This window comes from Miniopterus schreibersii (assembly GCF_964146895.1).
Source record: "Miniopterus schreibersii genome assembly, chromosome: 1".
Classification (NCBI taxonomy): Eukaryota; Metazoa; Chordata; class Mammalia; order Chiroptera; family Miniopteridae; genus Miniopterus; species Miniopterus schreibersii.
Genome location: NC_138101.1, coordinates 133,229,787 through 133,295,764, shown reverse-complemented (window position 1 = coordinate 133,295,764; position 65,978 = coordinate 133,229,787). Strand labels below are relative to the sequence as shown.

At 50.6% G+C, this 65,978-nt stretch overlaps 7 protein-coding genes and 1 pseudogene across 11 annotated transcripts; 4 read left to right on the top strand and 4 right to left on the bottom strand.

The window, feature by feature from the left end:
• Positions 1-10,448: 10,448 nt before the first annotated feature.
• On the bottom strand, positions 10,449-20,405 carry DHRS1 (dehydrogenase/reductase 1). 4 transcript variants are annotated; one of them, XR_013998449.1, is made up of 10 exons: positions 20,315-20,405; positions 19,705-19,882; positions 18,201-18,344; positions 17,967-18,046; positions 12,720-12,852; positions 12,251-12,397; positions 11,951-12,151; positions 11,431-11,491; positions 11,006-11,086; positions 10,449-10,825 (listed from the first exon to the last, which is right to left on the bottom strand). XR_013998449.1 is itself a non-coding variant. In XM_081132410.1 (9 exons), the coding sequence occupies exons 2-9, from the start codon at positions 19,852-19,854 to the stop codon at positions 10,719-10,721; spliced, it is 903 nt and encodes a 300-aa protein (XP_080988536.1). In that variant the 5' UTR covers positions 19,855-19,882; positions 20,315-20,405; the 3' UTR covers positions 10,449-10,718. The 4 variants fall into 4 exon arrangements, 3 of the variants coding, with proteins under 3 accessions (XP_080988536.1, XP_080988538.1, XP_080988537.1); XM_081132410.1 differs by lacking the exon at positions 11,951-12,151; XM_081132412.1 differs by lacking the exon at positions 11,951-12,151 and having other exon boundaries at positions 20,351-20,403.
• LOC308564388 (DNA damage-regulated autophagy modulator protein 2 pseudogene) lies at positions 13,709-15,883 on the top strand (annotated as a pseudogene). Its single transcript has 3 exons — positions 13,709-13,719; positions 14,765-15,261; positions 15,504-15,883. The product of its transcript is annotated as a DNA damage-regulated autophagy modulator protein 2 pseudogene (transcript).
• A 44-nt stretch (positions 20,406-20,449) lies between the features above and the next one.
• Positions 20,450-26,090, top strand: NOP9 (NOP9 nucleolar protein). The gene is made up of 10 exons (XM_081132380.1): positions 20,450-20,889; positions 21,103-21,549; positions 22,510-22,620; positions 22,817-22,958; positions 23,071-23,263; positions 23,892-24,032; positions 24,424-24,549; positions 24,713-24,949; positions 25,133-25,238; positions 25,806-26,090. Exons 1-10 carry the CDS (start codon positions 20,643-20,645, stop codon positions 25,961-25,963), a joined length of 1,908 nt encoding a protein of 635 aa, XP_080988506.1. The 5' UTR covers positions 20,450-20,642; the 3' UTR covers positions 25,964-26,090.
• On the bottom strand, positions 26,070-34,228 carry CIDEB (cell death inducing DFFA like effector b). Its single transcript, XM_081132453.1, has 6 exons — positions 33,873-34,228; positions 31,350-31,534; positions 30,886-31,030; positions 27,200-27,349; positions 26,774-26,964; positions 26,070-26,605 (listed from the first exon to the last, which is right to left on the bottom strand). Exons 2-6 carry the CDS (start codon positions 31,388-31,390, stop codon positions 26,473-26,475), a joined length of 660 nt encoding a protein of 219 aa, XP_080988579.1. The 5' UTR covers positions 31,391-31,534; positions 33,873-34,228; the 3' UTR covers positions 26,070-26,472.
• On the top strand, positions 33,368-34,992 carry LTB4R2 (leukotriene B4 receptor 2). The gene is made up of 2 exons (XM_081132387.1): positions 33,368-33,453; positions 33,814-34,992. Exon 2 carries the CDS (start codon positions 33,824-33,826, stop codon positions 34,895-34,897), a length of 1,074 nt encoding a protein of 357 aa, XP_080988513.1. The 5' UTR covers positions 33,368-33,453; positions 33,814-33,823; the 3' UTR covers positions 34,898-34,992.
• Positions 34,993-37,521: 2,529 nt separating this feature from the next.
• On the top strand, positions 37,522-39,542 carry LTB4R (leukotriene B4 receptor). The gene is made up of 2 exons (XM_081132403.1): positions 37,522-37,664; positions 38,282-39,542. Exon 2 carries the CDS (start codon positions 38,291-38,293, stop codon positions 39,323-39,325), a length of 1,035 nt encoding a protein of 344 aa, XP_080988529.1. The 5' UTR covers positions 37,522-37,664; positions 38,282-38,290; the 3' UTR covers positions 39,326-39,542.
• Positions 39,543-40,560: 1,018 nt separating this feature from the next.
• ADCY4 (adenylate cyclase 4) lies at positions 40,561-57,090 on the bottom strand. Its single transcript, XM_081156262.1, has 26 exons — positions 57,006-57,090; positions 56,499-56,703; positions 55,098-55,295; positions 54,812-54,973; positions 54,029-54,178; positions 53,462-53,610; positions 53,274-53,385; positions 52,444-52,571; positions 52,136-52,294; positions 51,747-51,879; positions 51,381-51,554; positions 48,607-48,650; positions 48,379-48,465; positions 48,113-48,182; positions 47,682-47,779; positions 46,632-46,716; positions 46,401-46,538; positions 45,669-45,776; positions 45,230-45,414; positions 44,940-45,024; positions 44,310-44,468; positions 42,291-42,437; positions 41,883-41,990; positions 41,664-41,778; positions 41,230-41,354; positions 40,561-41,146 (listed from the first exon to the last, which is right to left on the bottom strand). Exons 2-26 carry the CDS (start codon positions 56,655-56,657, stop codon positions 40,994-40,996), a joined length of 3,231 nt encoding a protein of 1,076 aa, XP_081012388.1. The 5' UTR covers positions 56,658-56,703; positions 57,006-57,090; the 3' UTR covers positions 40,561-40,993.
• Positions 57,091-58,356: 1,266 nt separating this feature from the next.
• Positions 58,357-62,342, bottom strand: RIPK3 (receptor interacting serine/threonine kinase 3). The gene is made up of 10 exons (XM_081136856.1): positions 62,162-62,342; positions 61,815-61,955; positions 61,377-61,686; positions 60,765-60,910; positions 60,592-60,638; positions 60,214-60,381; positions 60,018-60,103; positions 59,430-59,780; positions 59,242-59,302; positions 58,357-58,661 (listed from the first exon to the last, which is right to left on the bottom strand). Exons 1-10 carry the CDS (start codon positions 62,179-62,181, stop codon positions 58,516-58,518), a joined length of 1,476 nt encoding a protein of 491 aa, XP_080992982.1. The 5' UTR covers positions 62,182-62,342; the 3' UTR covers positions 58,357-58,515.
• Between the last annotated feature and the right edge of the window lie 3,636 nt (positions 62,343-65,978).

The following is a 65,978-nucleotide window of genomic DNA, read 5'->3' as shown; positions in this document are numbered from 1 at the left end:
CATTGATGTTTCTATCTCTCTCTCTCCCTCTCCTTTCCTCTCTCTGAAATCAATAAAGATATATTTAAAAAACAAACAAACGAGGAGCTTGTTCTAGATCTGGTGATATGTAATGGTTTACAGTTTTTCCCTTAAACTCCTGATGCTCTTTTTCTTCCTGTGAATCTTGTCAATGATACACACATAGATACTAAAAGTGCACAAATCCTGAGCGTACAGCTTTGATCTTCCTATTTTAAACTCTCCAGCCATAGGTCCCAGAATACAAGGAGTAAAGGTGAGTGTCAGAAGGGAGTCAAAAAACCCCCTCCTCGGGGATATTTAGGCAGAACCTGAAATCTAGATCCGAGTCCCCACAGCCTTGCTAGGAAGGGGGGTGGAGCTGAGGAGGGGGCTAGTGAGAGAAGGGCTATTTTTGAGGAACAAAGGCAGGACTTGGTAGCAGTTGGGACTGAGATGCAGGGACAAAGGTGACTTTGGGGAGACCTGCAGGTGGTAAAGCTGAAGGACTTGAGAATTTGTAGTGTCCACAGAGGTCTTGGAACATGGGCATGGGCAGGGAGTATTACGTGAGAAGAGAAAGGCTGCTTCTAACACGTTTGGTTTGCTGTGGAGATGTCCTGAGGCAGCAAGAAATACTTGCCTGCAGAGAGGTTGAGGGGTCAAGGCAGAAGGTATCAGGGTGGGTGCAGGTAGTAATTATACCCAGCAGCAAATGGGCACTCCAGGAGGGGGAGATGAAGGAACCCACACAAGCCGTGGTAGAGTCATGGTGAGAGCTGGACTAGGGATGTAGGGCAGAAAAGCCTCAATGGGAGACCAAAGGAAGAAATGGACCGTGAAGAGAGGTTCTGTGACTTTTAAGCCAATATCAATGAGAAACAATAGTGACTAACTGCTTTATAGCCCTGATGAGAAGAAACTGAGGCTCTTAACCAAGATTACGCAACTCAGCAAATAGAGCCTGGTCTCATGTCCTGGCTGTCCCCTTCCAGAAGACACACTCTTATTCACTTTCCCTCCAGCCTAGCCTTGCCCACTGGTGTCTGTTGTACCTGGCAAAGACCTAGAGTGTGGAGGAGGCTCAGAACAGTGTGGGAATTCCTCAGAACTCTGGGAAGCTGGGGTGGGTATGCCGGAGGGTCTGGTGGGGAGGGAGCCAGCAAGGGGAACTTGGGCCTGATGGTCCAGGTCTTCTTGGAGCCCTAGACCAGCAGGTTATCATGTGATCAGTGTTTAGACACCTGGATCTGGGCAGCCAGGCACTTGAGAGGAAATCAAATGTTGGGCAAGCCTGAGGGTCAGCTTAAGTTGTGGTAAAGTAATTTCAAGTTCAAGAGCTGCGCAGGGTGTCTGCTGCACAGCAGGAAAGGCGGAGCTGAAGCTTCCCCAAGGCCTGGGTGTAAGTGCGCACTTCTTATCTCATGTAACGTGGGTCTGCCTCTGCCCCAGCTTCCTGACTCTCTAACCCTGACCTCCAAAAACAGACATCAGAGCTGGCAAGGGTTTGGCAGATCATCTGGTCTCCTGCTCATTTCCAGGGGCCCTGTAATGGAAAACTGTTTCCCACCTTCCTTGTAGGGAAAACCCAGTTCTTCCCTGCTATGAGACTTTCACCTGTGAGTCTCCTTTACTACACACACAGAACACTTCACTTCTGACACTTCTGGTCACCAAATGTGTGGAGATTTTTTCCCCCACAACAAGCAGTTCTCTGTGACACCAGCTGGATGTCTTATAATTTAACTCAATTCTAACACTATCTACCTGGAGATCCTGCCAGATTCCACAGATTAAAGGCTCAATACCACAAGAATACTCACCCCTCACCCCCCATACATACACTTCAGATGCCAGTTAAAAGCTCAGGTTATCACCTGTGCTTCTGATCAACTGGCTACAGATTGGAGGTTCCAGGGACTCCTTGGGTTTGATTAATTTGCTAGAGTGGCTTATGGAACTTAGGGAAACACATTTCCCGGTTTATTATAAAAGGATATGATAGCCCTGGTTGTGTTGAACTTGGGGAGGACGTCGTTCCATGCACTGAAAGGTTGCGGGTTCGATTCCCGTCAGGGCCCATGCCCAGGATGCAGGCTCAGTCCCCGGTAAGGGGCCCTCAGGAGGCAGATGACCGATATTGCACCCTCACATGGATGTTTCTCCTTCTTCTCCCTTGCTCTCTAAAAAATCAATGAATATATATATATATATATATATATATATATATATTTTAAAAGGATAGGATAAAGGATACAGATGAACAGCCAGATGAAGAGCTACATAAGGTGATGTCTGGGAGGGTCCTGAGAACAGGAGCTTCTGTTCCCATAAAGTTGAGGTGTGTCACATTCCCGATGTGGTGGTGTTTGCCAACCTGGAAGCTCTCCGAACCCCAGACTATTGGGATTTTCATGGAGACTTCATGAGTAGGCATGATCAATTATAACTGTATTTCCAGCTCCTATCCCCTCTCTGGAAGGTGGAAGGTGGACCTAAAAATTCCAAGCTTCTAATAATGGTTTGGTGTTATTGGCAACCAGTCCCCATCCCAAAGCCATCCAGGAGCCCACCCAGAGTCACCTCATTAGAACAAAAGATGCTCCTAGTGTTTTTATCACTTAGTAATTGACAAGCGTTTTAGGGGCTCTGTTCCAGAAGCTGGGGATGAAGGCCAAATGTGTATTTCTTATTATAAATCACAATATCACAAGCCCAGAGATACTCAGTGACATGAAATTGATATACATGGTGGCAGAGTCAGGGCTAGAAACCAGGTTCCCCAGTGATTATTGCAGTACTTTTGCACCCATCAGTTCCATCTCAGGATATGTTTAGGAACAAAATGTTGGACTGTGGGTGGGATGATAACACCATAGATATAAGTGATGGGATGTTCATCTCCAAATTAAGTTGATAAATATGTCTTTGTCAATCTGCAGGGAAGTCCCTAGTGGTGGCAGTTTTTCAGTGGCATGTTGGATGAGCACATAAGTGCTATTCTCATATTTGAAAATAACTAATATGTAGTTGGGAGAAATGCTGGGTGATGGAGCCTGATCTAAACATAATTTGAGGGACCAGATTTGACCAGATGGTATTGAATAGGGATAGAGGAAGAGTCTGGGTCTTTGGACCCCAAATAATCATTGGCATAAGAGCAAGATTTGTGGGAGGTGGGATAATACTAGTATGTGTAGACAGGGAGATTCTGGTTGGTACAGGGCTGATCAAACTTGATCCTGAGATTTGCTTACCAAAAGCACTGACATGACTTGGAGCTGCATGAAGAGAGCTTTAGGATCCAGAACGATGGGGCCTATAGGCCCCAGATTTGTGATAGGCAGACCCTGTTGGGAGGGTAAGGTCTATTTTAAGAGGGACAGGGACAGACTGCAGGGTCCAGAGGGATAAACCAGGCTGGTGAGGAGAGCCCATAACCAGAGGGAGGACATGAAGATATTGAACTGGGGGAGAGAACTCAAGGGGCAGATGATAGTGGTCTTCAAATGCCTGAAGGACTGCTAGTTGGAGTAGAAACTACATTGATTATGTGTATCTGAGCGCAAAGAACGAAGACCAGTGGGTGGATATAGACTCATGAGGAAAGACTTTCTAATAATCAAAGCTGTCCAAAGTGAAATGGGCCTCAATGAGTGGTAGTGAGCTCACCATCATGGGAGGTAATCAAGCATGTGTCGGTCAACTGATTTGTAATAATGTGGTAGAGGGCATCCAAGGATCAGAGTCTCTCTACCCCAAAGTTCTGCAAGGTTTAGATTTCTGGGATGGCCCAGGGGACCAGAATAATGCAAAGTGAGAGAAGATTCTTTACACTGCCTGTCCCCCAGGGTCTTGGGGTTCCTTGGACACTTGGTATGAGTGCTCAGATTTTTCTCTCTCTTCCCTGCTCCCCAGTTTCTTCTGCCAAGCTGGGGAAATTCTTCAATGGCCAGTGGTGCCACCATGTGCTCATAGCAGCACACTTCTTGGCTGGGGAAGAGGAAAGAGTAGGCTGGCCAGTGAGAGGGGAGGGCAAGGCCCTCAAATCAGAAAGGCCCCAGAGGGAAAGTCCCCACAAAAGAGCACCCAGGGCACGGTGGGTGCTGACTCAGGTTGGCATCTCTTGGGAAAGAGATGACGGAAAAGCAACCAGGCAGTGGAGCAGAAAATCTGATAAAAGGTCTTGAGCCAGAACTGGAGTTTCTGTTATAGGAATCAGGCATGGCATTGTGGTTTTGGAAGATGACTGTGTTGCCTTAAAATTGCTGAGAGCACTGGTAGGCTGGGAACATGGCCAAAAAGCTTGGTGCCTGGCAGGGCTGGACTGGCAACCACTGCTACACAACTCCAGGGGGTGCCTTGAGTTTAGGGAATGTACAACGTGAGTGGTGCCAGGAAGCAGTAGCCTTGAGGTTCTATGCCCATGTGAGAAACAAAAGCCTTAGAACAAAGTGAGCTTGTGGGAGCCTGGGGGAGGCAGGGATGCTCTGGCTGATAGTTGAGCACAGGGGACAAAGGACCAGTCCCAGAAAGGAAAAGCTGCTCTCTTGGGGGAGAACCCAGCCTCTACTCCTTCTCTGTTCCATTCATTCATTCATTCATTCATTCATTCATTCATTCATTCATTCATTCATTCACAGCTAGGCACTGAATGCCCTCTGTATTGAACACCATGCTAGGCATGGGAGCCATGGCAGTGAGCCAAATGCGGACACAGGCCTTGCCCTCATGGACCTTATGATTCAGAGCAGGGCTGCCCAATAGAACTTTCTGGATGATGGAAATAGTGCCAACGAGAGGTAGTCAAGCCTGTATCTGGAGTGGGGGAGGTTTCCCAGGGAAGTGAGCTTAGAGCTGGGGCCTAAATGGAGGGGAGGAGCCCTGGCTTGTCCTCTGTGCTTCTCCAGCATTGGAGCCTGCGGTGCCTGCGTGCTAGCTCATCCCCATGGTGTGCAGCATCCCTGCTGCCACTCCAGCCAGCTGTGAACTACCCGAGGAGGCTTGTTTGATTGCAGCTCCCCTCCCCTGGCTTGGTGTCTGCACCAGGGTGGTTGCTCAACAAACATTTACATAATTCAGACAACTACCAGGCAATAATCACTGAGCACCAGTACAGCTCACTCCATAGCAATGACTCAGGCTGCCAAGGCCCCTGCTCTCATAGTGCTTCCATACCTGAGTCAGGGATACTGACACTGTAGAAGCAAGTGTACACAAAAAATGATTTCAGAGAGGCATAAGGACCCTGAGGAAATGAAACAGGGCCTTGAGATAGTGTCATTGGTGGTGGTGGTGGTGTTGGGGTGTCCTGGGAAAGAATGAATGAGTAAATGAATGAATGGTGAGCCATGGAGGCCAAAGAAAGGTCCACTGCACCCCTAGGCTGAGTGGGGATTAGGAGAGAAAGCTGGGGACTCTTAGATCCCAGGGTGGGGAGTTTGGGGTGGGGTGGAGAGGGAGCGGTCAGAGGTGGCTGCACTCCAGGCCTCAGGGACAGGGTGAGGCAGAGAGGGAGTAGACAGGGAATGGGGTGGAACTTCAAAATTCAGTAAAGAAGAACACCTGGAATTGCTGACAGGAGCAACACTATGTCCACATGTCCCCTTGGCACCCAATCATGACTCAGGCTTGAGTTCTGAGGGGAGGGGGGGGACAGGGAGGATCTGGAGTTAAGGTTCAAGGAGCTTGCCTCAGTTTCCTCAGCTGTAAGAGAGTACTTACATTATATGGCAGATGAAGAAAGATTAAGTAAGACCTAGACAGTGTTTAGGTCATTGCTGGCACTCAGGAAACACTAATTCTCTCAGCCCTGCAACCCTGAGTCCTGGCTGGCTCAGCTGTGTTACAGTGAAGTAGTAGCCCGCAGCCCAGTCACCCGCGCTTCCTCTTGCACAAGCCCCTCTGCGGATGCTGCGGCATTGTCTGCTTGTGGAGTTTCAGCTTGTTTTTTCTGGAACCACCTCTTCCAGGAAGGAGGAGCAATGATAGGGGCATATGTGTTTGTACTCGCTAACAGAAATTGCACAATGCTGACCCCACTTCCTCCCTCGGACCTCCTTTCCAGCATTCTGCGGTCTCCTCCATTTCCAAGGGTTTAAGGAAGAGTCCTTTTCTCTCCCAGATTCCCCATATCAAGTTAAGCACAAGTGGTTTTCAATTCCACTCCTCTTCTGACACACAAGTCCAGGCAGTTTCTGTGGCTTGTTTCTCTTGCTGTGAGCGAGCCTGCTCGGGCCCTGGCTAGAGACAGGACAAACAGAGATGGGCAAGGATGCTCTTAGTTGCCTGGTGGCAGGAGCTGAGACAGAGGTGAGGTTTTGCAGAGAAAGGCAGGGATTAGAATGTTGTAACACTCCCAGGAAGGTGCAACCTGAAAAGAACAAGAGTTGTGCATGACCTGATGAGCAGCCTGGCTGCACTGACGCCTCCTGCTCCTTTGAGTCCCCACCCAGTGTGTCAATGTGGTTGTCCAATGTTTCATGATGATGACTGAATGACTGAAAGCACTCCGAGAGCTGGACCCTTGTCTTATAGGGCTGGCCTGTGCCTGTCCGCCCTACCCTGCCCTGCCCAGGGCACAACTGGTGGCTGCAACAAAGGCCAGCTGATTAGGAGATGGAGGGGTGGGGGAAGATCCTGTGGAGAGGTAAGGTTGGAGGGCAGGCGGGTGGGCCAAGGGGCCAGGAGGAACAGTGGCAGGATGGGAGGCTGGAGAGGGCACAGGCAGAAGGGTCCAGGGAGGAGGGGCTCTGTGGAGGAGTGGACCAACCTGAGGGTAAGGACCAGGGACAAGATCGGATGGGGGCAGGCTGTGGCAAAGTGACTTCTGAGATACGGTGGGGGCCCTCCCCAGAGATGGAGAGGCCAAGGAGCTGAAAGGACCTCACTCAACACGTCAGACACTGTGTTAAGGCCTTCGGGGGCCATGGCGAGTAGCAGCCAGAATGAGGAAGGAAACAGGACAGGCGTGGGCCCAACCACCTCACCTTGATTTGTCTGTGGGGCTGGGGCTCCTCATTCCCTGTGCCTGAGTCCCCACCCCACTGTCACTCACATCACCCAAAGGGGCCTTCAGAGCCAATGGGTGTTCCTCCTCAGTGACTTGTCCCAAAAGCTGAAATCTGAGATCCCTCGATCCAGCCCAGCTTCCATCACCTTCCTGTTTTTGTGTTGGCCAGTTGGTCAGAGCTCACATCCATGGAGATACCCTGGGGACAAAGGCTCCATAGTCTGCCTCATTTTGGCAACCTGAACTGTTGGGCAGTTGCTCTAGAAGGAGAAATCCCACTTCAGGTGTGACATGCATCTCACAGTTGGGCCCTCTGCTGTGAGGAGGCCAGGGCGAGGCTGGGCTCCTCAGCGTTCACACCCCTTCTCTGTGGCCATTCTCCAATCCTTAAGCCACTCTCTTACCTGTCTGCTGATAGCGTAGGGAGTTTCTGGTGACAGGAGCGGCTGCGTGAGGATCTGGGAAGGGGAGGGGCCTCTGGGCCCAGGGCTGTTCCTAGCTTAGAAGTGTAGGACACAAGGGCCAGAGCAGGCCTGAGACTGGAAGATACAACCCCCCTTAGCTGGAGAAAGAGAGGTCCCCATTTGCACGCAGTCAAATCTCTTCTCTGAATATCCTTAGCTATTTGCTTAGAGCTATTTGTCTGGGCTCTTTCTGGAACTACCGAAGAATTTGGTAGCAGTGGTTGTCTTGCCTCTGGGTTGGAGACTGGGCACTCAAGGGCAGGGATGGGAGGGGACTTTCCACTACTTTTCACTCTATACCCTTCTATACCTTTTGGATTTTGAGCCACTTGAATATGTGACCTTTTAAAATTTAAATTAAAAATGCAAATAAAAAATATCTTTTCCATCCCTCCCTGGGATCCTTTGTGGGATTAATCATCTTCTGGGGACTGGCCAAGCTGGTGAGGGTAGAGGCTGCATGTATCTCGGCCAGCCCCTCAGTGTCCCACCATAGCTAACCTCAGGCAAGCTGGCAACTCCTTCACAGCTCCGGTACATTCTTTCTTTCTCTCTGCCTGCTGCTGGTTTCATGGTCTCCCATGCCAGTGGTAACACCACAGTAGTACTTTTGTAGCCCCACCTCCCTTCCCACAGGTCTCTAGTCTGTTGACTCTGCCTCCTGCCATCTCTCCTTAGCCCACACCTCCACTCCCAACACATCCTGAATGTGGTATGTTGGCTCTTCTGATGCCTACCTCTCCGGGTTTACCCTCCCCATACCTCAGTCCCAGTGAGCTTCCTAAAATACAAATCTTATCACACTACCCTCCTGCTTAAATCCTCCTGGAGCTGACCATGTTAGTGCTCTGCCTACATTCCCCTGGATGCCCTTCTCCATTTTTGTGCATGATGCCCCCTTCAGTGTGCTTTCGATGTTGACACCTTTGGCTCTTGGAGGGCTGCCCTTAGCTTCATGGAGCTGCTTTACCCCTGAGCCACAGCATAATCGGTGACTGCCCTGGATTGGGGCTGTCCTGAAGCCTTACACTCCAGAGCTGTCTGGGTGGCTGGCTTGCTTGTCTGCCCCCACCCTCCACCCACCCACTGGCCTCCTCTGGGACTACTTCCTTAATAGTATGTCACTCAGCAACTAAAATGAATCCCTCAGTGGACACCTTCTGCCCACAACCTAAATTTCAATCACCTGCCTTTATTCATCTTTCTGGAAATCTATTCCATATCACATCTAAATTTTACCCACACCAAAGTGCTAGCTGTTCTGATCTGACACATTTTTAGATCTTAGTATCTGCCTTTTGTTTTAATTTTAAAAAATTAAACCTCTTCTCTATCCCTCTCCCCTTATTCTTTGCATCTCTGGTCGGTATAATTTCCTTTAATTCTCTAAGGAGCAAGTTGCTTCCTCCTGCATTCTCAGGGTACTCTGTGTAAATGTATAGGATCCATCTTGCCAAATTTACCTAGTCTTCCCTGGGGCCTCACATGGTGCTGGAAGAGAGTAGGGATTAAATAAATATTTTTTGAATGAATTTCGATCTCCCAAATGTCCTAAGACTCTCCATTATTGGGCTCTCAGTCTTTTTTTTTTTTTTTAAATATATCTTAACTGACTTCAGAGAGAGGAAAGGAGAGGGAGAGAGAGAGAGAAACATCAATGAAAGTCATCATTGATCGGCTGCCTCCTGCATGCCCCCCACTGGGGATGGAGCCTGCAACCTGAGCATGTGCCCTGACCAGGAATTGAACCGGGATCTCCTGGATCCTAGGCTGATGCTCAACTACTGAGCCACGGCCGGCTGGGCCATTGATGGCTTTTAATGGTGGCTGTGGAAGGCTGGAGGAGATCCTGAGGCCCTTATTCTTCTTATTATAGCATATTATAGCATATAGCAATTGCCCCTGCCCTCAGCAACCTCAGGGGATAACAGGAACTTAGGGTGGTCAGTGGAAGGGGGTGAGAGTGTAGTGAGGAAATCTGATCACTGTGATCTAAATGGGGTGCCTGGGCAAATGGTGGGGTTTAGGTACACAGTTCCAGTCATGTGCAGATAAGCCAGCTCTCTCTCCCTTTAAAAAAAAGCCCTGATTGGTAGCTTTTGTTGATTTCTCTGGTATATATACATATATCCCACTAAGGCTGACTTCAAGCAACCACCATGCAGTCACTGACTGCAGACTTGGCAGAACTGTGCATAGTCAGCTCTCACAAGGCAGTGAGCTGCCCCAGCACACCAAAGGAACAGTAACCAGGGCTGTCCCCAGAAAGCCACAGGAAGATTGCAGCTGCTGCAGATACTACAGGCAGCCTCTGACTTTTTTGAAGATTAGCAATGGTCTCTGCCCCTCTGATTTACATCAGCTATCCTGTTACCTCAGTGGCTATCTAGGCTGCTGGCTGGAAGGCTCCCCAGTGGCCCTCGGCTCCTCTTTGGAACACACCCTCTGTTGCCTTGCCCCTAGAGCAGGCAAGGCAGCCTTAAAGGGCTCTTATAATTAGTTCTTCAGAAAGTAATTCAGATGGTATCATCCTGAGAGGAAGGATGAGTGTGTGTTAGTCCCATCAGTTATTCCTGTGCCCCTCACTTGAATTTGGGCAGTACTTTCCTCCCAAATTCCAGACACTGAGGAAAGTGTCCTCACGGGATCAGGCCCAGCTAGAAGGCAGCAGGCATCTCTGAAGAGAGGGTGGAATGAAGGGATGGGGAAGCAGTGTGAGGTGAGGGGTGCCTGCTTTTGGTTGTGAAGGGGCCCTGCTCCTCAGCTGGGACGTGAGCAACAGGCCTTCTGGCCCATGAGCAGGTGCTCCTGAGACAGACAGTTCTCCAGGGAAGATCAGGAACAGCTGAGGACAAAACGGGCCTTGTCTCAGGGATGGAGCTCCTTGAGAACCCAAACATTTTGCGTGTCTTTGAGTCTTTTTCTCAAGTACTTAGCACTTGGCCCAGTTCAGAATCAGCACTCAAAAAATGTGAAGGAGAAATGAGACCTTTATTATTACAGAACACTTTTCAATATGAAAAAAGTAACATGTAGGAGCAAGGAAAACCAAGACACAAAGAAGGACCTATAGGGCCCCAGGGTTTACCAAGGACAGACAGCAGAGGCCTTCTCTTTGTATCAGGGGCAAGTGGTAGGTGGGAAAGGCTGCCTTGTTCCGCTGAAATGGGCGCAGCCACCCAGTCCAAGCAGAGCGGTGCATCAGGCCAGGAGGGTTATAACGAACTTGCTAATGTAGAGAGTCATAATCCACTTGGGCATACGGAGGAAGCCAGGCACATAGGAGGCCAGTCAGCCAGGCTAGAGGCATGGGAGACAACCGAACTCAAACAGTCCTGGACGGGGCGGCCTGAGGACGACAGGAAGAGGAGGAGGGTTAGACCCTCATTTCCCACCGCTTGGACACCTCCAACTAGGCTGGGACTGAGTGGAATGTGAGAGAGAAAGGAACAGGGAGAAAGTGAGGGCAGAGTGAGCAGGAAACAGAAGGAAGAGAGGTCCAGGCTGGCTGCTGGCCTAGAGCTCTTACCATCAACATCCCAAAGGCCATAGCGTTGAGCAAGGTCACAAGACAGCAGCACCTTCCCACTCAGGCTGAGGATATTGGGGTCTGTGGGCACACACACAGCTGATATGGCATGGGAGTGGTGAAGGGCGACAAAGTTTGGGCCCAATGGGACAAGGCACCACTGAGACAGGTTTAGGAGCCAGAATTGTTTCTCTCTGTTCCTAACAAGGTTCCTGAGCCTCTGGCTTCTGGCCATATCTCCTAGGAGCTAGTCTTTGAAGCTCCCAATCCTCAAAAAGGGAATTATTGACCCTTTGGGTCTCCAGAAGTCACAGAAAAGGGTTTATTCCTCAACTACCTTCTGAGCCAGGACCCAGAACTGGCTGCCACCACCCCGCAGATCCTCTAGGTCCTTTCTTGTTATCAGTTGCCCCCAATTTCTTCACCTGTTACCACACATCTGCCACTCATTTCAGTGGTCTCCCCAGATGAGAAATGAATTTTGAGCTGAAACATAGGAGCAGAGAAGGTTTGGGTTAATTTCACAGAGCACTGGCCAACTCTATTCCCTGCTTATAGCTTCTGTTCCAGAACAGAGGCCCTTATCACAGCACCTGTAGGATAAGCATCTTGAAAGGTGCTGGAGCCACTCCTCCGCACATCCTGGTGAGTCTCGTACCCCAGCACCAGGACCCACTCAGATCCTAAGTGGAAGGATCTGAGGAAGCCAACTATGTTGACCTTCTAGGTTAGTGCCATGTGGTGGTCAAGACCATGGGCTGTGGAGCTGGACAGTCTTTCCACTTAAGGCATCGGTGATCTTAAGCAAGTTTCTTGCTTCTCTGGGTTTCAGTTTCACTATCTATAAAAAGGAGATACTATCTCCCTTATAGGATTAAAGGACATAACATGTGTACAGTGCTCAGCCCTATAATTTACCACCATGGTAAATACCCGGGTATTTACTTCTTGCTGTTGTTACTGTCTTGACATTAAGAATGGAGAAGCTGCCCAGCCGGGTGTGGCTCGGCGGTTGAGCGTTGACCTAGGATCCAGGCGATCGGGGTTCGATTCCCGGTCAGGGCACATACCCGGGCTTCGGGCTCGATCAATGACTCTCTCATCATTGATGTTTCTATCTCGCTCTCTCCCTCTCCTTTCCTCTCTCTGAAATCAATAAAGATATATTAAAAAAAAAAAAGAAAAAAAAAAGAATGGAGCTGATTCCCCTGCATTCTCTGCCACCCTTGGCCTCCCCTTGCCAACCTGCTTCAACAGGGGACTCTCAGTGTTGTCATTCTTCTCCAAATGATCCTTCAGCAGTTCTGTCTGCACCAGCCCTGGCCACAGAGACACATAGCTAACCCCGCGGGGCTGCAGCTCCTGGACACAGTCAGCAGCCATCCTGTCACACTGTAGAGAGACAGAAGGCAGGGTGAGAGCCAGGATATCTGGCCATGTCCCCTCCCGCCCCTGCCCTCCATGCTTTGGCTGAGGATGTCCCAGTCCCATGCCCTTCTCAGGTGCTCTGTCTCAGCTGTCCACCTCTCCCAGTGCACTACTTACTCTGCCCAGCAGAGAGGAGCCCAGGTGAAGGAACTGTCCATCGAGGGGCAGAAGGAGAGGTGATGGCCAGTTGGCCTGCCACTTTGACCACTGGGGATTTACCTCCCAAGCTAAATGGGTACCGTCACTGTCCTATACCTCCCCAACTCCTATGCCACTAGGTTCTTACCTCAGCTTTGCCCACGCCATAGGGGACATTGACGATATACTGCATTCCCCCAGGGGAGGAGATGACCACGATGAGCCCCTGACCAGCTGGTACCATCAGCTGTGCCCCATACACTGAGCACAGGTAGTGGTCTCTAGAAGGTGGGGCAAGGAAGGAACAGACTGTGTTCAGTGCTGGCCACGGTGCTGTAGCCTTGGCAGCTCCCTCTGCCCTCTAGTGGCTATAGTCAGCCAGGAGAAGGCAGCAAAGGGGTGGCCGCAGACCTGGAGAACTGAGGGCTTAAGGCCACCTTCTGGGAGGAATACTGGAAAAATTAACCACTGAAGGATGAGAAATGGCACTCTCTAGAAGATGTAATGGAAGAAAAGAGCTCTGTCATAACAGCAATAACAAACCTAAAGTAACTTGGGGAGAAAACATAAAAAATATATATGATCTACATGAAAAAAACTATAAAGTCCTTCCTAATATAAAACAACAAGTACAGGCATAATTTATTCAGAGGAATCAACATGTAAAACATCAGTGCTACTTCAACTAGTCGATTCAGTCAATTTAAGTTAGATATCAATAAGACTTTTGGAGGAACTGACAAAATAATCTAAAGCCCAATGAGAATAAACATGGGATAGCTAGGAAAATTCTGAAAAAGGAAGCGTAGTATCTGTGGGTGGGGTGGTATGCTCCCCCATCTCGCCACCCCATGTTAAAATGTATAACAGTTGCCCAGCCGGGCGTGTCTCAGCGGTTGAGCGACGACCTGGGATCCAGGAGATCGGGGTTCGATTCTCGGTCAGGGCACATGAGCGGGTTGCGGGCTGCAGCCATCAATGACTCTCTCATCATTGATGTTTCTATCTCCCTTCCTCTCTCTGAAATCAATAAGGATATTTTTAAAAATGTATAATAGTTAAAAGAATGGAGTACTAGTATAACAATACACAGACAGTCAACGAAACAAAGTAGTCAATAATTAGGCCCAACCGTAAATGAGAATTCAGTAAATTATAAAGGGAACATTTCAAATCAACAGGGAAAGGGGGATCATTCAGTAAATGAATTTGGGACAACTGGTCACTTATTTGGTAGGTGGGATTTGCTGTCTAACTCACTTATAATTTCAAAATGCATTCCAAAAGGATAAAGTATTTGAACATAAAAAAATAAATGCACAAAAGCACTAAAAGCAAGCGTGACAATGTGTTCATAAACTTGAGGTGGGGAAACTTGTCTTAGCATCACACCAAGATAGATACTATAAAAGACTTGACTTTATATATATATATATTTTTTTTTTTAATTTATTTTTTTTTAATTTATCTTTATTGTTGAGAGTATTACAGGTATCCCATTTTTCCCAATTGATCCCCTCTACTTTGCTCCCACCCCCTTCCCAGGCCTTCACCCCGTTATTAACTGTGTCCATGGGTTATGCATATAACTTCTTTGGTTAATCTCTTCCCAACCTCCACCCTTATTTGACTTGCTAAAAATTAAGACATATATTTAAACGTACAAATACATACACCTATATGTGTGTATGTATATAGAGAAAGCTGGGGAGAGCATGTATGCAAAAAGTAGTAATAAATTGAGAAAAATTATTTGTAAAACATATATCAAAAGAACCTATTACATGAGGATCTCTTATAAATTGATGTAAAAAGACTATATTAATAACACAACTCACAAAAAAATAAAGAGCCATCCAGAACAAGTGGCAGCACAGGCATACTCTTTTGGGCAGTGAGAGTGCCCAGGGCCTGGCCTGGCTGCTTTGGCGCTCGGTGAGAGGCCGCCCCATTTCTGTCCAGCCCGCAGGCTCCAGACCCAACAGTCAGCCCTGGTGGCTCATCCTCGCAAGCAGTCGCCACTTAGAGGAGACAGCATCTTATTACCAGTGGCATTTAAATATTTATAAAATTTAAAAATTGTAACTTTAACTTCAGTTCTCTGATTCATGAATCGTCAAAGAAAGCAGAGAGCATAGGATCTACAAAAGGAGCAGGTTTGGGTAGATTTGAAGACTGATACTAAAACAACAGCTGGTTCCTGTTCACACAGAACTTAAAGTTTAGTGAGGAAGATAAAAGCAAACAAGCAAGCAACAAAGATCTGTTTGAGATATGGTTTCAGCAAGGCCTCGGTTTCCTTCCTTCAGCCCTTGTAATTTGGACGACTGCTGCTTTCACATTTTCATGCATACTGCCATGACTCTCCATCGTGTTGACCCTGCTTTGCCGTGTATCAGTGACACTGGCACAGTAGCCCCAGAAAAGTGCCTGTTTGGGGCAATGTTATATTTCACCGCAGTTTTATGTGTTGCTACCATTTATGTTCATTGTAAGTAAGTTCATGCTCTGAATCCTGAAGGGAAATGTAGCACCAGATCAAACCAGGCTTGCCCTGTACTTGGACTGCTGAGTTGTTTGGGGCTTTTTGTTGTGGCAAACTTCTAGAAAACAACCTTTTTTACTGTATACGTATGTGAAGCTGTGCTCACCTTTGATATGGGCTTAATGTGTATGTTTGTTCAGACCATCCTTTCTTTTTTCTTTAAAAAAATATATATTTTTATTGATTTCAGAGAGGAAAGGAGAGGGAGAGAGAGAGATAGAACCATCAACGATGAGAGAGTCATTGATCAGCTGCCTCCTGCACGCCCTCGACTGGAGATCGAGCCCACAAACCCAGGCATGTGCCCTGACCAGGAATCGAACCCCAATCGCCTGGATCCTAGGTCGATGCTCAACCGCTGAGCCATGCCCGGCCAGGTGGGACCAGCCTTTCTTACCAAATGCAGTTCAAAATTCATGGCAAACAAATCTTCTGGATCAGACTATTGTTGGTTTTCTGGTGGGGCGTAGGTGCATTTAGCATGCTGGCTTGCTCATCAATATTGTACAGCGGCAGTTTTGGCACAGATATAGTACGGAAACTGCACTGGAACCCTGAGGACAAAGGTTATGTGCTTCATGTGATCATTACTGCAGCAGAATGGTCTATGTCATTTTCCTTCTTCCATTTTTTCCCTGATTTATATCTGGGATTTTCAGAAAATTTTTTTACCAGTATAAGCCAGTTTACATGGATTAACCCTCTAGGACATTGCTCCTTGTCCTACTAACAATGAACGAACACATCTACTTTCCAGAGATTTATGATGAAAGGATAAAATTTTCTGTGATGATTATGATTCTTGGGGCTTGAGAAAATACTCATAAATTACTTCTCCTGCTCTGAAATTTTCCACCAATTAATCAAGGCTGACAGTGACACTGATGGGTCCTGATAACCAAGACACGAATTAAGCCATTTTATAAATTATTTTAAAGGATATCTTCAAGAGGATTGTGTAGAAACACTTATGGCTAGAAAATAAAACCAAAGGACTATTTAAAAAAATAAAAATAAAGTGCCAATAAATAAATGAATAAAAAGCTCAACTTCACACACACACACACACACACACACACACACACACGAATGAAAACCACCTTTAGATGTCTTTGGCCTATCAGAGTGGCAAAGCTTGCCTGAGTCGCCTGGTTGTTTTGCACAGTTGAGGACATAGAAAAGATATTCTCCTTCATTGTAATGAGTTTATAAATTGGTGGGGTCTTTTTGGAGGACAGCTTGATAATGTTTATTAAATCTTTAAGAAGTATATATTTTTTCCAAGAATTCCACTACTGCAATAGATAAAGGATTAGATAAATAAATTATGGTACCTACTCTGAGTCAAATATTTAAAAGAAAGGTACAATACTAGACTATCAACAGTAGCTTAATCTCAGTCAAGGGAGGAAGGGGTGGTGATGAGAGAGTAAGATCATACTGACTTTCACATTTTTCCATAATTTTAAAAAATTATACAAACTTGGTAACCAAAAAAAATTTCTTTTGCATGGGAAACTGGAACTTTCAAATGAAAACAAGTAGAGCTATGGTTTTGAAAGGAAGCCCAGCCTAAGGTAATATAGAGGAAAGGCACAGCAAATGTGTATGTGAATGTATGTGGGAGAGGTAAGAGGAGATGGTGGTGGGCTTCCAAGAGGCTCACAAAGTGACCTTTACACCTTGGAGAACTCATCATGCCTGGGCATTTGCCTTGTAGGCTGAAACCCTGACCAGCAAGAGATGAGTGTGAAAGGCCCCTCTATCTGGAGAGCTAAGGATGTGGGTGTTGCCTATTTCCAGCTGTTTGCATTTTCTTTTCTTGCCACTTGGCTAACCATCTCTCTGTCCTCATAATCTTCCTTCTACTTTAGAAATCACAACTGGATTCTCATTCTTTTCTTTCTTTTTAAAAATTTTTTTTTATTGATTTCAGAGAGAGGAAGGGAGAGGGAGAGAGACAGAAGCATCAACGATGAGAGTCACGAATCAGCTGCCTCCCGCAAGCCCCCGCTACTGGGGATCAAGCCTGCAACCCGGCCATGTGCCCTGACTGGGAATCGAACCTCAACCTCCTGGTTCATGGGGTGACGCTCAACCACTGAGCCATGCCGGCCGGGCTGGATTGTCATTCTGCTTCCTTGAGACTGCCACTAGAAGCCATGGGTGTTCTTAAACACTTTAGTCTCAGATTTGCATATAATATCTTAGTTACTCCCCCAGGTCATATTCAGGGAGTGTAGCTTATGAGAGTACCATAGTTCCAAAAATAATAAACACAGACATTACCGGTGTACATCATGCTGAGCAAACTAAATGCTGTGTTTTACCTCACCCCTGTACCACATGTACATGTAACCCTGTGACACCCCTGCACTCCCAACTCTGACCTGGAAGTGCCCTTGCCCATGGCTCTGGATTGAGGATCTGGAGGCTAGGATGGATGGCACTCACTTTTTTTTATTGACCTTCTCTTGATCTAAAAGCAAAACAATTTCTTCCTCTATCCATTTTTGGAAATATTGGCTATGGATGGTGTGCATTACTGAGGGAAAGAGCTCCCTTCTGGGTCATACACTTGGATGGGCAGAAAGTGAGGCAGGAGAGAGGCAAAGGGCAAGGTCAGATGAAAATTACTGACAGAAACAAGATAAAAGTTGACATTCCCAGGTACAGATTCACTTGGATGGAACTTCTCGAGGTGAATGGGACAAATGGGACAAAAAGGAGAAGAAAGAGATGGGAGGTCAGAGGGAAAAAGGCAAGGGGATATGGGGAAAGATCTGGGCCCTCAGCCTGGTGAAATGAATGAGAGGAGCCAGGCCCTTACAGTGGGGCAAGGACACCTACCTGAGTCCAACATTGTTGATATCATCCCAAATGGAGGCAGGGCTTTCCCAGAATGCCTTCTTATCACTGTCCAGGATTGTCTGGAAAGCACAGGGGGAGTGATGGATTGGATGGTCTGAAGGCAGGAAGGTATGAGGGGCAGGATCATGGAAGGGACAATGAGTGGGGATAAAGACTCAGGGGTCACAGCTGGAAGTCAGGACTGTGGAACTGATATCAAAGTTCAAAGAGTACCTGGACCCCAGCATAGGCGTTGTTGACCAGGACATCCAATCGCCCGTGCTGTTCTCTATCTACTTGCTCAAACAGTTTTCGCACTTCACTCTCCTGGCTTGAATCACACACCACAGGCACGCACTTGCCCCCTCGGGATTGCGCCTGGAGAGAGACAGGATATGAGCTCACAGTTGCACAGAAGTGTACACATAACGCAGCTTCCCTCAGCTCCCAGCTTGGGAGCTGAGAAGGCCAACATGGGAATCAGTCAGCAGCTGAGGGAACATGGTTGGTAATATCGCCCTCTGATGTCTGTGTGAGGAATTTCAGGCCACTTCCATCTCACATGCCCTTTGCTCCCACAGTTTATCATTCATGCAGAACTCTTACTCAATTCCCAGCCCTCTTACCCTCACTCCACCTGTGCTCCTACCTGGTAACAAGGAAATCAAAGCTCTCAGGCATGAGCTATTTCTACTTCCTATTTAGTATCAGCTTCTACAAATGTGTCCCATCCTCTAACTTCAGAGGAAGAAGCGTACCTTATTCAGGAACAGGCCTATTCTCCAAATTCATACTCTGGGTGCAACCCTCTTACCTCCTTACCTCCTAAGTGCTCACATGACCGCTAGTCTTTCTGCCTTATATTAACTCTTCATATCCCAGCCAGATAGTATAAACTATCTGAAACACAAATCTGTTTTAAATCCTCCAACCAGATCACCATCTCTTCGAGAATAAAGCCAAAATTCCATACCGGGGTCTTCCAAGACCTGTTCTGTTTCCTCTCCAGCCTCTCACCTACCACTCCTGCTTTGTACCTATATGCTTTGGAATTCTTTCTCACAATATCCATACTCTTTCACCATTGTCCCTCTGCTTATGAAGTTCCCTTTGCTAGTATGGTTGTCTTAGCTTTTTTGACTTAACCCTTACCTTTCAAGACTCAGTTCAAGAACTACTTCCTCCAGAATGCTTTCCCTATTCTCCCATGTCATTTCAAAACCCACCCCACCATGCCAAGGCATTCTGCGCACATTTGCCTCTTATCACTTACCACGTTCACATTACACTGAAATGAACCGTTTCTGCCTCTGGCTAGACTCTAGCTTTTAAGAGCAGAAGTTATATCTTATTAATCTTGGTAACCCCAGTGCTTCACCCAGTGCCCAGCGTATCAAGTGTACTCAAGTATTTATTTTACTGAAAACCAGCAGAAAAGTAAAAATGTACAGTTCAATAAAGTCTTGAGGAAAGCACAGGTCCACAGTCTTTAGTTGCAATTCCAAAATCCCTAAAGCTTTCAAACAGTTGTGAGGTGTGTTTTTTTGTTTTTTGTTTTCCATAAAACTCACTTGGTGGTAAATTTGACTTGATCTGGAGTTATTTATGGGGTTCATCTGGCCCACTCTGAGAAAATATTCACATTTTATTTAGGAATATTATGGTTTCAGAGGAGTGGTTAATAGGAAGGGCTCCCGCAAGTGGTTTCTGCCCCTTTGGTCCCAGAGGAAGCACTCACATCTTCAGCTGCAGCCCGCAGCGTGTCCAGATGTCGGCCAGTGATGCAAACTGTAGCACCGGCTTGGCAGAGCTGCAAGGCGATGCCACGACCAATAACCCTGGAAGTACCAGTCACTATGCACACTTGGCCCTTCATGGGAGCTGCCATGTATGACTCAAAAGCAAAGGGGTATAATCTGCGGAAAGATGTGCTCTGAGGGAAGCCCGCATATTGTGAACGTGAAGGGAGACTACCCCCTACCCCCATTATGGTAGGAGGGGCAGCTATGGTGGGGAGCTATGCTTTGAGGGGAGAGAAGTTTCAGAGGCGTACAACTGGGTGCAGGCCCTAGGGCAAGGCAGGCAGTTCGTTTTGGGATTCCCAGAAGTGAAGGGGCAAGTGGGGCTGTCCAGGGCGGACACCTACTGGACTCTGCGTGAGGCGGGCTGGGTGGAAGATTCCGCCGCAGCAGGCCCTCGTGGAGCGCCCACGCAGAGTCCTGGGCATCCCGAGCTCTGGCCCCTGGCCTGGCCCAGTCAAGCCGAACCTGGGGGCGCGGCTTTTGGGTCAGAGGTGAGCCAAGGTCCAGGAACCCTGAGCCCTACTGGGAGGAGTTCGTGTCCCTTACCGGTCGCCTTTGCCGCTTGTGGAGCTCTCGCCCTACCTCGCTCGCAAAGCTCTGAGTCGCGACCTTTCATTCCGGAAGCGGGGGCGAGCCCAGGTGACCGGTGTGAGCAGCGGTACTGCCCCGGGCGGGCAGAGGGAGGCGGGGCCCCCTGTGTTTTCAGTCAATCCGCGGGGGGGGGGGGGGGGGCGTCGCGGGACAGTGACGTCAGCGCTGCGTCCCGAGCGCGCCGGCGTCTCTAAACTCCGCTGGGAGCCGGCCCACGCCTGGCTAAGTGCGCGCGGGCTCCAGCTGAGGCACCTTTCGCGGGCTGAGAGTGACGGCAGCACCCATGGGGCTGGGTCCGCGCGCCCTCCATAAAGCCGGGCGCCGGTTCCCAGCTGGCGGCAAACGAGGGCGCGGCGCCAAGGGGTCGGGGCGCCCCTCATCAGGCCGCCAGCGACAAGTCTGCCCGCCTCGGGACGGGCGCTCGCAGCCGGCCCTAGAAGCGCACCCTCACCTGAGCCCCGAAGCGCTGGGGTATTTCCGCCGGGCGCTGTCGGCGCTGAAAGAGGCGCCGGAGACCGGCGAAGAACGAGGTAGGGGGGATCTTCTGGGTGAGACGAAGAGAGGGATTTGGTGGACGTAAAATTCAGTACAAGCAAGATCATTTTCGTGGTTTCCCAAGGCGTGGGGATTTAGTTTCATCTTACGTATCCTTGTCCTCACTCCCAGCCGTTTGGTTAAGTGCTGGAACATAACCTTATCCTCCTCCTAGTCTCCTTGTAATATTTCTTTCCTTGTCTTTCCAGAGCTGATGGTGCACAATGTTTTGAAGGAAGCGGAGGCGCAGGCCCTCGCCTTGGCCACAAACAGGACTGGCAGTGAGATGCTGCAGGAACTGTTGGGGTTCAGTCCCCTGAAACCTCTGTGTCGAGTATTGGCTGCTCTGCGCTCCAACTTGCGCTCTGTGGCCTGTCATCGATGCGGGGTCCACGTATTGCAAAGTGCTTTGCTGCAGCTCCCTCGATTGTTGGGGAGCCCTATGGAGGATGAGGAGGTGGAGGAGGATGGGAAGGATCGTCCCCTGGAGACCCTAGAGGAGCTGGTCCTGGGACTGTCCTCTGAGGTGTGTGATGATTTTCTTTTCTACTGTGGAGACACACATGGCAGCTTCGTGGTCAGAACTCTGCTGCAGGTGTTAGGAGGGACTCTTCTGGAGTCTGAGAGAGCCAGACACCGTGGCTCCCAGTCACCTGGTAAGTATTACAAGAGAGGGAAGTGGACCTAGAGGAAAGGAGAGTATAGGAAGTTCAGAAGGAGGGAGTTAGCAGAAGAGTAATTCTTCATGAACTTGAAGAATTAACAGGGAAATCAGGACAGGGCTTAGCCAAAGATTACTATGCACAGAGGCCCAGAGGTAAGGTGTGTTTAGGGAAAGCTAAACATGACTCAGTGTACATTTGTATTTATACATATACTGGATTCAAGCAAAAGATCAGGAATAATACTCTTACTACATGCAAACCACTCTAATATTTTCTTTCCTTTATTATTCAGTCCTCTTCCACTAAAAAGGTACTGGTTGAGACCCACTAAATTGATTTCATGATGCACTCATAGGCAGTGGCCTAATTTTTAAAAACTTTGGGAAATAAGGTTAGAGAATTTAGTTAAGGCCTGATTTTGGAACATCTTGAATTTCTGGCTGAGGAGTTTGGACTATCTCCCATGGACAATGGGAGAGCTGGTTGAAGTTTCTTAGAAAATTTAAAACAGAAATGTAGTCTAAATTTAGTGATCTAGATGAGAAGAGATATTCAATTGTGTTCTGCATCTCTAAGCTGAATCCTTGTTCATCTTTGCCAGTGATTTTCACCTGGTGTGCTGTGATACACTGGCGTGCCCCAAGAATTTTAAAATATGTGATACCTGACTATTTAGTCAGGGGCACTGACCTCTTTTCCTTTAGATCGTCAAATAAAAAAATGACAGCACCTAACACAACAATGGCCGTCCAGTGTGAATGAATCAAAATTATACCTATTTTTTTGTCAGATCGGCAAAAAAATATTTTTTGGTGTGCCACAGAATTTTAGTAATTAGTTTATGTGCCATGAGATGGAAAAGGCTGAAAATCGCTGATCTACAGAATTCTTCTCCCTCCTGGATGGTGGTTTGTGATCTCACCACTGCACACATTCTTCATCTTCCTTCAGAGGCACAAAGGGCTCCAGCTCGGGAATGTAAACCAACTGATTTCGAGGTTCCTGAATCCTTCTTGAATCATCTTCAGGACCTGAGCTCCTGCTTTCTAAAGGACATTGCTGGTAAGGAGGGAAATAGGAGGAGGTTCTAGGATATATTTTTCTGGAGGTCATTATCTTCAAACAAGGCCCTTATTTAGGATCAGTCTTCTTTTCAAACCTACAGACCCTTTGTCTCTTGTAACTTGTTGTTTGAAGTTGAACAGGTCATCTGGATTTTGAGACAGCTGCTTTTATTATTTCTGCTCTCTCCCCACAGTGTTTATCACCGATAAGATCTCCAGTTTTTGCTTTCAAGTGGCCTTACAGATCTTACACCGAAAACTGCCCCAGTTTTGTGCCCACCTCTGTGATGCTGTGATTGATTATCTGAGTAACCGTAATTCCTCAGCAGATGGCAGGTATGGTCAGTGCCTCAGGATTGACCAGGGTTGATGGGGCTGTGTGAAATAAATGAGGTGTGTAGGTATTTTGGATAGAGTGGGATTAAAACTACCTTCTCCTGGTCTCCAGCCCTCTACTGCTGTTTCTGCGGGATCAAACGAGCTCCAGACTGCTGGAGCAGGTGCTGTTGGTGTTGGAGCCCCTGAAGCTCCAGAGCCTTTTTGAAGATCACTTCCAAGGGCAGCTGCAGACCCTGGCTGCACATCCTATTGCCAACTTCCCTTTGCAGCGTTTATTAGATGCTATCACTACCTCTGAGCTGGTGAGTTGGGAATTTGGCTGAGTCTGTTTCTGTATGCTGTTGTTTCTACTTGTTCTTGTTCACTGGGCCTTATTTTATGATGTGCCTGCCTCTGTTTCTCTGACTGTGTGCTGGCTATTCCCCTTGAAAAGTTATTCCTGGGGGTTTCCCAGTGCACAGAGTGAAGGTACCTTCTTCCCAGAAAGGATTTGCTTTGGCTTCTCTCAAATGCCAATACCAGCAGGAGACTGGCTTAATCCAAGTTAGCAGCTTGAGGTTCCATGGCCCACTCAGACTGGGTACTTCGCTATATATCCAAATGAGAGCTCTTTTCCTTTGCTGCTTAACATCAGGGCATGCTTCCATGGGATCTCATGGGTTGGGAGTTAGGGTGGAAGGACAGGTTTGATTCTGGTTCTCCTTTACCCTAAGAGTATAGTCATTTAAAGTCCCCTCCCCATGTGAGGCAGCTGCTATAAGACTGCCCACTTGTCCTGGACTTTTCTTACCCAGTAAAATCAAAGTCCTGATATTGGCAATGCTTTTGTGTCTTATCTAACATTTTTAGTTGTTTTTGACAGATTTCTTGAATAACTTAGCCCACAGTTATCAGAATGCCAAGGATTCTTTACCCCGTGTCTCCCCTCAGCTGTCCCCTGTGTTTGAGGAGCTGAGCCCTGCCCTGGAAGCTGTACTGGCACAGGGTCACCCAGGGGTAGTCATTGCCCTGGTGGGAGCCTGCCGCAGAGTTGGGACCCACCAAGCCCAGGTCCTGCAGCTGTTGTTAGAGGTGAGTGGGTGTTACCTGCAACCTGTTTATGCCCTTGGTTCAATTCTATCTCTTAGAACTTACCAAATCTTTAGTCATTGTATCTCTGGAGCCAAGAGATTTAATGCCCAGAGAGTTCATAGATAACAGGAAAATTAGGTCAAAGCCATCTCATAGCCCTAGGATGAAAATTGTCTCCCAGAACAGAGGTGTTTATTTAAGGAATAAACATTTATTGACCCGTTACATGTATAGAGGCTGGGGATACAGCAAGGCAGATGAAATCCTGTCCTCATGCAGCTTACATTCTTGTGGAGTTAGGCATCTCACCAGTCCTGAATGTATTCCCTTGTCTGGAAATTTGGGGTTAAAGTAGGTTCTCAGATTTATTATGTTTTGTCTTCTCATCTAGGCATTCCACTGTGCAGAGCCCTCTTCCCGGCAAGTGGCCTGTGTGCCTCTCTTTGCCACTTTGATGGCTTATGAGGTGTACTATGGACTGGTGGAAGAGGAAGGGGCAGTGCCTGCGGAGCACCAGGTGAGGCAGGGGAGAGGCCAAGCCAATAACTGATTGGGGACCAGGCTTCCCTGAGCTTAGGAAACCTCTCACCACTGAGGTGAGGGTGGAGAGATCTCTGGCTTCATCCAAGTGGAGATGGCAGTTTCGTGGCTGCCTCCTGATTTTCTGTCTCTGGCCACAGGTTGAAATGGGCACAGCCAGGGCCCTGGGGGAAGTGACAGTCCTCGGATCTCTACTGCTCCAGCATCTGCTGTACTTCTCCACTCCTGGCCTTATACTTCGAAGTCTGGGTGTCTTGACGGGACCACAACTTCTGACTCTGGCCCAAAGTCCTGCTGGTTCCCATGTGCTTGATGCCGTCCTAACCAGCCCTTCCGTGACACGCAAGCAGCGCCGCCATGTGCTCAAGACCCTAAAGGTTAGACTTCTGGCTTCTGCTTTGATTCCTCTATCCATTTAGAGAACACGAGCTTCCTCTAGGACTGCCTTTCCTAGACTCTTTTGACTCAGCGTCTGAACTGAAACTCTACTCCCTTCTGCCCTCCCCAACACATTTTCATGGACTGCCCTAGAGGGACCTATCTTGCTTGTCTCAATGCAGGGACAATATGTGGCTCTGGCTTGCAGTCGCCATGGCAGCCGTGTATTAGATGCCATCTGGGGTGGAGCAGCCTTGGGGGCCCGGAAGGAAATTGCTGCTGAGCTGGGTGAGTACCAGCAGGTCTTTTTCACCTTTCCAAACTTTCCCTTTCCTTACTCCAAGTGGCTGGGTAGCTGGGGATGGATTTAAATTCAGCAGAGCCTGGCTGGCAAGGCTCAGCAGTTGAGCATCAACCTACAATCCAGGCGATTGTGGTTCGATTCCCAGTCAGGGCACATACGCGGGTGGCGGGCTCGATCCCCAGTGTGAGGTGTGCAGGAGGCAGCCAGTCAATGACTCTCTCATCATTGATGTTTCTATCTCTCTCCCTTTCCTTTCCTCTCTCTGAAATCACTAAAGACATATTTAAGAAAAAAATTAAGTTCAGCAGTTCCAAAGGGTGATTTGGCCATGGTGCTTAGCAGTCTGCTCTCCCTTTTCCCTGTGTTGATTGTGCAGCCCTGTGTTCCCAACCCTCCTCCCAACTTGTTCTTTGGAGAGTGAGGGGTTAATTCTATCCCAAGGCATGCCTAGGGTCCAGGGAAAATGGAGGGACCTTCACCGCAAATAGAGTCTCTTCAAGCATGGGTGGTGACTGCATGCTGATACTGAACATGAATGGTTCCCTTTGCAGGAGAGCGGAACCAGGAGCTGATAAAAGACCCCTTTGGCCACCATGTGGCTCGAAATGTGGCCCTGACTACCTTCCTGAAGCGTCGAGAGGCTTGGGAACAGCAGCAGGGGGCGGTGGCCAAACGGAGGCGGGTTTTGAACTCAATTCTTGAAGACTGAGGCCTTGGGTTCTGGGACTGAGTGTTGATGGGGAAGGAGAAAAGGGTGTGTTTATCCTGTCCCCTTACTAATTTAAATTGGAATCATTGAAGTCAAAAGTCTTATTGGTAAACATTTTTATATTTTTATTGGAAATGTCTTATTCTTGGGGGGAAGATTATGAAGACATAGAGATCTCAAGGTAAAGCCCAAGAGAGCTATCTTCAGTGCACTGGGGAGCTCAGGGAAAGGAGGAGTTGCAGGAACATCTAGAGTTTGCAGCATTCAGGATGGTATCAAGATGCTTGGGACAAGCTTGTGGCCTTTCAGGGTAGGTGGGAGGCTGAAAAGATAGCTAGGAAGGGACAGCATTCTTCAGGAATGGGTGTAGGCTAGGGGTGTAAGGCATTATGCTGATGGGGTCAGAAGACAGTGGGGAAACTGTCTACAGGTCCCCAAACCTGATGATGTCACAGTCGTTACTGCCATCTGTTAGAATGAGTCTAGGGGCAGAAGCTCCGAGCCCCTTCTCAGTAGGGATGAAGGTGACCCTGTTGCTGCCACTGTGTAGCCCCTTCCACTACATGGCGAATGGTAGAGGAAATTCCCAGCAACATATGGCCGAGGCCTTGCAGCAGTGTGGAGGTCCATCGGAGGAACTCCCTGAAGGGCAGAGACAAGAGACAGTCAGATAGTTAGGAGGAAGCCATAGAGCTGGGGGCTGGGAGCTCTCCGTAAGGGAGAACTAATAATGGGTTAGGTGAGTGCAGCAGAAGGAATTATGGGACTGCAACGGTAGGGTTGGGGAAGTAAAACATTTTGGTCTCTGACCTGAGTAGTTTCTTTGGGCCAAGTCCTTGAATGTCACAGCTCATGGAGTAGAGCCCGTAGAATGTGGCTTTGATGTTCAGACTCCCAAAGAGGTCTCGAGGGTTTTGCTTGTACACGTCAAAGGTGATGCGAGCAATGTCCTTGCTGTGCTTGGGCTTCTCCCGGCCCAGGCCATATGACAGCATCCCACTCTGTAGGACACCCCCATGAGTGCAGTGCACCCTCGCTTACACCCACCATTAATCCCCATCAGTAATGGGACAGACCCACCCTTGCCTGGACTGTTAGTCCACTATAAGGTATCCTTAAAAATTCCTTACTTTTCTCATCACCTCTGCCCCCAAGGCGAGAGTTAGGGAAGAGGAGAAGCTTGGGAGAGATATAAAGGATTGGTGACCTTTAGCAGCCCCAGTACAGGCCTCTCACCCTGATGGGACTCCAGCTCTGCCCAAGCTCCAGCACCATCAGGCATGTGTCATCTTCCAACAGCTGGAAGAAGTCTTCGCTCTCCACGGCAGTCCCATCCTCCTCTAGCACCAGGGTCAGCACTCCACTCAGCAGCAGGGTCTCCTGTGCCTACCCAGTGGCAAGAAGCAGGAGGGAAATGGCAGAGTTTGTCTCATGCTCCTTTCCTCTCCAGCTGCCCAGCATCCATTGGTTGGCCCAAGACACTGGTTGATATACCAACTCTACTTCCTGGTGCTTCGCCATCGCTTCAAGTGGCTCCAGCTCTCAGTGTTCTTTCATTGGGGGACCCTCCCCAGAAGCTGACCTTTTTCCCTATTTGCTCCTGCTTTGCTCCTACCATGTCATTGTTATCTTGCCCTGCTTCCCTCTGAGCCACTCCTGGTTTGGAATTGAAAAGTTAGCCAGGTTCTCTTGAAGTCCATCCTTTGGTAATGGGCATAGGCTAGGGGTGTAAGGCATTATTCTGACAGGGCCTGACACAATGGAATCTTATCTCTAATATCCCACCTTGCTCTTTCCCACTCTCACGGAATTCTCTAGAACCATTTTCAGTAATAATGACCACCTTTTTGAGTCTTTACTAGTGCCAGGTATCTATGTAGCACTTTACATACAGTATCCTCTTTTACTTCTTTCAACAACCCAAGGAAGTGCATTATTATTCCTTTTTCATAGATAAATTGATATTTTGACTTCTCCCCAACCAGAGGGTAAATAGCTTAAGTCACCCTACTTAGGGAGACAGGTAGCAGACATCCAATTAGTGCCACTTGCCAACCACACCCAAGGATAGATGAAGTTAAGAGAATAAGTCTCAAAACACACCCAGCCCCAGCAGAGGAAAGCACAAGCTGTGGAGTGCAGAAAACTTCAAACAGGGTACTCAAGGCCAGTCACAAAACCATCTGAAATTGGCCTGCACCATCCAAAAGACTGGGAGTCCTAGCAGATCTAAATAATACATAGAAATATTTATTTTTTAAAATGTTTTTATTGATTTCAGAGAGGAAGGGAAAGGGAAAGAGAGATAGAAACATCAATGATGAGAGTCATTGATCGGCTGCCGCCTGCACACCCCCTGCTGAGGATCTAGCCCAAAACCAGGCATGTGCCCTGACCAAAAATCGAACCATGACCTTCTGGTTCATAGGTCAACATTCAAATCCAAACAGGCGACCAAAACGGGGAGACAAAAAAACAAGCCCCAAATGAAAGAACAAAAGAATTCTCCAGAAGAAGAGCTAATGGAGATAAGCAATCTATCAGATATAGAGTTCAGAATACTGATCATAAGGATGCTCAACAGCATGAGAAAAGAAATGGAAACTATGAAGGAAATTAATGATATAGAAATAATAATAAAAAAACATTGGAAGGAATAAACAGATTAGGGGAAGTTGAGGATTAGTGAATTAGAAGACAGGGTAGAGAATACCAATCAGAAAACCAAAAAGAAAAAACAAAAAACAGGAGGACAGTCTAAGGGAGCTGTGGGACAACATGAATGTAACAATATTCATATCATAGGTGTGCCAGAAGATGTAGAAAGTAAGCAAGGGTTAGAGAACCTGTTTGAAGAAACAATGGCAGAAAACTTCCCTAACCTGGTCAAGGAAAAAGTCACACAAGTACAGGAGACATAGAGAGTCCCAAACAAGAAGAACCCAAAGAGGCCCACACCCAGACACATAATAATTAAAGTACCAAAAATTCAGGACAAAGAATCTTAAAGGCAGCAAGAGAAATGCAATCTGTTACCTACAAAGGAACCCCCATGAGGTTGTCAGCTGATTTCTCATCAGAAACTATAGGCCGGAAGGGAATGGCATGAAGTATTAAAGGTAATGCAAAACAAGGATCTGAAACCAGGAATACTCTATCCAGTAAGGCTATCATTCAAAATAGATGGTGAAATAAAGACCTTCCCAGATTAAAAAAAAAAAAAAAGGTTAAAAGAGTTTATCACCACCAAACCAGCATTGATTGCAAGAAATGTTAAAGGGACTGCTGTAATAAGAAGTTGAAATAGAATGAGAAATATAGGCATAAAGAAATAAAATGGCAATAAATAAGTACCTATCCATAATAACCTTAAATACAAATGGATTAAGTGCTCCAATCAAAGGACATAGGGTAGCTGAATGGATAAGAAAACATGACCCAAATGTATGCTGTCTACAAGAGACCCACCTCAGAACCAAATACACAGGCTGAAAAAACAAACTTCTGGAGGACTTTAAAGGAGAGATTGACAGCAATACAGTCACAGCAGGGGACTTTAACACCCCACTGACTTTACTGGATAGATCTTCCAGACAAAAAATCGACAAGGAGACAGTGACTCTAAGTGACACACTAGATCAGATGGATTTAATTGATATTTACAGAACATTTCACCCCAGAGCTGCAGAATATGCATTCTCCTCAAGTGTACATGGGACATTCTTAAAGATAGACCACATGTTAGGACACAAAACAAGCCTCTACAAGTTCAAGAAGACTGAAATCATATCAAGCATCTTCTCGGACATTTACACCATGGAATACTACGCAGCTGTAAAAACGAAGGATCCCTTACCCTTTAGACAGCATGATGGGATGTGGAGAGTATTATGCTTATTGAAATAAACCAGAGAAAGACAACTACCACTTGATCTTACTCATATGTGGAATCTAATGAACAAAATAGATCCAGAGACACAGAAGCATGGAACAGACTGAAGAATCTCAGAGGGAAGGCGTGGGTGGGGAGAGATAAACCTAAGAACTTATATGCATATATGGGTAACCCACGAACACAGACAATAATGTGGTAAAGGCCTGGGGAGAGGGCTGGAGGGTGGAGGGGGTCAATGGGGGGGGGGAAGGAGACATTTGTAATACTTTCAACAATAAAGATAAATTTTCAAAAAGAATGAATCTCATTTTGGTGCATCAACATAAAGCTGATGAATATTCTCCCCTAAACTCCCAGATTTTAAAACCCCTCTAAAGGAAGGTCCCTGTGCAAGCCAGCCCTCCCAGGAGCATGCCTGCACCTTTCCCCTCCCTCTCCCCCACAGGCATGCATCTCCTAAACTCTAAGGGACCCTACAAGGCTTGCAACAAGGACAGCAATGGGCAGTGGCAGTTCATCCCAGGCAAACCTCCTGAACCTGTCTCCAAGGCTCCCTTTTCTCTGACTTCTTAGTGAGCCAAAACAGACCAGCCTAGGCTCATTTTTCCAGCCCTTTCTTGTTTCACATTCCTACCTTTAATAGACGTCCTCTAAAATTCAAAAGAAAGACATTGACATTTTGATAGGTTAAATAACTTCCTAAGGTTTGACAGTAGGAAGTGGCAGATTTAGGATTTGAATTTGATTTGTCACACAAATCACCATTACACACTGACTTCTAAATTCTATACCTCCAACCCTCTCTATCTACTCCTTCCACTATTCCAAAGAAAAGCCCATTTCTTGGGGGGGAAAAAATTAACCAAAATGCAGCAGGGATCATTGGGCTTACCCCTGTGCTTTCAGTCCTCAGAGGGAAGGGCAGCCGTGTAACCTCAGCCCTTTCTGCTGGTCATTCCAAGTTCTCACTCTTCTTGAGCCCCTTGGCTGCCCCTGGGATAGGAACCCAGGGACTTGGCTCACTCACCTTGTCTAGCAGTTCCTGGCGGGTGGCAGCTGTCAGACCTTTCCGAGTGGTCCGCTTGTGATTACAGACACGGAAAGGTCGCTGGGGTGGTGGAGCTGAGGTCAGGACTCTACGGCCAAACTCAGAGCTCATATTGGTTACTGACCTGATAATTGGGGAAAAAGGTCAAGAAGTAGTAAGGGGTTTGTTGAGTGTAATGGAGATGATGAGGGTGGGGTGGTTGGAGTTAGGGAGGGAGGGAGGGAGGGAGGGATTTAGGTTTTTGGATTAGAGTATCCTAGGGAGAGAGGGCAGGACCATGGAGTGGAGGTGGGCAGTAGTGGTTCAGAAGCTGGACAAGCCCACTGTGGAAAGTGGGAGTGGGGAGGGGGAGGGGTTCATGAGTTTCCTGGGGGCTGAGTGGAGATTTATTGTCCTGCCCCTATCCCCGGAGTTGGAGAGTGGAGAGGAAGATCAGTAATCACCTGAGCAGGCCGCTGGGGTTCAGGGCAGAGAGGTACTCCATGGTGCAGGGATAGAGCAGGAGTTCTGGGCTGGGTCGTTCTCTGTTGTGCTGGGCTGAAGTGGTGATGTTTTCTGTTACCGAGCTGGGACCTCAGCCCCAGTGAGGTGGAGGATGAGTCAGTCTCGGACTCTGCTCCCGACTGGCCTGTAAGAAAGGCAAAGTCCAAGGGGAGGGACCTAGATGGGGTCCCGAAAGAAGGATTAAGGCTCAGAGTTGCCAGGCAAAAACCATGGAAGCTTTGTGTGGGTGTTTCTCTGGTGGCAGCATGGGATGTGAGGATAATTGGGAACTATGTAAGAGGATGGTGTTTTTCTTTGTATGGAGGGAATTTCTAGGTATAGAAGCTGCATTACATGATTTGTACTGTGCATGCTGCCATCTACTGAAAAATCCATAAACTGCAGCTTTAAGAGAAGAGAGGACAGGCTGAAGATGGGATCATGGGCAAGGCTTGGAGAAATGGCATGTGAGGCTGTGTTTGAGGTGGGGTGTGAGAAGAGGATGGGTCCTGATCCATGGGTCACCAGGAGACTGTCTGGGACTCTGGCCTTCCTCCTTTCCTGCTCTTTCCTTCGTGGTCTAGGGGAGCAGCTGGCTCAACATTTCTCTGATTTAATTCTGCAGAAGTGCCTGCTTCAGCCACACTGGATTAGTCACTTTCGCCCCTATCTCCTTTGGACACATAATGGGCATGAAGGAGATGTGAAGGGGAGAGGGGGTGTCCTTTGATGGCATCAGGACTTTAGCTTTTGGTGCTCTGTGTTCCATCTCTGATTTCAGCTGCAGTTGTGCTGGACAGTTGTGTGGAAGCTCAGACTCTCACTGACAATGAACTCCTCACATGAGTGCAAGTCTCTCTGCTTTCCTGCCTATAAGTCTTGTCTGAAGCTTTGGCAGTCCAGTCTGCACCCTGACAAGTGCAGGCTACAAGTGTGAACAGGATCGTCAATGCCTCCTCTTTCTGGAATGCATTCTGTGCATGTATTAGACGTTCCTGATGCCCACTGAAGGCGCTCGGTAACACTCTTAATGGCTTTCCTCTTCCCTCTCTTCTCCTCTCACTCCCGCTTCCCAAGGTGATCTCCCAAATATAGAATTACCTGTACCCATGCCCTTAACTAAGACTCTGCTTTGGAAGGAACCCAAATGGAGACAATACTGGTGTCCTGGCTCCCAAGGAACCCCAGTTCTGGCTATTGAATGACATAGGCCTTTCCCCTTCCCTCAAGTTTATCAATTTACCAGGTCCCCTCAAATTTCTTCATTTCCAAGCTTTGCCTGACTTCTCCACCTACAGAAGGCTTCTTTTCAGCATGTCTCTACCACTGCACCCTTTCCTTTTTTCTTATCTTGTATCCTGGTGCAGCTTAGTGATGTGCTCTCTTTGTGGTTGTCTGCTGTAACCGCCTCAGCCAGGTTCTATGCCCCTTACACCTCCATGCATTCCCCCATTCCCCACAGAATTTAACACCATGCTTTACACTGAAAGCTGTCACTGACAGCCCAGTGAGGGCCCTGAGGGTGGTATGACTGGGGCAGGGCCCAAGGCAAGAGGCAAGAGGAGTAGGTAGGAAGCTGAGGGAAATGAAGCCTCAGCAGGGTCAGGAGTCTGGAAACAGGCAAAGAAAGAGCAGCAGGGGAAGTGAGTAGTTTGGGTCACCTTCTCTGCTGAATGCAGACCAGGGAGGACAGAAAGCATAGGGCTGCAGGGTTGGGACAAGAGCTGAGGGGAGGGATTAGCGCAGAAACAGGACCCAGGGTCTGGATTCAGCAGTGTTCCTACTCACTCACCTTCACGACAAGGAAAGCTTATGTGAACCCCTTCAGCTTATCCTGTTTCTTGGGAGGCAGGACCTCACACGCCTGGACATGTTAGTGATGGGAAGCCCTAGGGTGAGGGAGGGGCCCCAGGAAAGGCTTCACCTTGTCCCTCCCCATTTTCACCTCACCCTTTGCAAATCTGACTGGCACAGGACAGGAGTAGGCACCTAGCTCATTGCTGCTTTGCCTTTCAGCCTCCCCAGGCCCCTTGCTGGGCCCCCACCCTGCTAGCTTTCAGCTGGGTAAGTAGATCTGCCCAAGTGCCTTTACTTGCGACCACTCGCTTTTACCCTGAGGTATAAGGAATGGGGCTGGACAAAGAAGGGTAGAGGAGTGGAGGTGGAGGTGGTGACAGCCTGGGAGCCAGGACTGGGGAGGTGAGCTGAGACTGAGAGCAGGGGATTTGGGGTTCCAGGAAGAAGTAGTGTTTGAGTTGGGGCTGGGATCCCGGAGGAAGCCAAGGCTCCCAGACAGAAGAGAGGCAGGCTGCAAGGAAGTGAGGGGAGGCACAGTTCCTTCTCACCTGGCATCAGGAGTCAGGTGGGCTCTTGCCCCACCCCCTGAATGCGCTCTAAGGCCCTTTCCAGCCCCTCCCCCCGTAGGTGCAGAAGGATGACAGACTGCTACCGTCCCCCAGGGAATGAGACGCTGCTGAGCTCACCGGCCTCACGGGCCACAGGCACGGCCTTCCTGCTGCTGGCGGCGCTGCTGGGGCTGCCCGGCAATGGTTTCGTGGTGTGGAGCTTGGCGGGCTGGCGGCCTGCACGGGGGCGGCCGCTGGCGGCCACTCTCGTGCTGCACCTGGCGCTGGCCGACGGCGCGGTGCTGCTGCTCACGCCGCTGTTTGTGGCCTTCCTGGTGAGGCAGGCGTGGCCGCTGGGCCAGGCGGGCTGCAAGGCCGTGTACTACGTGTGCGCGCTCAGCATGTACGCCAGCGTCTTGTTCACCAGCCTGCTCAGCCTGCAGCGCTGCCTCGCCGTCACCCGCCCTTTCCTGGCGCCCCGGCTGCGGAGCCCCGTCCTGGCCCGCCGCCTGCTGCTCGCGGTCTGGCTGGCCGCTCTGCTGCTCGCCGTGCCAGCCGCCGTCTACCGCCACCTCTGGGGGGACAGCCTGTGCCAGCTGTGCCACCCGTCGCGCGCCCACGCCGCCGTCCACCTGAGCCTGGAGACCCTGACGGCTTTCGTGCTGCCCTTCGGGCTGGTGCTCGGCTGCTACAGCGTAACGCTGGCGCGGCTGCGGGGCGCCCGCTGGGGCTCGGGGCGGCACGGCACGAGGGTGGGCCGGCTGGTGAGCGCCATCGTGCTCGCCTTCGGCCTGCTCTGGGCCCCCTACCACGTGGTCAACATCGTGCAGGCGATGGGCGCGCTGGCGCCGCCCGACGGGGCCCTGGCGAAGCTGGGCGGCGCGGGCCAGGCGGCGCGGGCGGGAACCACGGCGCTGGCCTTCTTCAGCTCCAGCGTCAACCCGGTGCTCTACCTCTTCACCGCTGGGGATCTGCTGCCGCGCGCGGGCCCGGGCTTTCTCACGCGGCTCTTCGAGGGCTCCGGAGAGGCTCGAGGGGGCCGCTCCAGGGAGGGGACCATGGAGCTCCGAGCTATCCCTCGGCTCCGAGTGGCGGGACAGGGCCTGGGCAATGGAGACCCAGGGGGCGGGGCGGCGAAGGACAGTCAGGAGTGGGACCCTTGACGCTGAATCCTGCTCTCCCCTCTCCCCTTCCATCACCCGTCAGAATTCAGAGAACCACAGAGGCGCGTCTGGGGATCCTCTGACCAGTTTGGATCTGTCGGGGCAGAATTATTATATACCTGGGGCAGGCCCAGGTTCCAAACTGAGGGATTGCCAAGGGTGATGGTTCATGTTAATGAACATTGTGCACTTGCAGGCTGATATGTGCCCATGTGCCAGAGCTGCTAAGTTGGTGCCAATAGTTATTGTGAAAGACTGTGCAGCCGTTACCATGGCTTAAGTGTGCACTCCCTTGGCGGTTCAGCCTGAGTGGTACTGAAGCCACCTGGTTTCCCTGCTGGGTCAGGCCAAGGCTGGGCAGTGCCAACCTTCAGTGGCATCTTGACCTGTCCTCCCCAGCTCAGGTGGCCTGGTTCCCTCAGGCCAACCCATAGAACCACTTGGTAAATAAAGGGAAGAGTAGGAAAGAAAGATATGGGTGCTTGGATGTGGGGTGGGGATGGGATTCATTCTCCGGGGTCTATAAGAGCCAAGGGGGCAGGAGGTCTAACCCTGGGAACTGGAAGTCAATCTGAGGGGTTCAAAAGGAAAGTTCTCCTGTCTGCCTTGTGGTTGACCCAATGGGGGAAGGGCCCTGGGTGTCTGAGAGTATCTTCCTCTTTGAATTCAACTCTCCCCCAAAGGTCATCTGACTCAAAAGGAGTGGGCACTTGCTCGTCCAGAGCACATTTGGGTGTTGGAGATGAGAGAGTATGAGGCATGGTGTGGAGACTGGAGGACAGGAAGAATTTTTTAGGGAGGTACCACTTCTTTCTCCTTTTTCTCACTGCCAAGTCTTGACTCCTCCCAAGACTGCTAGCTGTTCCTCACCTGTCCTCCCCAATACTCCCCAGCCCCCATCTTTTGGAATTTCTTTACCTCTAGGCCTCAAAACTGTTCTGGATCCTGATACTTCTGAATTTGGGGGTGCAGGATGGGATTCTTTTTAGGGGACATCCACTTGCACACACATGTGGTCACTAGGGTGAGCAACTCAACCTGGTTTGCCCAAGACTTTCCCAGTTTTAGCAGTGCACATCTCTTATCCCTGTCCCCTTAGTCCCTGGAAGCCTAGATATGTGTAAGTTCTGGTCAACCTACCCATTACCCCAAGTTCTGCTTTAGTGACTGTTCACACCACCCAGGCAGAGCCAAGAGATAGCCAAGGAAACCCGGTCCTCAGGGTCACACCAGGGCCACCAAAACTGGGGCTGGAGTGGAGCTTTGGACTTGGGGGACAGGTATGCTTAGAGTGTCTAGTCTGGGGTGAAGGAAGAAAGGTCATTGACTGAGATGGATGTGGGGAGCAGCTTGGGAGAGGAGGCAACCACAGTCCAGTTTGTGTCAGAAGGAGCCTCTGGTTGACCCTGGAGCTGTTTCTGCAGAGGCTCCTTCCTGTCCTCCCGCACCGGGGAAGAGTCCCTAACTTCCTCTGGTACATATTTCCCGACTCACACCCCATCTGTGGTAAGAAAGCCCTTCCTCAACCCTGCCTGCTTGTTGTGGGATCAATCCATTTCTTTTCATCATATCCTCTACCTGACAGCTACTGGGTGAACTCTGCTCTGGCTTTTCTCAAAGCAGAGAAAGTAGGGGCACTGCAAAGGGCAAGGAACTTCCATGACCACTATTACACTCTGCAAATTTCCTGAGCGTGGCAGAGTTGGAAGGGAAGCAGGAAGGCTCATGGTCAGGTTGAAGGGAAGACTGTTCAGTGCTTAGCTTCTGCAGGAAGAGTGACCCTTTCCACGGCCCTGGTTTCCCACTCCCTCATGCCTGTTCCCATGCTCAGCCTCCAGTTCCTCTGCGTGTCTAAGGTGGGACTGGACAGTTGGCTGTGGGAAGGTAGGAAAAAGGTGGCACTGACCTCCTTGCCCAGTGCCCAGATTTTAAATCCAAACTCATGTGTCAGAGTAGCCACGTGGAAAGCACAAGTCAAGTGGTTGGCAAGGGGAAGAAATTGGTATTCTGTGTGATACTAATGAGACTCTTTGAACTTTGGCTTCTATTAAGAGAAGGGAAAATTGATTAACCTAGAGTGGAACCAATCCTTTTAAGTGAGGAGAGGGATTGGGGTGCTGGAAGAGGGACTTCTTCCCACAACTCCACTCATGGCTTGAATCCAAGCCAAGCACAAGGTGCTGGTGACCTCTTTAGGTCATGATGTTACAACCCAAACCTGGACCTTAACCACAGCTCTAACCTACATTTCTTATTACTCTAAAAATCGACTTGTTCACACAAACTGTAAATATACTCAACATTTTGCCCTCTCAATCTGAGCCCATTTCCCCTCTCTGGCTTCCCTCCCTCCTCCTCCTGTATGACACAATTTATTACTCTGTTCAGTTATCCAGTCTAGACCTGCATATGCGGCCACACCCCAGCCTACCCACTCCTGAGTCCCTCTTTCCTCTCTCCTTTCCCCTTCTTGGGCTCTTTTCATCTGACCCCCCCAAGGGTCCTCCTCCCTGCTTGCCTCTTCTGGACCACAAAGACTATCCTTCCTCCTAGTGAAAGTGGCCGGTAGGAGTTTCAGCCCCACCCTCAGGAAGATGTGTCTTCCCCCTCCCCTGCTCTGTGGTACTTCCTCTCTGGCTGACTTCGCTGACGGCACCCAGACCTGGGGCCAGACCCCTGGCACTGAGACAGATCTGGGGATAAGCTACACCATTCTGCTCCGACCCTGGGATTGGCACCAGCTTACAACCACTACCCAGCAAAGCCTGTAAGTAAGGATCGTGGGAGTAAGAGAGATGGTGGAGGGGTGGGGTGCAGCCACGAGAGAAGGTGCAAAGGAATTTCCAAAGAGAGCCTGACCAGTGGTAAAAGGACTTGGGAGGATTTGTTTGTCTCTCCTCTTCATGAACTCCTTCCCATCCCTGTTATTTCTGGTGAACCCTGGGCATCTTTGGGGAGAGTGGGTAGGGGATTGGAGGACGTCAGGGGGATTGAGGGGGCTTAGCACCTGGCAAGGGACAGAGGCGTTAGCCTTTTAAGGGATGCAGCATTGGTAAGGAAATCCCTCCAGTTTGGCTCTGAGTTTGAGGGTCTCCAAAGGGAAGAAGGCAGAAAGGGTTCAGAAATGCTACCGCTGTTGTCGCTGTGTATTTTGCAATTGGGTCTGTGGGCAGGAAGGGGCCCTGCGGCTCAGTTAGGAAATCAGTCTTTCTACTCGGCCAGGTCCCCTAAGACAGGTCAGCTGGCGGTGAGAGGGCAGTATATTGCAAAGGTGCATCTGCTGCTGATCTGGAGAAGGACGAGAGTGCTCAGGTTAGGTGTGTCCGAGGTGTCCGGAACCCCTTGGACCCTTACCCTCATACACATGTCCACCTCACCCTCCAGATCCTTGCCATGGCCACGAACACTACATCTTCTGCAGCACCCTCCTCGCTAGGGGTCATGACTATCACCCTACTGTCAGTGGCTCTGGCTGTGGGACTCCCGGGCAACAGTTTTGTGGTGTGGAGCATCCTGGTAAAGATGCGAAAGCGCTCTGTCACTGCGCTGCTGGTGCTGCACTTGGCCCTGGCTGACTTGGCCGTATTGCTCACCGCCCCCTTTTTCCTCCACTCTGTGGCCCGAGGCACCTGGACCTTTGGAGTGGCCGCCTGCCGCCTGTTTCACTATGTCTGCGGAGTCAGCATGTACGCCAGCGTCCTGCTTATCACGGCCATGAGTCTGGACCGCTCGCTGGCCGTGGCCCGCCCCTTCGTGTCCCAGAAGCTGCGCACCAAGGCTGTTGCCTGGTGGCTGCTGGCAGGCATCTGGGTAGGGTCCGTGCTGCTGGCCACGCCCGTCATCGTCTACCGCACCGTGATACAGACCAACGAAAGCCTGGTCTGCTTCCCAAAATACGACGGCTTGAGACAAAAGGCCTTCCACCTGCTCTTCGAGGCAATCACCGGCTTCCTGCTGCCCTTCCTGGCCGTGGTGGCCAGCTACTCCGACATCGGGCGCCGGCTGCGCGCCCGGCGCTTCCGCCGCAGCCGCCGCACCGGCCGCCTGGTGGCGCTCATCATCCTCACCTTCGCCGCCTTCTGGCTGCCGTACCACGCGGTGAACTTGATCGAGGCCGGGCGCGCGCTGGCGGGCAAGACCGCCGCGTCGGGGCCCGCGGGGCAGCGGCTGTACCTGGCGCGCAGAGTGCTGATCGCGCTGGCCTTCCTGAGCAGCAGCGTGAACCCCGTGCTGTACGCGTGCGCCGGGGGCAGCCTGCTGCGCTTGGCCGGCGTGGGCTTCGTCGCCAAGCTCTTGGAAGGCACCGGCTCGGAGGCGTCCAGCACCCGGCGCGGGGGCACCCTGGGCCAGACGTTGAAGGGCGCCCCGGCACCCCCTGAGCCTGGCCCAGCCGAGAGCCTCACTGTTTCCACCAACCCTCTCCAGTGAAGAGAACCGAAGCCGCCCGGGGGGGAGGGGTGGCGGTGGAAGAACACTCGCTTTCTTCCTGGTGGAATGACCCCACCCTGCCCTGACCCAATTCTGCACCTCGAGGAGAAAGCAGAAGGCGTGTGGGGGTGGAGGGGAAGAAAAGGGAGGGGAGGGGCAAGTAAGGGCAGAGTCAGAGCCTGGGCGGCTTTGCAATTAAAACTGAAGTCTGAAATTGGGTTAATCGTGTGTGTGGGACATGTGTATTATGGGGGATTGGGGTGCTCCTGGGTGCCTTTATGGGGGTCCGTCGCGATGGTTGAGAGGCACATTTTTTAGTTTCCCATGATTTTCAATTTTGGAAGGGACACAAAGACAGACGTAGAAATGAACTTCTATTCGGAGGCAGGTAGCTTGCAGATCATACTGAGAACAACACAGGCTTGCAGATTCCTGATGGAGCTGACCAGGGAAGACCACCCATGTGGGTTCATCACGCCAGACTGGGTTTGGCCCACTTTCTGAGAAAATTTAGCACCGGCTGTGGGACCTCTACCCCCAGGCTAGTGATAGTTATCATTGTTACCATGACTCCAACTTCCTGCTAGTAACCTTCATCCTCTCAGTGAGAGGTATTCTAGAGGATTGCCTTCCTTCCCTCCATCTACCAAGGAGGCCTCACTTTAGAACTAAGTCAGCAGATCTTATCCCCTAGAACTCATGTCAGCATTTTCTAGCCCCCAGAACACACTCTGGCACAGGGTAGAGCTGAGGGCACTCTGTGACCTAGTCACCCTTAGGAAATTAAGGTTCCCCAAAGTGAAAGGTATGAGTCATTCCCTTCTAGGGATGACTGTTGTCTTAGAGCCTCCATGCTGACAGTATTTTAGGAAGATGGTAGCAGCAGTGGCAGTGTTGTACTTTTTGAATCTTTTCCACAAAAAGAAAGAAAGAGCGAATAGGAGAGAAATAAAAAATACATGTGCAACATCTGCAACAAAGCTAACATGTCAAGATGTCCCTCATGGACCCCAAAATATGAGAAAGTGGGGATGAACTGTGGATGTTTCGAGACCCACATAATATTAACAGAAGGATGCAAAAGGAAGGAAGGGGGCATCTGAGGGGCCTGAGAACAGGTGAAACCCCAAACTGCTTACAGGTCCTCACTGGAAAGCATCGTGGGTCAATTTTAGAACTACAGCTGAAATGGGGAGGGACCTAATAGATTGTTTCCAAGGCCTCTCACCCACACTGCATAGTAAGCAGATAATAAGTGTTTATTTAGTGTTTGTTGAATGAATAAAAGTCAAATGACATTTTTCCTTGAGATTCCTTCCAATATTTGTGGATGGAGAACGGGAAAGGACAAGTCCTTGTTTTGAGTCATGTGGCTAAAATTCTTCATACTTCCAAGGTTTACAAAATACTAGAATCAGGTTGACAGGCACGCAGGGAGGCTGAGGCAGTTCTCTTCCCAAGCTTGTGAAAAGAATCACTCCCTTCCACACAGCCATGCTCATGCTTGCACACACACAAACGCATGATTTGGCCTGGGAAAAAGCAGTCCTGCTGAGAGGCAAGGAGGTGATCCCAGAAGCTATACCAGCAGCTTCTGACATCAATTGGCTCCAGACATACCAGTCTCTTTATCGAGGATTTTCAAGGTGAAGAGTAGGGAATGGGTTCTCAGCCTAGGGTAGCTGAGGGAGGTCCAACTCGTGTCAAATCTGTGTTCAGGAAGTAGGTGCATAGCTGCCCTTTGCCTTTGACCTTGATAACACCTCTGCTGTAGCAGGTGTAGCCTAAGGACTGCAGGGCCCGGGCTGTCTCCTCAGTCACCTGCAATTAGAAGAGCGTGAAGGAGTATGGGGATGGCCTTAATCTTATCCACTGCCCCCATGCCTCCAATGTGGCTCCCTCACTTGGATCTTGCCCAGGACTCCTGTACTCTCCATGCGACTGGCGACATTCACTGTGTTGCCCCAGATGTCATATTGTGGTTTCTGGGCCCCTATCACTCCGGCCACTACAGGTCCGTGGTTCAACCCTGACAAGAGGTAAAAATGGGAGAGATTTGAGGAGGGGGTGGGGGAAGAAAAAGCTCAAGGAACTAGGGAGAAGGGTCTGGGGACCTTAGAAGAAAGGAGTGTGGGGCTGGAGGAGTGTGGTGTAGGGAAGGGGGTAGGTGCGCCTCATAGCTCCCTGGCCAAGCAGCTTCAAGCTCCATCTCAAGGGGTGAGTCTGAAGGGAGGAACAGGGTTGAGCTGGGGAGCAGCTAACAAAGGACTTGGGGGAAGGAGAGCTTGGGAAGATGAGGAGGAGGTCCTAGACTGCCCCAGCAAGGGAATGCCCTTACCCACACGCAAGCGGAAGTTGTTGAATGAGTGCTTGTTGATAACGTCCAACTTAGACCCAAGGGCCACTGCAAATTCCACCATGGTGCCGAGGTGGCTGCAGCTTCGCTCAGCATCCTGGCAATGGGCCGGCCACCAGAATGGGTCAATGAGGGCACAGGATTAAGGCCCACCAATGAGAGCCCAGGTGAGAGTTGGTAGGTAAGGAAGGAATGCTGTACCTGCTGTGCATCTTGTCCAGAGGTGGCATTTAAACCTGTAGCTGCCATGTAGGTGCTGCCGATGGTTTTGATCTTCTCCACCCCACTGAACTTGGGCTTAGAAAGCAGCTGTATAGAGAGGAGGCTGTGTCCCCTGTCTCTTTTGCTTTCTCCCTCCTCTCTCCCCAAAGCCCAGCCCCAGGCCTTTGGAGGCTAAAGGATCAGTTATGCGCTCAGGGATGGTGGCAGGAGGGCGTTGGTAGTGAACAGAGCTGCTGGAGAAGGCAGAGCTAGGGCATCAGAGAAGGAGTGGGAAACCTCGAGAGGGCAAAATGGGCCTCATGGTCAGAAGAACAAAGTAGAAGGAGGGACTGGTGGGAAATTCTGGAATCCCAGACATAGGATCTGGGGGACCCTTGGAGTTGTCACCTCATCAAAATCAGCAATGATCTCATTGAGCAGCCGCAGACACTCTAGCCCCTCATGGTTGATGTTGGATTCAGAGTAAAACTCTTTGAAGTCTGGGACTGAGGCGAAGAGGACACAGACACACTCGTAGGACTGGTGATAGAGGTCCTGGGAGGGTGAGAGCTTGGGGTGAGGCACTAGGCCATGGTCTCCCCCCACCTGTCCTTGTGTCCCCATGCCTTTCCCCCCGAGTAAGAAGGATTGGGAAGGAGGGCCAAGTTACCCTAGGGATGCGACTCAGAAGTCAAAGATTGGGTCTCATTGTGATTCCAGGAGAGACAGAGATTTGGGGTCAAGATCGCCTCACAGCAACGTAAAAGGAGTCACTTCTAGAACTGGGACCATGTCAATGGGAATTATCTTTATATCCTATCTATTGCCAAAAGGTGTTAAGTGAGTTAAATCCACTTATAAAGATCTACAATTTGCAAGAAAAAAAAATAAAAAGCAATAATAGGGAAAATGAGGCAAAGAGAAAATAAAGGTAAGATGGTGAAGAAAAGATGAAATCAGATCTGAAGTTGGTTGGCTAAATGGATGCCATGTTAGTCCTAGATTCTTACTCGGAGCTTTCTAGAGCCAATGTGGACACAGAAATAGGATCAGTTACAAGATACACAGTGTCTATAAGAGAAGAAACCAGAAATAGAGCTACTTCTGATCTTGAGAGCAGAGAGCAGCTGGTGGGGCATATTGCTGTGAAAGAGGCCCTGGACTGTTTCTTTCAACACCCCTCAATATAGGCCAAGAGCATTTCCATAGCAGAAGATGAAGTGGTAGTGGTACAAGTAAGATGGTACAAATATGTGGGTGACCTTCTGATGAACTGACTGTAGCAAGATATTTGAAGATCTAGAGCAGCATCATGCACTAGAAGTTTCTGTGGTGATGGAAATGTTCCATATATGTGCTGTCTAGTATGGTGGCCACTAGCCACATGCAGTTGTTGAGCACATGAAATGAGGCCAGTATGACTGAAGAACTGAATTTTCTTTCTTTCTCTCCCTACTCCCTCTCTCTCTTCCTTTTGATACAGGTTTACCTAAAGACCTGAAAATTACACAGCACACCTGAGGCCACACAGCAAGGTCATGGGTAGAGAGAGAGAGACAGAGCCCATGGGCCTGGGCCTAGGATTCTGCTTTCATTGGGGTTAAAAGTGGAGGCCTAAGGTTTCTCAGGTTCACCTGTTTTTAAAAAATTTGTCAATTACAGTTGACATTCAATATTATTTTATATTAGTTTCAAGTGTACAGCATGGGGTAGACATTTATATAATTTATGAACTGATTCCCCCAATAAGTCTAGTCTCCACCTGGCACCATACATAGTTATTACAATATTATTGACTATATTCCATATGCTGTACCTTACATCACCATGACTATTTTGTAACTACTTATTTGTACATCTTAATACTTTCACCTTTTTCACCCAGTCCCCCAAGTCCCCTCCCATCTGGGCAATCATCAGTTTGTTCTCTGTATCTGTAAGTCTGCTTCTGTTTTGTTTGTCATTTGTTCTTTAGATTCTACATATCAGTGAAATCATATGGTATTTGTCTTTCTCTGTCTGACTTATTTCACTTAGCATAGTATCCTCTAAGTCAATCCATGTTGTTGCATGAATTTTCCATTTAATTAATTTGAAGTTAAATGACCCCACATGGCTAATGGCTACCATACAGTCTAGAAAGATGGGTGGACTGTGTCCTCCAGACAACTCTCCTCAACACCTGAAAAAGGCTCTGAAAGTATGGAGTGGTGATGGATTAGAGAGGACACTCTTTCTAAGAATTTGGAACACAGAGATTCTATGCTCACCAAAAACAGAGCCTAAGATCTTGTGAAAATAGGAGGCACCTGACAGGGATATGGAGGAGCTTGGGGAGTCTAGAGAAGCTGGGCTAAGGGCCAAGGCTTTCATCCAAAATTAGTTCCTATGGTGTCTGAAGCTCAGGAGTCAGGGCTAGAGAGTCACCTCATTGCGCCGGTTCTGGCCAATAAACTGGGGGGCCACATGTGCAGGGAGCACATTCTCCAAGAGCAGCCGAGTCAGATTCTCCATCATCTCTGTCTCCTCCCGCTCCTGCCTCAGCTTCTTCTTCCACAGGAAATCCAGGCGGCAATAATACTCATTCTGGAGAGGGTTACCGGGGGCCATGGGGAGACAGAGTACAGGGGAAACAGCAGATCCTGAGTGTTCACCCCACCCCCCGATTCCATGATGCCTAAAACCACCCCACCTCACAGTTTAGAGATAAAGCTTAACATGCAACTAGCCTTGGGGAGACTACCTTGAAACTAGATTCAAAGTAGGGTGGGAAGAATTGACAGCAACTTTTTTCTTAAGCACGGGCTTTCTTAGATTGGTAGTGGGAAGGAGGAGGGAAGAGGGAGGAGAAAATTTGAGGGCACTCTCCTTAGGGAGCAAAGGAGAAAGAAAGGGGATAAGAGATTTGGCTTAGAAGCTTTCAATGGGTACACCACTTGGACTCAACCCTGGAGACACCAGATTAAGGAAAGGGTAAGAGAGACCAAGTCACAAATACAGGGACCTCCGCCACACCCTTCATAAGGCGGCCCTGGAAGGCCAAGCTGGGCGACTTACCTGCCGAGCCAAGACAAGGAGTGTGAAGAAGAAGATGAAGAAGGAGATGGCTCCCATCAGTTTGGGCTCCTTCAGCACCCCTGGCCTGAAGAGGCCATGATCAGGGTTGTCTCCTGTCCTGTCCCTTCACCATAGCCTCCCCCTGCCCCTAGTGCCTATGGAGTCCTCGGCCTCCCTCCTGCTTTTGCCCTGTGGGTAGTTCAGGTCAGGGAAGTGAGGACAGTTCTGCCCTGTCCCATCTCACCCGGTCCCAGAGGGCCCGGGCACCCTTCTCCAGCAGCCATGCGCACCTGGAGTCCAAGGAGCCCAGATAGAGGCGGGCGACCAGGCAGTCGGACAGCCAGGCGTGGGAGTGCAGGAAGAGGCAGCAGGAGGCCACCAGCCATAGCAGGAGCAGCAGCAGCTTCAGTTCGAAACTCATGTGCAGAAAAAGGGAGCAGGAGAGGAAACCCAGCACGCAGCAGTGCATGGAGTACTGTGGGGCCAAGCAGGCTGGTCAGGAGGTGGGACATGTCCTATAGGCAGGGGTAGGGAGATACCTGAGGGCCCCTGTTCTATCCTTCCCGGGTCCTATCTAGGGGGCAGGTGGTGTCATATGCACAAACACACACCAAGTGTGACTTATGTCTGTCCCAATTCACAGGATGGAGTGTTCTTCAATTAAGGAGGTGGGGGAGGAGCCAAGGAAAGTTCTGGAGAAGGAGATTCAGGGCTGTTCAGGATACTCACTGGAATGCTGATGAGAGGCAGGGACCCAGGGAGCTCCCAGGAGAGGTTGAAATTCATGGAGGACACATTGAAAGCCTGGAAATGGCAGTTCGATGTTGCTGGTAAGAACTGCAGAAGGAGACAAGAAGCTGAGGTTGTCAGGCAGCTCCTTGGGCACAATGGTGGCTTGTGCTGGGTTTCAGCTGACCCAGCAATAAGTCAGGGCCAGACTCCTCCAAAGGAGCAGATTCCATTGTTTCTGGTTGGTGAGGGCCCTCACTGGTGGGGGTGAGCAAGGATTAGGGGAGTGGGTATCATGAGCACTAGACTGCCAAGGATCCACTGTGTGATCTCTTGCCAGCCACTCAACCTCTTCGGGCCTGAGTTTCTTCTTCTTGGCTGGGGGGTGATTCCTCAGGTGCCTTTCAGGGATAGAATTCTAGGAACGATTCTAAGTTCTGAAAAATCAGCCAAACTCTACTACAAAATTATAGTGAGTGAGCTAAGTAATGATGAACTGCCTACATTAAAAAAAAAAAAAAAAAGATAGGAAGGATGTCCACCACAGTGTTAGCAATGATTATGCCCAGATGGTAGATCGTGGGTGACTGTCATTTTTTTCATTACTTGTCCAACAGTTTCAGCATCCCCTGGCCTTAGTCTAGCTGTCCTCCCAAATCCAAGGGTCCCCTTTCAGCCTTGGCAGGCTCAGCATGCCCTGATGGGGGTGCATAGGGCCCCCTCTGCCCTCACCAGGCTGGTAATGGCCATGGTAAAGATGAGGAGGATGGTGGCAGTGCCCAGGGCAACTCGCAGTCCGGGCCGTGTGGCCACCAGGCCAGACAGTGTGGGCAGCCAGTGCAGCATCTTAGGGCCTTTCAAGACACACATCTGTGGAAAGAGCATGGGAGTCTTAGCCATGGGACAGGAGCAGATCATGGTCAGAGCCCCAGCTCTCCACTTCCGCCCCACAGCCCACCTCACCGTCAGGTGCTCTGAGAAGCAGACGAAGAGGAGGAGGAGGAAGAGGAGGAAGGTGATGCTATAGGTGATGGCCAGAGCTGGGGGCCTAAAGGGAGACAAGAGTGAGGCCTTGAAGAACAACAGTAGGCTCCCTGTGTGCGGGAGGGTTGCTATATCTTCTGGTTGGAAGACATGGGGAGAAGTGGTTCTGGGGATCTGAACTGGCTGCCAGTGGGGTCTAGGCTGATAAAAGACATTACATGATGACATGGGAAAGCCGAGTGGTCTAGAGCAGTGTTTGGGGGAGGACAGGAACTAATAAGGTAGGAACAATATTGGCAGGGGGCAGGGGCCTCACAAAAGCAGCTGAGGCTGCATCAGATTGGTCTCCTGGCCTTCGGGCCAAAGCTCTTTCACCTGGCTGAGTGGTTGTTGTTTTTTAAAAAATCTTCACCTGAGGGTTTCCATTGATTTTTAGAAAGAGTGGAAGGAGGGGGAGAAGGAGAGAGAGAGAAACATCGACGTGAGAGAGACACATTGGTTGATTGCCTCCTGCACACCCCTAACTGGGGACGGGGTTTGAACCTGCAACCAAGGTACCTGCCCTTGACTGGGAATTGAACCAGATACCCTTAGGTCTGCAGGCCAGTGCTCTAACTACTGAGCCAAACCGGATAGGGCCTGGCTGAGTTTTAAATAAGTCCTCACCCCTCCTAGCAGTGGACTGGGAGTGAGGACCTACTTTCTATGTTTGTTTACTATGAGATTTGGGCTTCTCAGTGGGAAGAAAACCTCCCACTGAAGGAAACCTCCTTCATGGGAATGTTGTTAGAATCAAGAGACAGGCATGTGAAAATGCTCGGGTCCACAGGATGTAGAAAATCCACAGGATGTATGACAGTAAGTTGGGAGCGGTGATTATCATGGTTCCCAGAACACATATTTCCATTTCCTCTGTGGGTTAGTGCCAAGGAAAAGTAGGCAAAAGAAGAAAGTGGGCCTCGGGGATCAGAAAGAACAAGAGGGTCCATTGTTTGAAAGTCAGGGCTTCCTTTTCTGGGGCTCTCTTACCTGTTTGTCACCAGCATCTGGATGATGAAGTTGGAGAGAAAAACCAGGAAGGTGCAGGCTGCGTAGTATTTGAAGGCGGGGAGTGCAGAGAGTCGATACTGGAAGGGAGGGGGTCAGGGTGGAGACAGGGTCACTAGTGCTGCTCATGAGCTTGAAGGTATCAATCTCAGGCAAGGAGTGGGTCCCCCAGCCTCACGGTCCGGTCCTTCAGTTCAGTCCCAGGTAGCAGCTATGGGTTCTCCAAGGAGTTGCCCTCCCCTCTCCCATCACCACTCAGTAATTCAATCTACGGGGAGACTTTCCTTTTAGAGAGAAACACAAGCCCCTCCATCACCTCCAGGATCACAAATTGAGCAGCCCTGGGGAGGGGAGATGGGACCACAGGGCATCCTCTGATGCCCCCCCCCCACCGGCCACCATGCGCAGCCCACCTCTTTCTCCATTTCCTTCTCTCGAAAGTACAGGGTCAGTGGGTTGAAGTCCTTTGACTGCTTCCATTGTCTGGTGGGAGGGTGGGGGGCAGTGAGCCCCAGAGAGGAAAGAGCAGGGCAGGAGGGAATGGTCAGGTGAGTCTTTCCTCAGGCTGGAGCAGGAAAGACCCTCCCTTTCCTCCAGGTCATCAGCGGGAGCACCACCCCTGCCCTACCACAGGAGCCCAGGGCCTCCAGCCCTCCCAGCCCTCTTCTGTTCTCCATACTTCTGAGAGTTGAGCTGTTCGATGACCTGGAAGAACTTGGCATCCCCAGTGTCCAGTTCATCATCTAGTCCCCGGGGTGTACGGCTCCTGCACAGTGAAAGCCTGGCTTGTCACCATGGAGACCCTCCAAAGCATCTGGGCAAAGCAGCAGCAACCCCCACCCCCACCCAAAGATGGAGGTAGGTCACCCAGACAGCCCCACTGTCAAAAGTGCTTGGGCCTCCTCACCGGTCCAGGCTCCACTGGGGGCTGGAGGAAGCCAGGGCCTTCTCCTGTTGGGAGGACACGGGGAGAGGAGAAGATGGGAAGATGGTGAGCGTCCCTGGAAGCTCTCTGCAGTGAGGCCTTCCCTATCTACACACATCTTTGACCTTGAGCATTTGATCTGGCTGTTTCCCCTGCCTCTAAGGACTTTCTCTCTGGCCACCAAATCCCACCTGCTCTTAAGGGGAAGTTCAAACCACATTTACTCCTTAAATGTTCCTCCTGCTTCTTCATTTTATTATTATTTTAAAAAATTTTTATAGGAGCTTATTTGAGCCAAAATGATGAATATGCCAGGGGACAAGATCTCAACCCTCCTCCTGACTCTTTAGATGTCCAGAGTCTTTATATTCTGATTTCCTCATAGTTAGCTTTTATTACAGACAAGGCAACCCTGTATCTACCATAGGCTGGAGTCACTGTTGGTTCCTTGTGTCTCATTTTCCCAAAGGACCACACCATGCCAAAGTCAGGGACTTTTCTATCACTCTGGGGTGCCAAAAAATCCTTACTGGTGTGACCGGAAGTGACAATACAGGAAATTCTGACTCCTCTGACTTTTTGTGATGGTCAGGCTTAGCTGGGAGGTAGTGGGGGTGGAAAACAAAAAATGGAGAAGGGAAAAAGAAAGAGAAACAAACTTGGTTGCAGTCATTCTGTTCTGCACCTTAAGGCCTGTGCAGTGTGTGCAGAGATAAAACGAACAGCAGCTGAACAGGTGAGGACAAGCACCAAGGAAGAGGGTGAAACACAGCCACGCCCAGGGCAAGAAGTGCGGTGACCTTCTTCCCCGATCCCCTGGGCTCATGTGAAGGAAACAGGTCACAGGGGCTACATCACCCCCCTCAGTCAAAACCTTATGTATGTGAGAGGAGAGGGAGAGACCGGGACCGACAGAGACAGAAAGATTGAGAGGCAAGTTCCAGGTGTGAGCCCATCTCTGCATCTCTGCCTGGGTCTAAGTTTTTTCAAACTTCCTACCTGCTCCCCCCCCCCGGCAATGCCTGTAAGTTATTTGAAGGCCAGGAAAACACCTTGTATTCAATTCTGTCTTCTCAAGAACTAACCTAGAGCCTTCCACAAAGGAGACGCTGAAAACTGTGGAAGGAAGGCCTGGATGAATGGGACCTACTAGCAGAAAGCCCCCCCCTCCCCCCGCACAGTTGCACACTATTTGAGAGTAAGCCAACTGGGAGTCTCAGGGCTTCTAACATGCAACTGGGACCCTGGAACTTCAGGGGCTGAGAGGTGAATTTCTGGGCTGGTGAGGTCCTGCCTATAAAACAAGGGGCTCCTACACCTCCACCGTGATACTTCTTAGCCTGTGCCTTAGTGGGGGTTGGGAAGGTCTGGCATGGGTTCTGGGGGACATCCCCACAGCGGGGATTGCACCCAATGTTGTCTCACTTCCCTGGGCTCCCAGCAACACCCTCTTTTACTCCTTCCTCACCCTGGGGTCCTCATCCTGCAATAGTCAGCTCAGTCAGCTGCGTCTTTGGTTCTTCCTTTCTCTTCCTTCTGCCAGCTTAGCCTTTCTGGCCTCTCTTCTACCCTATGTTGAGGCTTGAAATTAAGTGCTCAGCCCGGCTGGGGATGGCTCAGCGGTTGAGGGTTGACCTAGGATCCAGGCGATCGGGGTTCGATTCCCGGTCAGGGCACATGCCTGGGTTGTGGGCTCGATCAATGACTCTCTCATCACTGATGTTTCTATCTCACTCTCTCCCTCTCCTTTCCTCTCTCTGAAATCAATAAAGATATATTTTAAAAAAAAAGAATTTAAGTGCTCAACTGCCAATGTCCCCTCACTCCCCAGTGGTCACTGCACTCCGGCCTGCTCTCCTGCTGAATGGGAAAGGAGGAGAATGGGGCATGGAAAGGGTACTCTGAGTCAACCCATAAACCCAACCAGGTTTGCTAGTAGACAAGATTCTAGGAAGATCTGCAAAAGGTGGCTGGGAATGCCTATCAGGTTTGGGGAAGATCAGGGAAGATGGAAGAGAGCAGGCAGAGGAACCTAATCCTGGGGTAAGCCTTTAGGGACACAGCCTGGCCCCCTGAATGAGGGTTCTCTACACCCATCATCAAGCACCATCCCCAAGAGCTGGAGGTAGGAGAGATCCAGGCTCAGCCACCAGCTGGGGGTCAGTGATTACCTGAAGGTGCTATGCATAGGATTAGCCAGTAATTGGCCCTGCCCTAGCTTCCCCTAGACAAGGGGCAGGCCCACTCCCTCCCCTACCTCCCCTGCCTCCTTCAGGGTGACTTCCTTCCTCAAAGCCATGTGAGATTTTCACTATCACCTCATTTCATCTGTGTACAACTGCTAAAGAATAGGGGCAACAACCAATTGCCCCACCTTCCCAGTCTTAGTGGGGATTGAAGAAGAGAGCATGTAGTCACAGGAACTGAGTTAAAAAGAGACATTTCCTGGTGGGGATGGGTGTGAGCACTGGCTTCAGAGTCTGGAGGAACTGGGGTACCAGGGGAAGGGGCTTCCTGAGTGGGGGTTGGGGAGCATTGGATATGGTGTCTATGGGAATCTCTTCTCTGCAGTGACCTCAGAGAGCAGTCATCTTTGCCCTTTCTCTGGAAAGAAGGGCAAGGAAGGTCCTGAGTCAGTGACTGGGGTGACTAGAGAGTTTAGGACCTTGGGATGTCATCAGGTGACTGATGGGGGAGGGGGGAGGCTGGGAATGGGCAGTGGGGCAGGTTTATGTAAGTGCTGGAGGTGAACATACCGGGAGAGGAGTGGAGGTGGACACAGGGCTCTCTACGTGGCTCAGGTGGGCAAAAGGCTTGGCTGCACCCCAGGATTCCAGGTAGCGGGTCATCAGCAGTGATGGACGCATCTTGGGACCCTCGAGAGAGGACAGCAGTTCTCCTGCAGTGCCCTTTTCCTCCTCCTCCTCTGCCTGGGGCATATGAGGGCTCACAGTCAGGGCTACAAACCCCCACTCTCCCCACTCCCCTCTGAGGCTGGTGTCCCCTCCCCTGCCACATGCACACCAGGACCCAGGAACTCAACCTCTGGCATAGAAGAGACCAGGCCTGTGGCTGTGGGTGGACAGGGTGGGCCAGCCTTGGGTTCCAGGTTGGGCTTTTACCCGGGGGTCGATGACCAGGTATGTAGGCTCCCCTAGCTCCCGGAGGTATGGGTCCCGGTGCTCCACGGCCGCATCCTCCACGGCGTAAGCTCCTGCCAGCAGGGCCAGGGTAGCCCCTGTGATATGCACTCGTCTGGAAGGAGGGGACCGTGGGAGTTAGAAAGAGGGCCTCCAGCCTCTCGTTTCTTTCCAGGATCATTCCTGAAGGTGTGACTTCAAGCAAGGCCCTGTGCTACAGGAGGTCTCTCCCGGCTTCCCTCCCTGCACCCCAGGATCTCCCTGAGCCCCACATGGGACTGTGCTCATTTTAAGGAGCTATGAAGAGGGAGGCAGCAGGGGGAAGACCTGGTTGGCCTCTTGCTGTAGCCTCCTGGAACCCCGGGTCTCACCCTGGCACGCCACCCGCCTCCATGTGGTTGGCCAGTGTGACGTCGTGAGACCAGACATCATACTGCCACTTCTGCAGTCCGATGACCCCACAGAGCACGCTGCCCGAGTGCACACCCACGCGCATGTTGATATCCACACCGGTGGCCGCTCGTAGTTTCCTGAGCAGGATGTGGGAGGGACAATCTGAGTGCAATCTTCAGCCCTACCCTGGCCACACCCCTCCCTTTCTCCAGGAAACTTCCACTACCCTGCCTGCTCCTCTCCCACACCCATCCCTCAGCACTCCTGCCCGCCCCCCTGAGCTGACCTGATGGCCCGGCACATGTCCAGCCCCATGCGCACGCAGTTGATGGCGTGGTCTGGTAGGGAGAGGGGCAGCCCGGAGACACAGTAGTAACAGTCTCCCAGGATCTTGATCCGCATGCATTCATGCTCCTGGGAGTGTGTGTGCCGGGGTGGGGAGAGGGGCACCCAGTTAGAGGCCAGAGGAGGCAGGAGGAAGTTAGGAAAAGCTGGAGCAAATGTGGTGTTCCTCAACAACCTCTGATGTTGGGAGTATCTAGGTCAGATCTAGGGATTCCCTTAACTTGATATGGGGATGCCTCAGGTCTCCCATGCAGGTGTCTTTCTCAGAAGTTTCCCAAGGGTTGGGATGTCTGAGGCTCTCCCCAGCTTTGGCATGTGTAGGGTGTATTCAGATTTGAGCCTATAAAAGTAGCCTCAGAATTGAGGTTTGTTGGGTGGGAGATCCAAGATGAAGTTGCTTGGGGGCATCCTTGGGGTTTAAACAGGTGGCTGGGCCAGAGATTTCCCTGGGAAGGGCCTCCTAAGGTTAGAGCATCTCAATACTAGGTTTGGCTGTAGTGTCCAAAGACACCTATATTGGGGTCTTGAGCATATTTGGGGTGCTGTGGTTGGGGCATCTGTGGAGATGTTAAGAGGTCTCTCCGGACTTGAGGTATGTGGCGAGTGGCTCCATAACTGGGATGTTTGCAAGGGTTTCCTACTTTCAGTGGGGTATCTGGAAGCCCACATGGGCTCTGAAGTGGGAGTGGGGTCTTATAAGTTAGGAACTGCCCTTGGAACAGGTTCTCCAGAGAGGAGTGTTTGAAGCTGGGGAGAGAGGCCCCCTTTTACCTTGGCGATCTGGTCGAACTTGCCAAAGAGCTCATTGAGCATGAGTACCAACTCTTTTGGGGAGCACTCACTGGCCAGCCGTGTGAAGCCCACTATGTCAGCATACAGCACGCTGGGGAGGGCAGACTAGTCAGTGGGGCCATGGTCTCAGCCCATGCTCCCTCCCCTCCAGCCGTCCTTGCCCATACCTGACTCCCTGGTGCCTCTTGACATAGAGGCTGTGGAAGTTGTTGGTGCTCTCTGGCCTTGACCCCTGTCCAGACTGCAGCCGTGCCATGATCTCTGCCTTCATCTCTTGGGCCAAGTAGGCAGGAAGGATGGACAAGAGAAGGTGTTCCTGGGGGAGGCCACTATGAGAACCAACCCTCTTGCACCCTAAAGCCAGGAGCCCAGCTCCCCAAACCACTAGAAGCCTACACCCTTCCCCAGCCCCACTAGGTGTTCCCCTGGGCGCTGTCCCAGGTCCTCCCTGCCACAGTACCCCATCCTGCACTGATCACCTTAGGGACTGAACCCCCAGCACCAATATTGGAATTAGAGTTCGTTTAGTGTCATAAGGTCCTAAAGGGCTTTAACAAACTTCAATTTGTTTGAGCCTCCCAGCAACCTTCCAAGGAGGGCAACAGCCACTTTTGACAAAGGAGGAAATACAAGTGACAAGCCTAGTCATTCAGCTGTGAAGGAGCCTGGTTGTATGATCTAAGTAACCCCTTTCTAGGAGCCCAGGTCCCTCCGGGTCCCCAGTACTGGCGAACCTGGTGCTTCTTCTCTGTGTCCAGCCGCCGGCGCGAGTGCAGGGAACTAAGTGCCTCTCGGAAGGTGGCGCGCAGTGCGCGCTCCATCAGCGCCTTGTGGTACGCTCCAGCCACATTCCCGCACAGGAATAACACCGCGTTTGCTGCCAACTGTGGGTGAGGGTCAGCCTTAGGGGGCGCTAGACCCGGGTAAGGGTGAGGGTGTCTATGTGTGTAGCTGGAGTTGCTCTCCAAAGGGGCTGGAGGAGACACTACCATTAGAGACCCAAGTATCTGGAGTCAATGAGTGCCACACAGTGGGATCCATAGATGGAGCTTCTCTCCAAACCCTCACCTTCCTCCTCCTCCAGACTCTTGGCTGCTGTTACCAACATGGCTTCTTAGGTCTAGAAACCTTTGTACATACTTCTCCTCTGTCTGAAATACCACTCCATCACCTCCCCCCTGCCTCCCAAAACACATCACAGCACAAAACTACTCAAGCTCCAATTTTTGCATTCTCTGTGAGGGTTCTATCATCTACATCTGTCCCCACCACCCTGGTCCCCTAAATCCCTTCCTTTGGGGCGCAGACCCTCTTCTGGTATCTGCAGGCATAGCACTGCTCTGGTGTACCAGCTATACCAGGCAAAGTGCAGATCTATCCGTGTCTGTGCCCTGCTCCCAGCATTGCATCCTGCCATGGAGTCACAGCTCATCACAGGGTTGGTGAATGCCCTGATGAACCAAGTAGTGCCCAGCAGAGCTGGGCTTAGGTGCAGCCTGTTCTAATTGCATGCTTACCTGCGGCAGCAGTGCGGGTCTTGAGTCCAGTTGAGGCCCAAGATACAGCCCGAGGACCAGCAGGTGTGAGAGTGAGGAGGCGAGGCCTGCAGCGGTGGCCTCCCGCATGCCCAAGGGCAACATGGCATACGTAGTGAAGATGACAAAGAGGAAAAAGGACACCTGGGGGAGGAGGGTGGGAAGCTGCAGGCTGACACTGCTGCTCTGCTCGCTACTGGTGTCCTGGGTGCAAGTTTGAGGCCCAGGTGTCCCTCTTCCCCCCTATTCCATCTGCCTCTCCTCTCACCTGGTCCCAGGCGCTCACCACACCCCCAGTGAACAGGAAGCCATGGCCTAGTGCCAGCAGCGCTGCCCACACGAGGCCTGAGAGGGGGCGCGTCCAGCGCTGCAGTCGCTGCTCGCAGGAAGCCAGGCCCAGCAGCAGGGAGAAGCCTCCGAGCGCACACAGCACTGTGGTCAGGAAGCCCGGGTCTGAGGCCAGCTCCTGTGGGGAGGGGCATGTGTGAAGCTTGGAGAGCTCATCCAAGAAGAGAAAGAATGGGCAGCCCCTCAGTCCAGTTCTGAAAAGGGTTTCAAACCCAAGTACAAAAAGGTGCAGGGCAGCTCCACTTGCCATTCATATTAGGTTGAACCATATGAATTACTAATAATCTTTTTAATCTACAGAGCTGGCAATCTCATATGGTTCACCCTAATATCTCACTTGCATGCTGCAGAGACCACTCAGCCAGAGGCCATCTACCCAGAAGTTCTGGCTCTGGCCCTATACTGACCATCTGTGTATCTGTGATCATTCTGAGTCTCTGTTTTCTCATCTGTCAAATAGGAATCATAGCACCAGCCTGGGGCCCGGAAGCAAGTAAAAAATCCTAGCTCACAGAAGGCACTGAGAAATGAGTTTATCCAAATCTGATCAATTTGCTCCGGAGATTCCCTGCCCCAGGGCACATGGTTCCCGTTTCCTGGCCCTGCGAAGCAGTGCTTTGGCAGCAGGTGGCGCCAGAAATGTCCCTGCCTCCAGGAGCTACTTCTTGCCACCCTCCTGAGGGCGCTGAAGTCCAGCTGGTGTCTTCACCCTTTACCCCATCTCTTCGTGGACTCTGAGGTGGATCTGCAAGGACTGGTTGCTCCAGTGATTTTCCCCACCTTGCCTCCGAAGAGTGAGAAGAAAACTTGGAGCAGGATGTTTCCAGAATTGGAATTAAAGGCCCCCTTCCTCCTTCCCCCCAAAAAACCTGGAAATGGGTTTATTTTGGAACTAAATGAGAGCGGGATGGAGGGTGCCTTCTGGGAGTCTGTGGGTACAAACACAGCCCCTAACTGGGAAAGAAAACTGGGTTCCCACCAGGCCCAGTGTAATCCCTGCCCCTTCCCCCAGGGGAAATTGGAAAATCCAGTGTTGGATTTATTCTAGAACTAGTACATCAAAGAAGCTCATAAGGTCTGTCAGTACCCTGAGAGAAACTGGAAGCATCCAGGGCTCAGTTACCTCCCTGTGTAGGCCCAGAGACTGTGGCCCACAGAGGTGAAGTGACTTGTCCAGGGTCACTATAGTTCCTAGCCACGTTCAGCACTTCTTTCCTGGGTCCCAGCAAAGTAAGCGCATGGAAAAGAAGACCCCACAAGTCTCAGCACGGAAAATGCCCCTTGGGCAGCGACCCTCCCATACCCCAGAGGCCCCGCTCACCCTGCCGCTGGCCCAGGCGACAGTAAGCAGCGCCAGGAGCGCGCAGAGCACGATCACCAGGAGCAGGAGCAGGAGTGGGTACTGCTGGCTCAGGCTATAGTAGGTCTCATAGAAGAGGTCTTCGCTGGGCGGCGGCCGGGGACTGAAGAGTCGGGCCATGGTCTCCGCCGTCCTGCGCTGCACCGCGGGCAGGCGGGCCCTGGGTCTGCCGAGGGTCGTCGTCCGGTTACCGCCTGCGGCCCCAGCCAGCCCCAACTGCGCCTCTCTCTCTCTCCCACCCGGTGCAGGCCCCTTCCATCCCCGCCCCCAACCTCGCCGCAATCCGGTCGCCCTCCAGGCACGGGCTGTGGCTCCCAGTGTTCTCCCAGCTGGCGGTGAGGGCACTGCCCAGTCCTTCACTCCTCCTCCCGCAAGCCCGGCCTGCGGAGGTGCGGGAGCAGAAGCCTCACCTCCAGGAGTACAGAATTTGGGGTGGAAGAAACGGGTTCCCTCAATTCCCCGACTCACCGCCTGCGAGGCCGCTGCAGCTGAGCGTGCGAGGCGCGGGGCGGGAGTCGCGGGGCCAGTGGCGGAGTCACAGCTCCCTGCAAAGTTAGTGGACCAGAGCCCCGGGCGACGGGCGCTTCCCTTCCGGCGCCGGAGGCCCCCCTCCCGCTTCCCCGACGAAACAGCCCGGCCCTTCCCGTGCGGGAGCGGGACTCCCGGGCCCCCTCCCCCACTCTGATGGTCTCTCCCACGCTCCCGCCTTCCCGCTTCAGCCGCGTCTGGGAAGGAGCGGGCGGGCTACGAGGCGGACGCGAGGGCATGGGGTGGGCCCGCCGAGGGGCCGGTGTTAAAGCGCAGGTGGGACGCTTGGGTGTGGGGAGGCTGAGGGAGGGCTGGGGTGACGGCTGGCGAGGACGCGGGGCGGACGCGGGGCGGGGCGGGGGTAGGATCTAGAGGCGGATGCGGCAGGGGCTCGGTCCGCTCCCCCGCGCCCCGCCGCTCGGGCCTGGACAGCAACGGCTGTGGCCCTGGCTGATCAAAGGTCCATTCTCCCGCCATCTCCAGCTCCGTGGGAGGGGGCATGTCCGTGCTTAGCTTTGAGGAGCCCTAGCTTTCCGCTCCCAGACGCAAGCTGAGAACCAAAAGGCTGCCACCTCAGAAGCAGTGTGCGGTGGAGGAAGGTGACGGTGTGCGGGCTGACCTCCGAGAGACTGGAGGGGTCTCTCTCGCAGGGCACAAGGTGGGCTGAGGTTTGCAAATTCCCACGGAGAGCCCCTCCCCAGGACCCCACTGCCATGTCTCTGTAGCCCAGAAGAAAAGAGGGGAGCCAGGCCGGGCGTGGCTCAGCGGTTGAGCGTCAACCTAGGATCCAGGCGATCGCAGTTCGATTCCTGGTCAGAGCACATGCCTGGGTTGCGGGGTCGATCCCCAGTTGGGGGCGTTTAGGAGGCAGCCGATTGATGACTTTCTCATCATTGATGTTTCTCTCCCTCCTCTCCCTCTCCTTTCCTCTCTCTGAAATCAATAAAGACATATTTAAATAAAAAAAAAAAAGAAGAAGAAGAAAAGAAAAGGGGGGAGAGTGGGACCACAGCATCTATCCCCAGAGTTAGGGTTTAGGGTAGGGTCTTGCCTGCTCTAGGGGAAGTGCTCTGCCCTGAGATTACAGTGGGCCCCAGGAGCCAGGCCTCTGGGATTCCTTCCTGTCACTGGCTGGGCCCTGACCTGGAAGCCAGGACATTGCCCACTCCCAGCTCTCAGCATCCCGCTTTCGGTCTTAGTGAGACTGCAGTGCCTCACCCATCCTTGATGCCAGTTCTCCAACTTCCCATCCACGTCCCTTCCCGCCTATGGATGACACCTTAGCCTCCTGCATGCTACTTTGGTGAAAATTCCAGCACTTTATTTATTCCTGGGCACACAAAGCCAGTTCAGGTGCAGGCCTGATGGTCCTCAAAGAAAGCCTCGGCCAGAATGTGGTTTAGTTGCTTCCTTCATTTCTGGCATGGTTCTTGCAGCACTTCTTTTGAAGCTACTTGGGGGTGCGCTGCTGGCCCCTACCCATGCCCCTAGGTGGCAGCTTCCCCGTCTGTAAGGAAGTTCCTCCTAGTATCGTCATGAAGTTGTTGTATCCAATCTGCACCCCTTGACTGTTATGGATAGAAACGGACGATGGCCCTTTAAGAGAAACAGTGGTGTTAGTGGGAGGGTTAAGTCGTTAGCAACTCAATTAGGAGGAAAAGCAAAGTGGAGGGGCAGCGGCACCTCGTGTTCACCCTGGGGAAATGCAAAGATGGGGTCTCAGGGCCTCCCGGTGACGGTGTCAGGTGTGCCTTTGCCTTTGCCCTGCAGGCTGCCCCTTCAGAACTGGGTGTGTAGAAGCTCAAGAGTGGTGGCAGCTGATGTTTCTGACACTGATATTTGGATCTTTTCTGCTGGGAGGCCCTCTGTACTGACATAGCCACAATGGAATTTGAGGGTTCACAGAGGTGGTGCTGGGGAGCCAGATGGCCTGGGGGAAAATCCAGGCTTTGCTGCGATTTCAGCAGAATCCAACCCCAAAGGGTGCCAGTTTCTTCTTTTATGAAATGAGGTTAGGGTAGCTGGCCTCTAGCCCTTTTTCTGCCCCTTCCTCCCCAAGGTACCCTGGATACACACACACACACACACACACACACACACACACACACACACAGTGTTGAGGACAAAGCTGGGGGAAGAATTGAGCAGGGGAAAAGAAGGAATGGCGAGTGGGTACCTGGTATTGGATCTGGCCTTGGCTCTCTGGGAGGGCAGTTAGTGCCACATGTCTCAGCCTCCTGTGAACAACACAGCGCTCTCAGGCTCCCTGTCTTGAAGCCTGTTTCCAGAGTATACCTCCTCAGCCCCAAGTTTTCCCTGAAAATGGAACAAGATTTGCATCCCCTAGTCCTGCGAAGGTCTCACCGGATTTCCTTGGGGTCCAGGACCTGTGGTCCAAGCCAAGGTGGGGCTGGGCCTCTGGTTTCTGAATAGTGAGGCCTCTGAAGTTGGGGGAGGTTGGGCTGTTGAATCAGAAGATGGCCCTGCTGTCTGAGCATGTGGAACCTGCTCTTTATGTGCCTCAGTCTTCTCAGGAAGGTTTGTACATTTTTCAGAAACAGAGCTGGAAGACGCATTCAGATTCAGTTTTTTCAGCATGTAAGAAACCATGGAATCAGAACTTCCTGGGGTTCCCCCAAGACCATCCATTTCTGTCCCTCCTGAGGCAGACAACCTCTTGTTGCTGTTCCTGTGCTCAGACAGGAACTTCTTCACCTGCAAGGACAGGGAGAATTGCTGAGTGTGGAGGTGGAAGAGCCAGAGTAAACCCAAGGAAGAAGTCTCTTGGTCCATAAACTGGTGCTTGGGAATTCAGGAGTGGGGTGGGGAGAGTAAGGTTGAGGGTTAAGGCATAAAGAGCAGTGGTCAGTGGGGAGTAACTGGGTGGCCAAGGGAGCCTTGTGGTGCCATTCCCGCCCAGCTCTCAGGTTGGGATTGGGGTTGGGTACTCACTGTGGAGACTGCAGCTTCCATTTTTGAACCAGTTACATCTCCGTTTTGTGCCAGGTGGAGGGCTTCCTCAGTGCTTGGTTGGCATTCTGGAGAGAAGGCAGAGTGGGTGGCAGGTAAGCAAAACTTCTTTCTCTAGGAAAGCCTCCTGCTGACAGATCCAGGCTCAACCCAGCTGCCGGTTAAATGGCCAGCTCACCTTGGAAAGAAGGCCTGTGCTTGGGCTCATGGCTCCAGCAGTGCTTCATTAACTTCAACAGTTCTTCCAAGCCAGGAGTCTCAGGGCCAGGCTGGGGCAACTCTTTAAGTGGGGGCTGGATCTGCCTTTCACACACGGCTTCACACACCACTGATGTCTTGTTCACTACTGAGGTGGGGGTGGGGGGCATGAAGAGAAAGTTTTCAGGGTATGAGGGGCCACCTGCTCTGTCATGGAATGGGGCAGGGAGTATAGTCCAAGGGGAGGTGAGGAGGAAGGTGGACAGTCTGAGCAGGTAAGCAGGAAGAGGAGGGCTTGGGGGCTTTCAGGAGGAGGGCACCTGGGGTTAAGGATCCCAGAATCTGCTTAAAGTCTTACCCTCAGCTTCTCTTCCTGCGAGCATGGCCCACATTAGGATCCCGAAGCTGCAGGAGACACAAAGCTGAAGCCTCCCTCAACCTTTGGCAAAACTCCTCTCCCATATACCTTCCCTTAGAAGGGCCCAGAGAGGTGTGAAAATTGGGGATGTGTGTTTGGCATGGGCATCTTACCTGTAGACATCAGTGGCCATAGAGGCCCTCTGGTTTATATCAGCCAACAGTTCTGGGGCCAAGTAGGCTGTGGTGCCCCTTGACTCCACAGATCCTGTCCCTGACTGTGCGTCTCCCAAAAATGTGGATAGGCCAAAATCTGCCACCTGCAAAGGAAGGGAAGGAGGAGGAGGTAGGGTTTAAATACGGCCAAGTGGCTTCCAGAATCCCCTTCTCTCCCCTTCCCCAACCCAGAAGGTACAGGTCCAGCCTTGTAAAGGGGGTGAGGAGGGTTAGGGGAACAGTAGGAACAATAGGGCCCTTGGTTTGGAGGTCTCCTCTCTATGAGGCTGGGTCAAGGTCTGAGTCTCCTGGGCTGTCAGCCATGGGTCTTTGGAGGCTCTAGTGGGGTGGGCTTGTGGAAGTGACCCTGTCAGTCAGGGCATCTATCACTTGGCAGAGGCTAAAGCTTCTGGGTAGGCCTTGACACTTGGGCAGCCCTGTGTCCAGAGGGAGATGCTGAGGATATTCATTAGACAGGGTTGCAGCAGGTGCTATGTCAGTGGGCGGGGCTGAAGCAGATTTGGGGCACGGGCTTGTCTAGAGGCTGGGCTGGGATGTGGATAGGCTGACCTTGGCATGCAGGTCTGAGTCTAGCAGGACGTTGGAGGGCTTCAGGTCCCGGTGCAGAAGCACAGGGTCCTGGCTGTGCAGGTAACACATCCCGAGCACCACCTCCTGAAGCAGGCGGCAGATAAGAGGCCATGGCCGAGGGCACTGGGGTTGCAGCAGCCCTGCCAGGGAACCGTTCTCCATAAATGGAGTCACCAGAGCCGGCCTCGGCACGCGGTCCCAATTCAGCTCCTCGGTGACCCCCACCAGGGGCAGCACGTTCTTGTGACGCAGACTTGCCATGGCCTTCACTTCCCTGGATATCGCCTCCCTATACTCCAGGAGAGAGTTGGGGTCCTGCTTTGCTGGGAAGATCCCTCCCTTCCCCACTCAGGCCCCCCAGGACAGCAGCCTGCCTCCTCCACAAGACACTAGCCAGCCAGCAGCTGGGGCACTCACGAATTCACAATCTTGACTGCCACATTCATATCCAATATCTCGTGTTTTGCCCGGAACACTGTGCCAAACCCTCCTTGGCTGATGAACTTCGGGTTCTTTAGGCAGTCGATGGGCACCAGTGGGGCTGGGGCACTGCTGGGCCTGAGAGAGGGGACCTCTTCACTAGCTGGCCATAGCCCCAATCCCTGCTGCTTCCCACAACCCCTCCACCCCAAGGCCCCCGTAACTCAGCAGGATTGGTACAATCCACAGCTTCCTCCGTGGGTCCCACTGTCCCCTGGCCATGGCACAGGGGTAGTTCCTGAGGAAGTCCAAGAGGCATCCTGCGTGTCTCATTCTCCACTCACCACAACTTGCTGCAAGACATCAGGCTGAAAGTTGCGAGGAGCTTCTGGAACTTTGAAGTTCACACGGATGGAGTGACTTCTGGGAGTGGGGCTTGTAGGAGAGAAGGGTCTCAGGTGGGGAGAATGGTCAATCTCTAGGCACCTAAGCCACTGCACTAATTCCGCTTCTCTACCCTGAGTGACAGAACAACTTCCGTTTACAAGGGAGCCCGCGGGAGCCTCTCAAATTCGTCCAGCTTCTAAAGTCCCGCCCAAGGGGCTGGGCAGATGGAAGCTTATTGCTCTCTTTTCTAACTGGTATTTCCTCTATCAGCCTGCTACATGCCACAGCCCGGTTAGGTGTCACTGACATTTAGGATGCCGCAAAGGAGCCCTCACCTTCCAGGAACCCACAATCAGCCCACTCCTACAGCAGGTGTCTCTTCCTTCTGCACCACCTGCCAAGCCTGGGCTGGGGAAGGGATGGTGCTGAGGAGGATTTCCTGGTCCTAGGGCTCCCACAGCTACCCTAAGATCATAGCTAACACTTCTGTAATGCTCGCCATGTGCCAGGTACATAGATGAGCTTATTTAATTCTCATGTGAACTCGAAGGGCATAGGCACTGCTTTCATTAGTTCTTTATAGATAAGGAAATGCAGGCACTGAGAGTTTACCTTGCCCAAGCCAGTGTGGAACTTTAGAGCCTGGCTCCCAGCCATCAAGCTTTCCCATTTTCACGTAGGCTTCAGGGCTGTACCACTCAGTTGGTGGTGAAGGTGGCTGAGGAAGGTGTGGAGCATTCAGTAGTGTGCTGACGGGTCCCTGTCTGTGTTCCTGCCCAGTCCCTGACAGCTGCTCTCACTGAGGCAAGCCCCTGACATTGGTAGTGACTTGTCTGCTGTCAAGACCAAGACCCACTCCCAGGGCATTGTGGTCAGCTAGATGAATGGCCCAGCCAGGGGTTGTTGACATGGAGGAGTACGCTGCAGTGGAAACACCTCAGAGCGTCCCTACCCTCTCCCCCATGCACATTCCCTGGTTAATACACCTTCCCACAAGCATATGCTCTGGACAAGGGCTTTTCAGAACTCAGGAGCTTGGGGACCCTTAAAGATTTAGGGTAGACAAAAAGTTATATTACCAATGCAAGGCCTGACCATGGCTGGAGCTTCTGGGAAGTAGATACAGCTAGCACTGGGCACTCAGTCCTTCACAGGGAGACCCAATCTTGTGGATTGTGTGCCAACTCTCACTGGGTGCTCATCTTGGTATGTACCTTGAATTGTCAAATTGAATTAATAAATGAAAAACCATAACTTCTGGGGCTTCCTTAAGATGCTGCTCTTCCCAACTGGAGCTCCATACCCATTGGGAGAAAAGAGGAGGTTGGGCTTCTTTATGGTTTAGGGGATCTCACCTGCATGGCTGAGAGAATCCATCTGAAATAGACTTTATTATAGAGATATGACGGTATCTCACAGACTATACAGACAAGTGCAGCAGGTCCTCAAAAAAAAAGTGTAGTCAGGAGCTAAGAGCCATCTGAGAGGGCAGCCATTCCTTTCATGATTCCCTTTAGGGAGAAGACTCTGGGCTCAAGATCTCAGCCCCACTCAAGGGGAGCAGGCAGAAAGGAGTTAGAGGGGGTGTTTAAAGACCTTTCTAACAAAAAGAAAAAAAGCCTTTTTATGGTTGTATTTCTTAGATTGGGACAAGACCTTGAGAATCATGGGTAAGCCACTATAAAGTATAGGGTTGGGGAGAGTGTCAGAGCCTGTACTGCTTTTTGACTCAAAATAAGCCAAGCCCCTTTAAAAGAAGGAGGGGCAGGGATCAGAGCCTAGAGTGAATGCCTGAGAAGACCCTCTGCTTCAGGCAGGAGGGGACTGGCAAGGCAGAGTTGATTTCTAGATTTTGAGGTTTAGGCTTTTCTTAAGGCTTGATGCCCCTGACCCCGGTTGTTCCAAGCTTTTGGATTCTATTTGGGTGTCTTTCATCCCTTCAGTTCTCTGCTCCTGGTTGTCATTGGTTACCTTCAGCCCATCCCTAGTACCTGCTCTGGCTCCCTATCCCTAGTTGTTGGGGTGAGAGGTGGAGAACAGAGGGTGTGGTCTCTCTTCATATTCCAGCCCTAACTAATTTTCATCTGTTGTTTGATTAAGAGATTTCAATTATAGACCAAATGGTATTAATTAAGGTGACAGCAAAAAAGATGGAGAATTTTCATTTTCCTTAGTGTTTGAATATTTTATATTAGCATATATTATTTTTATAAACACTTAAAGAAGGAAGAATATCACAGTTATGCAAAGATTTAGCTATAAGGGTATTCACTAAAGTGTTGTTTAAAATAGTGAAAAAACATAGCCTGGCTGGTCATGGCTCAGCAGTTGAGCATTGATCTAGGACCCGGGAGACCCCAGTTTGATTCTGTCAGGGCACACGCCCAAGTTGCAGACTCTATCCCCAGTTGAGGACATGCAGGAGGCAGCTGATCAATGATGACTCTCTCATCACTGATGTTTCAGCTCTCTCTCTCCCTTCCTCTTTCTGAAATCAATAAAGATACACTAAAAAATAATAATAAAAATTAAAAATAAATAAGTAAAATAATATAGTGAAAAAAATAGAACCATAAATATCCAATAATAAGAAAAATATGAAATAAATTATGCAATGGAAGACTATGTAGGCCCTGGCCAGGTGGCTCAGTTGAGTTGGTTAGAGCATCCTCGCAATATACAAAAGTTGGGGGGGGGTTCGATCCCCGGTCATGGCACATATAAGAATCAACCAATGGATGCATAAATAAGTGGAACAACAAATCGATGTTCTCTCTCTCTCCTTGTGTCTCTCTCTAAAATCAATCAATCAATAAATTTTAAAAAGAAGACTACATAACCATTAAAATGATGCTCTAGACCTATATCTATTTATATGACAGGTGTTTTTCATATATCAAATGGGGAAAAAGCAGGTTATAAAACAACATGTACCATATAATCACTTTAAAAAATTCTCTTCTGGTAGTATGAGTTCTTAAAAGCTTCCCATAGCAGAAAACTTAAATACTATATAAAGCACAACAAATACATATTTAAAAAATTCCTTAGTGAGTTCCCCCAAATTAAGGTAATCTACCAAGGGCATCCCCCAGAAACCAACAAAATAAAACCATACAAAACAAAAGGTAAATAGTAAATAAACAGAGAGGTCAACTAACTAGAAACCTAGAGCTTTGGGGACTGGGTAGGAGTGTGGGAGGTTTGGGGAGAACTAATACTAAGCACTAGGGCCTAGGAGGATGAGAGAGCTAAATGTGAAACACCCCTATTCCCCCCAAAGCTGGGACCATCAAAGGTGCTACATTCTTAGTGGAAAGAATGAAGTCCACCTGCTTGCAGAGGGAGCCTACAAGAAAACCTGTCTAGACTGCAGCACTAGATGTTAAATTAATAAAAGTGTTAGTTTCCATGTGAGAGCTTCTCTTTCCCTTAGATCAAATAAACCATAACACTGAAAAATTTAAGTGGTCCAGATTATTAATGCCCCCTGGAGTCCAGAAGATGCAAACTGAATCCTTTTTAGAGGAAGGCATCCTCAATCCAGGCTTCTGGATTAAATTCAGCCAAATATAAACTTACAAAAAATGTACCAAATGTACTATAAGGATTCAAATCACTGTGAGGGAGAATCAGCAGGAATAACAGTCAACAGGTTTAGACTTTTTAAGGACTTCAGAGTTTGGAATAATCAGATAATCTAAAGAAGCTATTATGAAATGCTTAAAGAAGAAAAGATGGAGCAGAAAAACTGAATAAGAAATAAGAGAGATT

Excerpts from the sequence above, each read along its gene's own strand:
- DHRS1 (XM_081132410.1), bottom strand. The coding sequence starts at position 19,854 with ATGGCAGCTCCCATGAAGGGCCAAGTGTGCATAGTGACTGGTACTTCC. Across the intron at positions 12,853-17,966 it reads ATCAACAATGTTGGACTCAG|AGACCACTACCTGTGCTCAG; the intron begins GTAGGTGTCCTT and ends CCCACCTTCTAG. Across the intron at positions 12,398-12,719 it reads ATGGCGTGGGCAAAGCTGAG|TGTGACAGGATGGCTGCTGA; the intron begins GTAAGAACCTAG and ends GTCTCTCTACAG.
- NOP9 (XM_081132380.1), top strand. The coding sequence starts at position 20,643 with ATGGGGCTGGGTCCGCGCGCCCTCCATAAAGCCGGGCGCCGGTTCCCA. Across the intron at positions 20,890-21,102 it reads GGAGACCGGCGAAGAACGAG|AGCTGATGGTGCACAATGTT; the intron begins GTAGGGGGGATC and ends TTGTCTTTCCAG. Across the intron at positions 21,550-22,509 it reads CCGTGGCTCCCAGTCACCTG|AGGCACAAAGGGCTCCAGCT; the intron begins GTAAGTATTACA and ends ATCTTCCTTCAG.
- CIDEB (XM_081132453.1), bottom strand. The coding sequence starts at position 31,390 with ATGGAGTACCTCTCTGCCCTGAACCCCAGCGGCCTGCTCAG. Across the intron at positions 31,031-31,349 it reads AACCCCAGCGGCCTGCTCAG|GTCAGTAACCAATATGAGCT; the intron begins GTGATTACTGAT and ends CCCAATTATCAG. Across the intron at positions 26,606-26,773 it reads GGCCCAAAGAAACTACTCAG|GGAGTTCCTCCGATGGACCT; the intron begins GTCAGAGACCAA and ends TCTGCCCTTCAG.
- LTB4R2 (XM_081132387.1), top strand. The coding sequence starts at position 33,824 with ATGACAGACTGCTACCGTCCCCCAGGGAATGAGACGCTGCTGAGCTCA.
- LTB4R (XM_081132403.1), top strand. The coding sequence starts at position 38,291 with ATGGCCACGAACACTACATCTTCTGCAGCACCCTCCTCGCTAGGGGTC.
- ADCY4 (XM_081156262.1), bottom strand. The coding sequence starts at position 56,657 with ATGGCCCGACTCTTCAGTCCCCGGCCGCCGCCCAGCGAAGACCTCTTC. Across the intron at positions 41,991-42,290 it reads TCATTGCTGATTTTGATGAG|CTGCTTTCTAAGCCCAAGTT; the intron begins GTGACAACTCCA and ends CTCTCTATACAG. Across the intron at positions 41,355-41,663 it reads CAACTTCCGCTTGCGTGTGG|GGTTGAACCACGGACCTGTA; the intron begins GTAAGGGCATTC and ends ACCTCTTGTCAG.
- RIPK3 (XM_081136856.1), bottom strand. The coding sequence starts at position 62,181 with ATGTCTTGCAGCAAGTTGTG. Across the intron at positions 61,956-62,161 it reads ATGTCTTGCAGCAAGTTGTG|GCCCAGCAGTGCCCCAGCCC; the intron begins GTGAGTGGAGAA and ends CCCCTCTCTCAG. Across the intron at positions 59,781-60,017 it reads TGGAAGCTGCAGTCTCCACA|GTGAAGAAGTTCCTGTCTGA; the intron begins GTGAGTACCCAA and ends CTGTCCTTGCAG.